This window comes from Cavia porcellus, unplaced genomic scaffold (assembly GCF_034190915.1).
Source record: "Cavia porcellus strain 051 isolate PalLab524CR breed Dunkin Hartley unplaced genomic scaffold, mCavPor4.1 scaffold_15, whole genome shotgun sequence".
NCBI lineage: Eukaryota > Metazoa > Chordata > Mammalia > Rodentia > Caviidae > Cavia > Cavia porcellus.
Window position 1 is genome coordinate 12,671,793 of NW_026947498.1, and position 72,089 is coordinate 12,743,881.

General features: G+C 33.1%; 1 long non-coding RNA gene across 1 annotated transcript; it reads right to left on the reverse strand.

The window, feature by feature from the left end:
* Positions 1–23,495: 23,495 nt before the first annotated feature.
* On the reverse strand, positions 23,496–54,199 carry LOC134470553 (uncharacterized). Its single transcript, XR_010039498.1, has 4 exons — positions 54,122–54,199; positions 30,378–30,427; positions 27,373–27,439; positions 23,496–25,254 (listed from the first exon to the last, which is right to left on the reverse strand). It is a non-coding gene; the product is annotated as an uncharacterized LOC134470553 (long non-coding RNA).
* Positions 54,200–72,089: the final 17,890 nt, after the last annotated feature.

The window sequence follows — 72,089 nt, forward strand, 5'->3', positions numbered from 1 at the left end:
AAGAAGAGCCAACCACCAGCCTCCTTAAGCGACTGACTCATCCAGAGAAACACAGGTTGCAATGACAGCTATTGAGGTGAAATGCAATTTGATGCTTGTGGTGTTTGGTGTTTCACTGACCTTGCAGGTCTAGAGCTGATGGTCTGATCATCTTTTTTACTCAGTGCGGCGTCTAGAGGTGATCTTCTGAAGGTGGTAGTCAATGTTAAATCCCTATTATCTTGTTTTGAAGTCTTGTATCATATTCATTGTTTTGTTGGCTTGGGTTTTATTCTGTTTTGCTTTATTTGATTTTGTTATATCTGATGGCATGAACAGCTATTTCAATGATAGCAAGATATGGTAGCCATTTTGAACTTATGATTGAAGTCCTTTAATTGCTTGGTTTTTATTGGTTCTATTACGTTCTGTTTTGTTTTATTTCTACTATGTCTGAAGGAATCTGCAGCTGTTTTGAAGACAACAAGAGGCATTATGGTAACCATTGTTGTTTTTGTATTGTTTTGAAGTCTTGTATCTCTTACACTGGTTTGTTTTCATTGGTTTTATTCTGTTTTATTTCCCTTGGTTTTATCCTCTTAAAATAAATTTCAAAGAAAAGTAAAAAAGAAACAATTTCTTAGATTTTAAATAGTTCATTAATCTACTATGAGAGAATCTGAGATTGGGTCATATACAAACAAAATAAAATTATTTCTCACTGTTTTGGAAGAAGGAAATCTATTATTAACAGCAGATTTTGTACCTAGAAAAGCTGACGATTTGCTTGCCTAGGCCTCAGATCACACAGAAAAATGGCAGTAAGGAACAGAAGAGAAAGTAAAAGATGCCTTCTTGAATTATATTGAACCAACTTGTGCAATAAGTGGATTAAACCAATTCTGAGAACAGAGCCCTCATGACCTCATCACATTGAAGAAATAAAGCTTCTTCCTATCTTTACAATGACAGTGAATGTTAGCATAAGAGAAAATGATTCAAACCACAGAGAAAATACAGTATCAAGCTTTATGTCATAGAGAACACACACATGCATACACACATTCACACCATACTGAACACACAATTGCCTGTGAACATGAATCTGCTTTGAGTAATCTTGTTTCTTTTTTTCCATCTGGGTTCTTAAGAGTGAAAACAAACTTGAAGGCCTAGCAAATAAAGACGACAATTATTAGTTATTAATATTGCTCACCTCATTTTCTATGTTATCAAGCACTTCACTATTCTCTGTGCTTCTTCAAACTCTCCCACACCTTTATTAGTTGTCTCTTAAGTTCTCTTCATGTTTCAAAAATAGAAGCAATATTTGATTAATTATGGTATCCTGATTGAGATAGAAAGAAACTTTGTTTTATATGCTCAAAAACTACAACATTTTCACCAACATCACTTAAAGATCATTTTCATACTGTTATTTTGGTACAAAGGCATTGCATTTTGTTTAGTTTAATGATTAGAATCTGAACAACATTCCCTATTGTGTTGTTTCTCTTGCTTTGAGTGACTGAACATATCTTTCAGTATCAGCCTGGAACCCTTAACAACTGCCAACAAACTAAGTCTTATCATCTGTTACCATTACATTCCTTTCTTCATTTTCATTGAGAAAGAAAGAACAAAAAGGATGATGCAGAATTTCAAAACAACACAATAAGAGATACACAGACAAAGGCTATCAGTAGTGTTATCTTCAAAGTAGTTGCTGAGATTACAGAATACATTCCTTTTTTCATTGTTTCATGTGGTGGCTATCACAACGTCAGACTTTGGACACTTGTTCAGCATCTTTATCCTGGCCTACCTCACAGAGAAGACTTAATTTTAGTTACAAAGACTAGCTTACATAGACTCATCTCCTACCCAGGTATCTGTAAACTATGGCGTGGATAAAGAAGTTAACATCTAGTGTGTGTGTGTGTGTGTGTGTGTGTGTGTGTGTGTGGCACTGGGAGGTGAATATAAGCACTTCACTGTGAGCTACATTTTTCATCTTTTTACATATTGTTTTGCGACAATGTCTCATGCATTCACTAAGTTGCTCAGATGGGAACTCATTTTGTGATCCAGATTTTCAGAGTGGTGGGATTACGGGTGAACATTACCAGTCCAACTGTGCATCTGTCTCTGTAAGAGTACATTTTTAAAAGAAATTCTGAGCCTATCCTGAAACTACTATTGCTTTCAAAATAAGATTGTCCTAAACCTCAAGTACAACTAATGTTTTAAAGCAGTGGAATATTTTCCACTCAGCTCAAGGGAGACTGATGAGTTCAGCCCTAGTCAATCCAAGCTGATTGACCGCCCAATGCTGAGGTAGGTGAAGTGTTACCAATGACCAACAATGACTTCCTGAATTTTTTTAGCTGTTATTAAATCCAGGAGCCCCAAATCCTCTTCAGTAGTAATACAAAGGAGGAGTAATACAAAGGAGGTTACTCTAAGTAAAGATTATAAGAATTCATATCATCTACAGCTAATAGCAATGCAGTTGACCCACTCCATAAGTTACTTGCTGTACTCTATGTATCTGTGCTTGAAAAGTAATATGTTGAAATCTAACATCCACTGTGTTATTATTAAAAGATGGGACATTTCAAAGGTGACTAAGACATCAAGCTAGAACCCTTATGGATGAGAGTGTTGCCTTTTAAAAGAGTATTTATTGGCCCTTTTTACCATGTGAAAACATAGGGAAAAGGCACTGTTTATGAAAAGCAGGGCTTTGTTAAGCACTACATATGTTGGTATCCTGATTCAGAATTTCTCAGCACCCAGAAATATATGTAAAAGGAATTCTGTTATCTATTATTATGTAGTCAAAAATATTTTATGGGTCCCTGGATGAATTAAAACAACACTATAGTTTTAGAGACACCAGTAGTAATGTATTTACTGCCTTTTGTCTTGCAGATTATCTTCTTACAGAAAATTTAAAGTCCAGATTAATAGGATGATTTAAATGTTAGTAATGATGCTGAGGGAAACATCTGAATCACCCTGGTTAGAAAGGATTTTTGGCCTTTGAAGTTACATTGGAATGTGTTGAATAGATTTTCATACTGTTCTATCTGTGGCACTGTGATTGATTGTACACTAGAATCATGCTGAAATCCAAGTTTCACAGTCTTCATCTTCTGTAACCATGTGCTCTGTTATCTCTCCACCTGACTAGAGGGTGTCTTTTGCATCCTCACATTTTGACAGTTCTAATGAATCCTACTGACTCATACAAACCTCTATGAGGAGACGAAGGCATTTTTGTGTCTATTTTTGCCTTGACTTTTCCTCATCAGATATAGCTACTGAACACCTGGTGTTGTGCATTTCATGAAATATGTAGCGGTAGTAAGGTTAGAAATAGAGAAGTTGAGGGAATCACTCCCTTCCCTTTGTTCAGTTATAAACACAAACACCACCCTAATGATTACCCATATTTAAAATTAGGAGGTCATGATTCCCAAGGCAGCAGATCATTGACACCAGTGCAGGTTGGGTGGGAGTCACCTGGATTCAGAGCCCTCTGACCACCATGAGAAGCACCTGGAGACAGAGGGACCTGAACCTTTAAATACAGGAAGTCTGAAGTATCAAGGGTTCCTTTTCCTCCTCCTTTCCCCCTTGGTCCTTCTGCCCATTCCTGCCATTACTGTCTCATGATCCTCAATAAACGCAGCTACTTACTACTTGCTACGAGCTAAACATTTGGCGATTCTTTCCTTCTCAGGCACAAGAACATGACCTATTTTTGGCCCGTTCAACTGTAATCCTGACCTCCCACAACTCTTCTAAAGGGAAGCATGCTGTCTATTTAGTACTTGACACCCCTGTTTATTTTATTATTACTTTTAGTCTCATCTAGAGCTAGATTTTGAGCATCGTTATTAAGAACTCAGGTTTTGTAAATTCTATTTTGGTTTTGATCAAATGTGTTTCTCTTTGGAGTTACTCAAACGTTCATTTCTTTTCTCTGTGGGAGGAAATCTAGTTGTGTGTAGGTCTTCATTTTTTTTCTCACTCTGTGATGTATGGAATAAATGCAGTTTGAGATTTTCAGACTGTTTGCATTGTGCAAATCTGATATAAAATAGCTTTTTAGCCAAAATTGTATCCATGAGTAGAATCTCTCTTAAAATGAAGAATTTCTCTTTAGCGTTCTGTCTTCTCTGAAAAATTAATGTTACTGTTAAATTGAGGAGAGTGCCAATATTTGACTATTTCAATTTGGAAAGTTCTTGAATATTATATACCTTTTAGAATCTTCTTGCTGTAAGTAATAGGGATATATTTCAAATTGCTTTAAGTAATACGTTATGTGCGGTCATGTAAAGTTGAGAGGAGTACAGCTTACCAGAATAGTTATTTCTATAGTTAATGATATCTTTAAGCCTCTTGCTTCCTTGTTTCTTTCCTGTTGCTTCATGCTGTTATGAACGACAACTGAACTCTAATAAGTTGTCTATATCCATTTTGTCACATTCGCAAAAAATGCATTTTGTATAAAAAGAGAACTTTTTTACTTCATATGTTGTCTCTGCAAAGATTTTCTTGAATCTTTTGAGACTAATTTTGAATCTATAAACTGTGTGTCTTTGATCACAGTGGAATAATAGTTAAGCCTGCACCAATCCATGTCAGAATATTGATGATAACTCCAAGACTAATCATGTCCTGCTTTTCAGCTTCTGGGAATTGATCTTCATTGTTAGTTAACTGAAATTTATTAGGAAGAGAGATGGTAGGGGTGTTGATTCCTTGGACAAACTATGCTTTTAACTGTCATGTTTAGATTAATGGAATTTTAAGATATCTTAATTACTCCTCAAAGTACTTACTGTAGATAAGAAAGTATTGCCACGTACATTCAAATACAATGCAGTGACAATATTTGCTTTAAAAGGATCCTTTTGCAAAACTTTGTGGAAGTGGAGTCATAGCATATGTGATGTGTGTGTTCATATGTGGGAGACATAAACACAAGAGGATCTTCTATAAATCTGTGAAAGTATTTTAAGAAAATGAGGAAATGCTCAAACACAAACAGTGAAGTGAGAAAATGTAAATATATAAATTCTATTTGTCTCACTGCCTCTTCCTTTAGAAAAAAAAAAAAATTCTTCAAGGAGTGGGCACGCCAGAGACAAGCATCCTTGTGAAAATGGCTGACCCTGTGAAGAAGGAATTGAAAATGATAAAGATGAAGTAAGGCTCCCAAAATCATGGATATGAGATGAAAAGACAGTTTCAAATATCACATACACAGTGATAAAGAGAAAAGAAAATGAGATCTAGATTGAACTCAACTGTGATTCGTCAGTTGAGACTCAGCGATACGTAAGGGAAAAAAACCCAGTTTAGATTGCATACATATTAGCTCTGTTTATGACTTTCATTTGAGGTTGATGGGTGCCAGTACTTTGTATTCAGACAGATCTGGGTACATGTGTGGTTTGCAGAAATTAAAAGCTAGTATACCCTGTGTGATTTGGAGCATATTTCTCAGCACACACCTGTGCTTGAACACGATCTCCTCTGCTCAATAATGTTTTTTGTTTGTTTGTTTGTTTGTTTTGCTTTTTTTTTTAATACATAACGGGGATCGAACTCACGACCATCTCCTTGCAAGGCAGGTGCTTATGCCGCTGAGCTAAAAAATGCCCAGCCCTCATAATGTTAATAGTACAGTGTTTTAGATCCCGGGTGGAGCATGAATGCTACCTGGGTTTTTATCTTGGACAAAAAAGTGCAGTGATTCTTTTTGCAAGTGATATATTAGACATTCTGTGCCTTCATTTCATTGCCTGAAAAATGAAAATCACAATAGTACCTAAACATAATGTAGTGTGGATTGTACACTAGACAACATTTTAATTTGAGTTTGCTTATGGTTAATAAAATTTTAAGTTTGTTTCCTCTCCATTAGTCTGGAGGTCTAATCATACATTTAATTATCTCTTTTAAAATGTCAGCTGCATGAAATGAAAAGATTATTATTCCTAAACTAATTTAAATAAATGAAACTTCTAATTTTCTATATTTTGATTCATTTACATTTACATCATCATTAAATTGCTATGGATTGTTGATCTTATATTAGTTTTTATAAGGTGAAATATTATCAGCTATAACATGCAGAGTGAATTATATGTAATGATCAATGAATAGTGCTTGAATGAAACTGAAAGTATATATGGTTGTTAACTCTTTTGAGGTCTCAGAATATAGTGGGTTCCAATGACATATGGCCACGTATATGCACTACTTAACAATATTCAGCATCCAGCAACACTACGACAGCATCAATTTAGAAATTCCTTTGTATATATTCTTTTTTAATGATAGACTTCATATGTTTTAATTTCTATGTATTAAGAGCATAGGATAAAAGATAATTGAGTAGCAACACCAGTTACATTAGGATGCAGTTTTTGGTGTTTCTCACATGATCTGCTTGAATTCTCTATGTTCAGCTCTCTAGATGCTGTTAATTAATCCAAGCTAACTGTGCCTATTACATTTTCACAGTGATGGATAAATATTCTAGTTTGATCTATATATTCTTACTGGTTTTTCCAATTCATAAATTTAGTGTAATTTTCTCCAATAGTTTAAATATAAAATTATATTCTATTGGGCCTCTATGATTCTTGACTTTAATGTGTTTGTTCATGTCTTCATTACTTTTTTCTTATTGCTTAGATGAAATCCTTGATGATCAAAATGAAGGAAGGAAAGGTTTATTTACCTTATAGTTTTGGGAGGTTTCAGTTCATACTCAGCTGGCTCCAAGGCAGGGGTGGATTGACTAAATGGTAGCTGTTCACGACAGCGACAAGCTTCAAGAGTGAAAATGGCAAAAGGGAAGACTCACGTCTCCTACCTTCCTTTCTGTTGTGCTTTGGTTACTCACCCCTGGGCAGGTACAACACTTGCACTTCCAATTCCAACACTGGGCCGTGAACCAATCACTAATGCTAGACTCAGCCACCTTTGAGAAACCCACTCTCCATGAGTGCATGAGGCTTTGGGAGAATATCAAAGCAAAAACCATAACGCTCTATATTTTGAATTATAAAAACAAGTTATATTTTCCTTCTATTACATGACTATATATGTTAACCATTTTGCAATCAGAAGATTTGTTACTGTTAATGACTGGTACATTTTATTTATATAATTTGATTAAATTAAATTGTTATTCTGACATACGGGTAGTTTCCTCCATTTATACTTATTTTATTTGCAATTTAGTATAATTCATACAGTTAGATTTTTCCAGTACCATTTGCATTACTTCCCTTGTTAGAAATACTTCCATATGTAGAGTGTAAGTATTCTTCTTTAATAGACATTTCATATATTCTGTATCAGTTTTTTCCACTTGGAGAACTAATTTTTCCTACAGGATTTACATTGTTTATGTAATTTTCAAAAATCACAATATTATCTCTAATTATGTAATTAGTATCTAGTATAATATCTATATCTATATCTATATCTATATGTATCTTAGAGATCCTGCTTATATAAAGCAATGCAAATTAGTCATATGTTCTTTAACATGATCTTAGGCTCATTTTTCAAACTAAGAATCTACTTGTCCATTCTAACGTGAGTATTACAAATATATATTACTAAATTGCTTTAGATTGTATGGTATTTGTTATAGTTTCACCACACTGTTTTTTTTTTTTTTAATTTTTTACAAGTCTCAACTATTTGGTCATTTCCTTCCTGCATTTACCACATAGACTGAATCCATAGATTATGTAGGAAGAACATCATTTCCAAGTTATTAAATATTTACAAAAACATGCTGTACCTTTTTCTGCATTAGGTAGTTTTAATGTTCTCCAATAAATATTGAAATTTCCACCATTCAGTATGGGTTTTATTTGAAACTTTTAAAGAAATTTTCTTATCAAATTTAATTGGCAACTGTTTACTAGTCACTGCTATCATATATTGCCAATGAGTAAAGTAAGAATGCTATTTTTCCCTATTAATATTTTTATTGTAAGACTAAATTGATCAATTAATGCTAAACTGTTATTGACACTTGATATATAACAGAGAATGTCATCATACATATTCATTTTTTCATGAATTGCTAGACTTATTTAATTAAAGTCTAGATTACGGTGATTGAGTTAGTTTTAATGAGTAGATAAATGTGTCATTGTCCTTTGTTACACCAATATTTTGGTTTTGGGTAATAACTTTTTTGTATGTTTGTATTACAAGTTTGAGTTTAACCATTTTTACTATTATCTAAAATAGTTAACAATTTTTATTGTCATTTATTAAAACTATACCCAAATACATATTGTATTATTTTAAGGAAGAAATAATTAGTAATTTCTTTTGTTGAATGTTTTAGTACTATTTAAATAGCTCTCTGAGTAGAAAAAAACTTCAATTTCAATACATTGCTTCTTCTAGAAATGCATCTGCTACTTTTCAGTTCTACTGACATCATGTTATTAACAGAATCTGTATTTAGCTATCTTTGCAGCTCCTTATTTTGTCACCTTTTACCATAATCATTGTTTTACTTTTTTTCCCTCCTACCTTCTCATTAGTAATTAGCAAGGGGTTAATATAATTGTGAATTTTTGCTCATAAAATCAGATTTTGGCAGTGCAACTTTAATTCAAAAATTTGAACCTATTTCATTAACTCTCCTTTATGATTTGAAAGGCAAATCTCCCAACCATGGATGTCTTGGAGGCACATGAGTAGATGTGAGAGAACTCCAAGCCTATGCTTCTGCTAATGTGTTTCAGGAGATATATGCCAGTTTTTTCTGACTTCTTCATAAAGCCTACATGACAATAATCAAATGAAGCAAAAATGTGGAATTATATTAATGCATAATATGAAATTGGTGATTTTAGTATTTTCCATTTACTGATGACTAGTTATTCAGAAGTAAATATTAGAGTAAGTCATGTTGCTTTCTTACATCAGGTGAGCTGTTTTCCAAGCGAGGGAGTGTTGAAGACTCTTCATAAAATTAAAGAATGTGGAATAGCTCTTTGATGCCAATACTCAGGACATTTAGGTTCTGAAGTTCTAAGGTAGCTTGAAAATCAAGGAAAATGTGTGATTAGTTATGAACTTGTGGCATATTTTCATCAATTATTATGAAAAAGAATTACATCTTTCTTCATCATGGGCATTATGGTTTTGAAAATTCTTAAACATTTTCCACTTGAGAGAGCGAAAGGCCGTATCTCTGTGCCAATATGGCTGAACTAAAGCGTGACTTTCCAAGGTCAGTTTCTTCTCTCCACTCCTCTCCCCTCCCCTGATCCCTGACATCCTCTTCCCCTTCTCTTCCATGCCTTGCCCTCCTTTCTCATTTTCTCCTTAGATGTAGACTTACAGACTTTTACCTGAAGTCTCTCCTGCACTAATTTCATTTAATAATAAAAATATACACTATATTATTTCTTATGTTTAGGATTAGTTTTGTATGTTAATTTGGAGTAATGTTTTTAATTTGGAAACATTAAATTAGATAATGTAAAACAAAATGGCAATATTGCAACTGATACATACCAAAATGTGTGCTAAGGCGTATGACTCTAATAGCCTCACTTTATTTAATTCTACTTTTCTCACTATATTTAATTCTACTCCAAAACGTGAAATAAATATTATGAACTAATGAATATTAATATAAAATGGAGCTGTAAAACTACCAGAAGTTAGTTCTACACTGTCATTTTTTGTATGAGGAAAATTAAATAAATCAGAAAATGGACTCTTCGGTATAACAATTATTTCTATTTAAACAATTGCCAAATGTAAGAGCTTTTGATTATTACTGTCATCCAATTTCACTTAGAAAAATATGAAGACATGCACATTTTATTACATTTGAAAAGAACACAAAATGATCTAATCTTTATTTGAGCACATTTTAGTCTGTAGTCACAAACTCATCAATTTCATGCCTTTTTAAATTGCATTTTAAACTTCCTCTAAAATTTTATTAGACCTAAAGTGGTTAAAACTGTCATCCTAATATTTCAATAAAATTTATGTTTATTTAGCACACTGAAATTTTATCTACTTAAAATATTTTAAATACACAATTTATTCAGTAGTACAGTTGCCAGATAATTAAGAGAGTTCTGTTTTACTTTTTTGAGAAGTGTCCAAGATGGCTGTAATAATTTAGATTCTCACAAATAGTGTGTAACCCTTTATTTTTCTAGACAAGTATTTGCTAATTTTATGTTTGTATTCATTCTCACTGAAGTCAGATGATTCCTCTTCTGATTCTGATTTGCTTTTCCCTAATGATTAATGATGTTGAACATTAGTTTTCACATATCTTTTGGCCACTCATGGAGCACATTTTGTCATTCTTTGGCTCATTTATTAAATTATATTTTATTTTGCTGTTAAATTGTTTAAGTCTCTCATATTTTAGATATTAACTCCTTGGTAGAAAATTAGCCAAAATCTTATCTCCTTTTATAGGTTGTGTCTTCAGTCTGTTGAAAATTTCTTTTGCTTTGCAGTAACATTTTGATCTGATATGGTGCATTTGTCAAATTTTGTGCATGTTTCTTGTTTTTTAAATTCTTGTCCAAAAATTGGTGCCCAGGTCAAAGTCATAGAAGGATTCCTCTATTTTTTTCATCTAGTGGTTGTATAATTTCAAGTCTTTAACTCAGTTTGAATTGATTTTTATATATACTCAGAGATAGATGCAATTTCATTCTCCTCTATCTAGATATCTAGTTTTCATGTCACTACTTATCAAAGGAAAAATATATAAATAAGTGTGGTGAGGAGAAATCTGATCTTCTGTGTTTATTGTATCACTCTTCAGAATAGCCATGATATGAATTCTACCCAAGTAATCCTCAATGAGTAAATGAATAAAGCAAAATATGACATATATAATTGAAAAAACCTTTCTATTATATGTTATAACACAAATTATATGTTATAGTTATTCCAAAATATGTTATATTTGAAGAAAAAATTTATATATATATATATATATACATATATATATACAGTTCTTCTATTACTTTTGTATTGAATTTTTTCATAAGAAAAAAATTTCAAAAATATTACAGTTCATTAGCTTATTTTTTCCATTGGGTCTTTGATATCAGCTCTGTCAGCAAGAACTTGCCCTGGCAGTTAGTGTAAATATTCACGTTTAGTTGTTTCACCCGTGTTTCATGGTATCATCACAGGCCACAATGAGGGTCATTGGGCAGCAGTAGATGAGAAAAACAGTTGTCGCCATCTGCTCCCACAGCTGAAGGTCCTCTGCTCTCAGTCCCACCTGCTGTGATGGCCTGCAGGGCAGAAGCCAGGGGTAAGGGCAGCGAGTTGATCCCTGAACACGTAAAATATTGCATGTGTAATATACACATTGCTGGCTTTTTTCATTAGGGTTCTACCAACCTGTGATTTCCTGTGACACAATTAATGACTATAAAAATAACTTGAGAAAATAGTTGTTCATATGAAAAACAAGGAAACAAAATTAAAAAAAAAAATAAGACAAATGCCTACTAACAGTCAGTGAGAAAAACAGCTGCAGCAAGATGTTAATGAGAGAGAAAGTGTAATTAAACCAGATGTTTTAAATCATGCAATTTAAAATGATATGCAACATTATTTTACAAACAAATGTAAATAAAAGGGCTAGATTGGAAACAGAATCAAAACCAAAACCAAACAAAAATAAACTCAGAAAAAACAAAATTAGAGTTGTAGACAATAGTCAACTTTGTTTAGAAAACAAAGTATTAACTAGTGCAGGAAGCCTTTTCTTCATTTTTTAATATTAGTGCTGCTTAAATAAACATGGATTTAATAGAGTTACAATAGTCATTTCAATGTAAATGAATTTTAAGATCATTGAAATGCCTACTAAAACCTGAGTAAATTTCAGATAACATGAAACTAAAAATATACCTTCCTTTTGTTTATAACTGCAATTCAAGCTATTTTTTTTTCAAACAATTATATTCTGGATATGAGAGATCTCAGTGGTGTGACTGATTCAACAATATTAATTCAAAATCTTGGTTTTCTCAGATTTCTCATCTTAGCCTAAATTCTATCCCTCTTGTACTGTAGGTCTCCTTCTACCCTGGATCAATTGCATTACCTAGTCAAACACAATCCGTGTCTACCTCTACTTGATCTTGGTTTTTCTTTGTTAAAATAGTAATGTTCCCTATTTGGACTTTTATTATGCCAACTATTGTCACATCTACTAATTATCAAACAGGACTGCTGTGTAGGCTTGTACATTAGAAACTATTATTGAATAGTTATAGAATCAGAGACTGAAGTAATTGGGAGAAGTGAAAGGGAGTCCTGAAGAGAGAAATAGCAAGCCGGGTTTGCAGCAAAGCAGACAAAGTGACTGCATCCAGACGGGGAAGTTGCTTACGTGGCAATTCTGTGGAGAACCAGAGACACCCCAAGGAGCCAGTTTCCAAAGAATTCTTATACCAGTTTGATTATATTTGAATCAACTAACGTCTTAGCACATATACACTGTGCTCTAAAATAACAATCACTATTTGGTAGTGTAATTTAGAAAAACCAGTTCCACTCCAAACATACAATAAGTATTGCATGATTCAACACTAACTAAAACAGAATTAAGAATATTCCAAATCAGTAGAATATGAACACTGTTGGGGAACTGACTGAATATTTCCCACAGATATTATTGAGTCTGCCACTTGCAAGATGTCCCTGAAAATATGGAAACAACAGTTACAAAATGGAACTGTTCTAAAATTATGCCTAGGGTTTAATTTACAGAGGTGTGACATTGATTGTACAAAGGTCAGTGCCATTGGGTGGAGAATTTATTATTTAAATTGCCTAAATTAGAGGTATGTGATAGGCCAAATACACATACAAGGACAACAGCAGGATTTGCAAAGTGCAGAAGATAGTAGTAAGGAACAATCAGGAGTTAAGTCTTGCTTGGAGTTTCTATGTAGAAATCAAGAAAAAGAAATAGAAAAATTTAGGGTTAGTTAGGTAAATCCAGTGCACTTTGGAGTACATAGACTCTTCCTCGTACCCTAGTAAGTAGGCTTAGGATGCAAGGGGATATTGGCTTGATGTATAAGATGTAGGTAAAGGGGCCCATTGGCTCTTATACAGAAAGTGTGCTCCTAGGTTAATTATTACTATCTTTGGGAATTACCTTTGGGGGAAAGCCTGACCCTGTGTCCATAAAAGTACAGAAAAAAATATGTTAAATATACTTGGCCTTGTTGTGAATAAATTCTAATGAGAATGTAAGAAAAGTTCAAACAAAAACAGCCTTCTAACAGTTCATACTTTAGTGGCCACAAAATATATTTCCCATTGTCAATTTCAGTTCTAATGAGTCACAGGTGAACCAAAAGTTTCACTAGGAGAGGCTGACGAATATAAACATTAGTCAAGAGCACACAGAGTGAGATGGACTTGCGGAATTTTATCAGGGTTCATTGTCCAGAAAATAAGATCAGCATGTTAACTATTTTGATAGTTTTGATAATGAATCAGTATTTTTGATGTAAGCAACGCATGTTGTCAGCACTTTCTCCTGCCCTAAATCTATAAGTGTGCATGATCCTCTGTCCCCCACTTTGGCAAGGATGAAGCTTTTCCACAGGTAAGCAGCTCCTTCACTGCTCTGTTATGGAACTGATGAGGAGGAATTTGGAATCTTTCAGAAGATGACAATTCACTGACTACAATACCGCAAACTGCAAATCCTGACCAAACTATTACTTAATGTAACATTTGAGCACTGAAAATTGATGACACACATATAACACCTTAGAGTAGAATTTTCCAAGAAACAATAGTAATGTTATGAAAATAAAGTGGTCTTAAAAGGAAGTAAATGTTTCATCAGTGACACTGCTAAGCCCGATTCTCATAAAAGAAAAAAGAGCTCATTGGGTAAAAGAAGAAAATAAAGATTTAAAATGTTTTTAAAGTATATTTAGCAGAATAAACATGCAGGATACTTGGATTGGAAATTTAGAGAGCTAATTTTGGAGGACTAAAGGAACCATTTCTTCACTAATGATTAAGGGGTGAAGTCAGAAATTGATCTTGTATTTTAGTTAGCACCACATTTTCAGTAGTTTCTCTTTGACGGAATGAATTATTCTGAATGTCGTGAATGGTTGAGAAAAACAAATGCCTTCCTTCCCGGGGAATTTAACTGGTGGGCTTCTTTATCAGGAAGACTTGAGGGAAAGAAATGTGCTATGGTGCCATAGTCGTCACCCCTGTTTTATTCTCTATTAGCCATTTGAATTTGGATCATATACTGAACTCCAAGTGCCTCACTTTTCTCAACTGAAAATGGCAACCAGATAACTATGTCTAAACCACAGTGGGTTTTGGTAACTAAATGAGTTCATATTTATGAAACACCTATCTTCAGATATCCAGAAAACATAAAAATATTCAGAAAAGAGGAAATTAGTTTAGTAAAGGTATCTACTTTTTACTATTTTTATAACATTATAAAATAAATAATTCATCTGGGATTTAATTTTATTCACATTTTGCATGAAAATTTTATACTGTCCTCTAGCATTTCACACATTGGACAGAAATGTTAACTCTTTCTTAGTCAAATTCTGTGCATATACACGCTATTTTGCATTTCTATCTCATAGGATATAATTTAGATTTGGTACACATAGATACACAAACATATATACCTCATGCACTATGACATATTCTTTTACTGTTCAGTTTATTGTTTACTGTTTTCAGTTTATTGTTTATTGTTTTACTGTTCAGTTTCACTGACATGATTTCTTAATTGTGTTATGGACTTACTTTTGATTAAATTAGTATCTTGGTTACTTTTCGCACATTGCTGAGACAAAATACCCATGTCCCAAATTAAGGGAGGAGAGATTTATTTAGCTCACAGTTTGTGAATGTTTCAGCACATAGTCAGCTGCCTCCAAGATGGGGTGGCATGGCAGAGAAGAAACTGAGTTCATGCAGAAGATGACAAAAGTAACAGCAGCAAAAGGGAGAAGCAAGTCTCTTTTCTTGATACACAGGACACATGTCCTAGGGTGGATGGAGCACTCACACCCCCAATCCTAACACTGAACAATGAACCAATCACAAACTCCAGATTAAACTGCTTCTGAAAATCCCATGCCCCTACCAAATGGGGCTTTGAGTGGACATTCAGACACAAAGCATATCAACTAGTAAAACAGAATTATACATTCAAAATCACATCATTTTTTGTTTTCGATGCTTTGAAAGTAATTTTAAAATTACCACTACATTTACAGAAAAAAAATCCAAGAAATGGTATATTTGAATTGCATAGTATATATAATGAATATTATATCATAAATAATATATAATATGTGCATAATTAGGTATTTTTGGCACAGTTGAGAGAAAGAGAGAGAGGGAGATAAAAAGAGGCCTTTATCACACACGGGAGAGTTGCAGAAGCATATAAGATTCCCCCAAAGGAGACAGAGTCAGAGAGTTGTTTTTATGGGACTGGAATAGGGGTGGAGATTATGTGAGTGGACAGGTCATCATGTGGGGAGAGGACTGTAACATTCTTTGGCATAGGGTTAGAGACTATTTGAGTGGATGGTGTGAGGATGGGGATTGGAGGACCTTTGGCAAGTGTGTGAAAGGAAGCCAGAAAGTCTATTGTTTTGGAACCGGGAGACAAACATGGGAGTCGGTGTATGAGAGATATGCTATTGTTTGGGCGCGGGGTGGGGGTGGGGGGTTGTCAGGGCCATGATGGACTTGGTGAAGTCCCATAAAAGCAGAACCTATCAATTGGAAACTCTGTGATAAGTATGAACAGAGGATATTTCCTATTTATTCTACACTATATATAATAAAATTTTATTTTATTGGGATGTGTTAGTGCTAATAATTTTTAAGAACTTGTATTTCAGTTAGGACTATGGTCTCACGTTGCATCTATTTACCTATAAAAGATATATTTTTCTTTATAGCTGAGAATCCATTACATATATAAAAACATATCTTTAATATCCATTCCTCAGTTGATGGACATTGAATTCTTTACAATATTTAGCTATTATAAATTGTGTTGCTATAAACATGGGTGCATGTATATTGCTGTGGTATGATGTTTTTAATACTTTTGGGAAGACACCTAAAAGTGAATAGCTGGATTGAATGGGACCTGTAATTCTAGCTGGATTGAATGGGACCTGTTTTTAAAGGAATCTCCACACTGATTTCTATTGCGGTTGTACTAGTCTATATTCCCATACACAGTGGCGAAGTGTTCCTTTATCCCTATAACCTCTCCGGCATTTATCAATAGATTTTTTTCATGATAGCCATTCTTTCTGAGCTGAGATGGAATCTCAGTGTTGTTTTAATGTGCATTGCTTGAATGACCAAATAAATCAGACTCACGTGTATAAACATCATATTGTCTCACCAGTGTGAGAAACTAAATAAGTAGATAGGATCCAAAATGTACAATAGAGATTGTGAATTGAGAAGAAAAAGTTCAAGAGAAAAGACAAACCATGACTGTGGAAAGGAAAAAGGAAAGAAGAGAATAAGAAAAAAATATTTGTACACTAGATACTTAAGATAGTTTTACAGATAGTTACTCTTACTTTGATCATTGAAGTGAAAGGTTTGTGCTAATATTGCTGGGGCAAGCTACCATTCTTGTATCTTGTACCCTGAACAACTATTATGAAGATAACAAAATACAATGTACTAACTATTATAATTCTACTAATCCGTTTTGAGATTGTTTTATTGCTATTTTATTTTTCTCTTTAACGTAAAAAATAAATTTTTAATTTTGTATATGGTAATGATTTGTTTCCTAAATATGTATGTTTTGTTCTCAATATGTTCCAAATATTCATTTATTTGATTCTGATTTAAGCTTGTTAAGCAAGTTCTGCCTCCTTTTGGTTTGCACAAAGTAAAGGTAAGCAAAGGAAAACTAGAGTTCCAAGTCACATAGATAGTAAGTGGTAAACTGCAACACAAAGCTTACCGCACTTTTCATCCATTTTTAATATTGTAGAGTAAGTGTGCCTGTCTTTAATTAGTTAATTAGAACAGGGTATATTTTTCTTAATCAAAAACTTCCATGGTGTTCATTATGTTCCTGGCATTCACATATACTAGCTGCCACAGTGCTCTAAATAACCTTATTAGGTACTGAAATCCTAGGTGGAAGGTGTTACGTTGATTTTCTGAAGCTAGGCTGGTCCTGGAGTTGTTGATCTAGTTCTCTAGGTGATTATATATTGACTATCACAATTTTTACCAAATTTTTTAAAGTGACTACCTCTTAAACTATTGTATTGAAGAAAGCTGTACATTCAGTTTTAAAGCTATCTGTACCTGGGCATTTATAAAAAGTAAATTATCACATTTACAGCAAAAATATGTATGGAAATGGATAAAATCATGAAAATAACCTACTTAGTTGTATCAGTTTCTGAATACTTACTGAATTGAATGTTTGCTTCTTTCTGCTTTGATTGTAAGCAAATGCTCGAGGCCTGTATTAGAATGTCTAGGTGGGACTGCTGTTATCAATCTCACACACTGGGTAAACTATTCATAAGCTCAATACAGACTGCCAAGATATGTGTTAAGTAAAGTCAATACTGATTTTCAGGGAAAATAAAGACTTTTGTTTTAAAATCTTTTTCTGTGTGAAAACAAAACAAAACAAAACAAAAAAAAAAAATCCAAGAATAATAAACAATAAATCAGCATTGGGATTTTCCCATTATGTGTACTATTCTTTCTCTAAGTGAATTTAATCATAGTGTTGTCATATTTTATTCAATGAGGACAAGACAGAGAATCTGAAAGAATACACTTTTACAAGCCCTGTGAGTTAGGATCGAAATTGGTGGTTGCTGTGAAAGATGAAAGAGAAATATCAGTTGTAACTGCTTTGAAGAACACAATATAAAGTGTTTGAATAGAGTAGCAATATTAACACAGATATGTGGTATATTTGTGGGTCCCTTTTCTTAAAATTGCTCTAGAATAGAATGGGAGAATGAGAATTGGTCTAAATTATATTCTATGTAAAATCCTATAGTGTCATGTAAGAACACACAACTGGAAATTATTACATTGTAGTGGTCTGAAATCACGAACCTATCAAACATTTTTTTTTCATTCATTGGATTCAATGCTCTTTTCGTTACCATTATGTTGGGGTGGTGCTGCTCAAAGCAATTCCGCCAGTTATCCTTTTTTCCGTATGTTATCACATGCCTGCTCACCTCCTCCCTGTGTTGCTGCTCTTCCTCGGAATGGTGGAATGCTCTCAACAAGCACCTTTTGCTGCTCACTCTGCAGTTCATCAGGTTCCTCCATCACCGCTTCCGTCCCATGCTCCTCAGCAAGATCCCCTGTATCTATACATAGACATTCAGATCCCTACTCTTGCCCATGGACACAATCTCCTCCGCTACCTCGGCATCAAAGTCATGTTCAGTCATACATTGTGGCCATGGTTTCCTCCAGGCAGAGTGTAACATCTTCCCATCCTTGGTCAATGAAGTTGATGCAGTGGAGGACTTTGAAATGTTTCTTCCTACACTCTAAGACGCAAGATGTCTCTTCAGGGACATTAAAACACCTGGTGAAGAGCGCCTTTGTTTGCAGCTTTTGAAGTTTGCTCACCTTGGGGTCTATGGGTTGCAAAAGCAGTGTCCTGTTTGAGGGAAGAACTTGACTTTTATGAATTCATACTGAGCATTCATATCATATACTAAGGTTGGAGGGTGTGATGAGACATTGTACATAAGAAAGCAGCTTTCAGGCAATTGATTGTCAGAAGGATATTTCTTAACAGGCATTGTGAACACCTCATTCAGCCATTGCATGAACAATTGCCTTATAATTCACGGTTTCAAAGAGACCCTCCATGTGACAGCCAGTCTGCCTTTATTGACAGCAGGTTTCTTGAATGCATGAAGTGAGAGTGAATGGTGCACCAATACTGGTTTAACTTGCAGATGGGCATTTGCATTCACATAGAGCAAAACACTCAATCTGTCTTTCATGGGCTTGAGGCCTAGCAGTGCCTTCTCCTTCTTCATGATATAGGCACAGTTTGGCATTTTCTTCCAAAAGAGGCCTGTTTCACCACAGTTGAACACTTGTTGAGTGACGGGTCTTTCTGCCTTCACGAATTCCATAGATTTTTTTTCTGCAGCAGCCTTGTCAGAACTGGAAGCCTCGCCAAATCTTATCACACTCTGGTTGCCACTTCTCTAGCAGAATGTACCAAACTGCCTTTGAATTCATCTCCTGTTGCACTTGTAGAGGAGTTTTCTTGCAGTAAATGACTGGGCAGTTTCCTGGTTTTTTCACACACCATAGCTTTAGTAATGCTATCACCTGCCAGATGGTGCTTATTCAACCACATGAACGAAAGTTTTCCCAACTCTTCCAGCACTGTGTCCTCTGTTTGGTTAACAAAATGACTCCTTTGCCACTTCAGCTCCTTTGATGGTGTGTTTCTCCTTCAAAAAATTAAGATTGTCAACTTCACCTTGTTTACTCAAGGTCAAATCAGTGCCACAAATAACACACTCATGCTTTTCTGTGATTTCCTTCTTCAATGCAAGATTATTTGCTTCAGAACCTCCTTATAATTGTTTCTCTCCACTTCTTTCTTGTTACCTTCATTGCTGCTCTGAACATTCTCATCATTTTTACTACAACTCTACACTTGTGACGACCATGCTTAGCTATACATTCTTTGAAGCCATATTGTACTGAATAATACTGTACTCTAGTATATATGCTAAAAAACAAAACAGCTTCACATCAAGTGTGCAAAAATATGCTTGTGACCACAGTCCCTACGAGAGGAAGTCACAGACACGTATCAGACCAGGAAAGACACATGTCTATGCAAGGAAGGTGGCTGTAGTCATGTTCACCCAGCGCGTAGTTCTGGAGTGGAAGTAGAAATATGCTGAATGCTCGTGTTTGTAAATCAAGTTGTTTGCTAACAAAGCATTTGTGAACCTAGCTATTGCTTTACTAGAAATCCTTATGAGAGAAACCAGGCAAGCAAAGGAAATGAAGAATTTCCAAAATGAAAAGGAAACAAAATTCTCATTGTTGCCAGAGTGCATGAATTAACACATAGAAAAGTTACCACCATCTATTATAACTAATGAATGAACTTAGCAAATTTGCAGGATACAAATCAATATGCACTTAGCATTGTTATATTCCAATAGCAAATTATCTTAATAAAGAAATCAAGGGATCATTTACAAGAACTATGAAAGGTAATGTACCTAGGAATGAGTTTAACCAAAATGTCAGGAATCTCTACAAGGAGAATTACAACATATTGACAAAAAATTGAAGATGGCAATAGAAACAATAGAAACTATAACCTACATTATAGATTTGGAACATAACTTTTATTAAAATGTCCATATAATCTCAAGTCATCTAGAGATTGTGGCTGTCTCTACGAATACAAAAATGACATCATTCACTGAACTAGAAAAATTTATTCCAAATGGTCAAAAACATCTTTTGCATAGAAAACAACATTTTACTACTTTTTCTCACAAGATTGCAAAGTTTTAGTAATGAAAATGCTATGGTTTTGATATAAATATGACACATGAGAAAAAGAAACAATAGAATTCTAAAAGTAAATTAATAAAACTGCATTTTTGATTTTACATTATATTTGAGTTTTGACAAATATGCCCAAAACATGCATTGGAGGAAGATTAGTCTATTCAATAAATAGTACAGGAATAATTGCATATCCAATGTAAAAGAATGAAACTAGACCCATATTCCTATTCAGTTATATAATTCAGTTTACCATAGACAAAAGATTTATATGTAAGGCCCCAAACTTTGATCTACTGAATAGCATATTTTTTTTTTTTACAAACCCGGGATATCATAAGACAAATATTAAACTAATGTGATTCTGCATAACAGCAAAAAATAAAAAAAAATAATCAACCAATGGGTTAAAAAAAAAAAAACTTTGAAAAAGTAAGTATCTGCAAAGTTATAAATTTAGCAGGGATTTTATGTCCAGAATATAAAAGGCCAAGTGCATGCACCTATAATCCTAGCTACTCAAGAGCCTGAGGCAGTAATATATGTAATTCCCAGCCACACTGTTAAATATAGGAAGACATCTTCTCAAGCAAACATTTAAACAAAAATAAAAATAAAGCTCTGCAAAAAGTTCCAAAATATCAGTAGCAAAACATTCATGCAAAACAAAATCATGAAGAAATCACTTTGCAAATGGACAATAGGCCTAGAAATTTCTCAAAAGTGTTGAAAAATGTTTTTGATTAATCTTAAGGAAAGTGCAAATTAACCCCACAATTTTACCTGTGTGGGAATGCAAATGATTGACACTGGAGCTTGATGGCATAAATACAATCAAATGTTTTAGGTTTTAGTCAATGTCACGTTTCCTGATTTTATAATTCAGAATTAATATAATACTCCAAAATGTATGTTGGAAAATAAGCAATTGTAAAACTCAAAGGCCACATGTATTTCAGCAAGAGGCACAAACTTAACATATGAACAGGCACTGCAACATTTGAGGAATAGATACACTTCTGAATCACAACAGTCTATTCATTTTCATTCTGGAGAAATCTTCCATGCCATTTCTGTATCTCTACAAAAGAGACTGAATGCCTTCATGAAAAAGTAGTCCTTTTTCTGGTAAAATTGAGTGATGATACACTATGTCTGGGCTTAAGTGCTATATTTTATTTTATTTTAATTTATTTTATTTTGTCTTTTCAAGCCACTATGCAGTTCAGCCTGGAGTTGAACTCAATTTTTAAGCCAGGCTGGTGTAGAACTTGTAGTGATCCTCTTGCTTCAGCTGGGATTACAGACATGTGCCACCATGCCTGGCCACATATTTTCTTTAAATGAAAATATTTATTATTTATCCCAGTACTTTTTGATTCACATGACACATTAATCTGCCATTTAGCAATATTGTACCAATTTAAATTAATCATTTCATTTTTAAATGATTTTTGGACTCAAACCAAGTTTTTCCAAAATTAGATATAAAAATACATATTTTCTATTTCATTATTTCATTGTACCTTTAGTATCTGGAGAAGTTAGTGATATGGTTAAGTAATTGTGTAAGTTACACTTGTAAGGTAATTGTATGCGTTAGATCAATCATGGTAAAGATTGTGACGATGATTTGTACATTACCTAATGTAAATATCATGTTGTGACACACTATGAAAACAAGAGCCTTACTTTACTCCATGTAAACATAGAACATCTAAGAAAAGGCAGTTAGAAAAAAGCCAAAAAATGAAGACAAAACTATTATTGTTTTCATAATATGTAAATACAATGCATACATGTCTTATATGTATGCAGGAGTTGGTATTTCATTGATTTCAGTGGTTTGGTAATAGTTCGAGCAGGAAGAAAACCAATACAGAAATTTTCTCCAGACCAAGCAAAAGCTGTTGAAGTACTATATTTTGCAAAAGCTCTGGTTGAATTCTGAGGAAGATTTTGAAAATTCAAGTCCTTCAAATTAGTTGTCCCACAATTGTGGGCAAACACTGACTACTTTGTTCTTTGGAGCAGCTCCAGTTTGTCAAAGGGAAGAAGTTAATAGGTCTTGGAAAGAGTATTCTGTAAAGAAATAAGGAGATACCCATTGTTGAGCCTGAGAATAATTAAGAACCAAGCTGAAGAAATGATTTGGAGTGAAAATACCAAGAGATGTAATCATTTTGAAAAAGAAATAATTAGAAAAGAAGAGATAAAAAAGACCTAACTTGTGAGGAATTGAAGATTCAGAAATTAAAAAACTAAACAAGCAATAAAAGGTAAAAAGAAGCAATTAATTTTTATAAAGTTCCAGAAGATCTGTCTTCTGAATTAGACAACAGATTTGTACAGTGGACCCTTGGTTTACAAACTTAACTCCTTCTTGAGGGCTGGTTGTAAATCACATTATCAACTGAAGGTTCAGACTCCTGTATACAACCTTCAAAGTCTCTTTTCAGTACACAAGTATATGTCAGCTCCTCAGAGAGGCACCCTGGCACAGGATTTCTCAACTAACTCTATATAGGAATTGATGTTGTAATGTTCCTTTCAGAAATCTCTAAGAATTTCAGCTGTATCTGAGATTCATTTTGAAGCACAAGTGGCTGGTATTTGGGTCATAACTCAAAGATTTCATCATAAAACTGAAATTCCAGGCATCACTTGATGATTGATCATAATTTAATAATTCACATAATTCCACTGTGAATCTACAGAACGTTAAGGCAAAATTGATTATAAAAACCACATGCATCTAATTTTATTTTACTTAATTGTTAAATAATATAAATAATTTTTAAAATTGCAAAATAAGATAAAGATTAACAAATGGTTAATGGTGAAAAAGATTAACAAATGGTTCTCATAGACATCTTTTTAGAAAGACATAGGCACAAGATTCTTGATAAAATATGTTGAGCAACTTTTACCTAGTAGTTCCAAAGTAAATGAGACTTTACCTTAGGCTACAGTGCATTTCTATAATTTATCATAACCAGAAAATTTTATTTGCATGCTTTCTCTTGGATGGAAAATCTAGAATGTAAATAAAATAACGTGCAAAATAAAAGTATAATGACTGGAAAATACAAGATAAACTTTTGTATTTAGGGAAGGTGCTCAATAAACTTGGTGGATAACAAATTGAAAATGACAATATTTATTACAGGTGTGTACCAATTTTCCAAAGCAAGCATCACTATTATGTTAAATAAATATACACCAGTGGGTTTTTTGTTATTGTTGTTTTTGTTTTTGTTTCTGTATCAGGGATCAAATTCACAACCTCATGCTTGCCAGATAGTCAAATCCCCAGCCCTACTCCAGTGGCTTAAAGAGAGAAAATGATTATGAAAAATGTGCTTTGAAGTGACCTTTCTTGAGTTATGAGGAAAGCAGTCAGATTATGGATGTTTTGTTGATTATTATGACTCCAGTGATCCGGATCATTAACAGCCTCTTTGTGCTGTATATGATGAGGACAGTTCAAGGCATTGATGGTAATTGATAGGCCATCATAAAGTTGTGTGGTATATTTAAAATAGTAAGATTCAAAATAAATGTATTGCCTTTCTCTCTCAATATGGAAGTGCAAAGGAAACAGATTGGTCAAGTTGATAGGAGGTTAATGAGAAAACTTGGCCAATGAGGTTTATTTCCATTTGCACATTGGGATGATGGTAACATTCTCTTGCTTTTTCATTGGAAGCACTGCGATTTACATTCACTATCTTCCTTAGACTGTAACTGGAAATAGCAGTTTTTCCTTGAGAAACTGACAAAATGACAACATAGTTGGTGGGCTAACCATTAATCTTTCTTTAACATCTGCATGATATGATGTTGTGTACACATTTACAGAATGGAATTATACGGTAATTCCAATACCTGAAACAAGATAAATGTAGTCCAGTTAATGTGATCATGAGCTCAAGTTTAGGCTCAATCAACAGTAATTCATTGTTAAATTCTACCATTGGAGCCTCCTGGGAAAATAATAACTGTTCAAATGTTGGGGAAAAAGCTAAGTAATTACGATTTTAAATAAAATGCAAATTTTCAAACCCATGGACACTTTCTTTCTGCTTGTTATTACGTAGATAATAAATTAGGAATGACTAGGTACTAAAGTTGAGATTCTATTTTTCACCTGATCTTCATTCTTTCATTAATCTGAGCAAATTGGTATGTGAAGTCTATTGTATATGAGTTTAGTTTAATTGCAGTGAGATTCCATATGTAAGACAATTAGGACAATGGCTGACACATATTTAATTCCAAGTAAAATGTTATGTTTGTTTTGGGGACACGTGCATACTACTTCCTCTACTTTGAGTTTTGCACCTGTCAAATAAGGCTGCGAACATATTGGATACATTCAAATACTGGTAAAAGACGTTTTATATCCAAAATATTCAATCATGTAAATGTATGTGTTTAATATTGAATTAAGATGTGAAAATTTGAGGTCTGAAACTCCAAAGTAGTAATGAGTAGAGAGGATGGTTCACTTGCGATGATGATATACAAGGTTAGAATGTGTCCAAAGAGATGCTGGGGTGTAGGTCAGGCAGGAGGTCCTGAATTTGCTCTTCAACCCTAAAAAAGAAAAAAAAAAAAGAAAAAGAAAAAGTTTGATATAATCCTTATATGCACTATTTTTTCTGGGAATTATACTATTTCAACATAAACTTGAAAAACTAAGAGATTATGAATTTAATTTTCATGAATTTTCTAACATTTTTGATAAAACAGAAATCTAATGTTATTTATCTTGTTTTCAAATGAGATTTTTAAAAGCAATATTATGATTATGATTATGATTATTTGGTACCAGTGATTGAACTCATGACTTCACACTTGCCAAGCAAATGCTTGTGCCACTGAACTAAATATCCAGCCTAATAAAGCATCATTTTATAGAAAAAAAACACAATTTCAAAATAAAATAATAGAAGGATAGCAATAGTTAACTTTGCACTTAGTCTATAAAAATAAATATCCAACATGATCCACTAATTTAATCTATAACAACTTTACTCATTGAGCAAAAAATTGAAATATATACTTCCATGAATTTAATTTTTAGATTCATATAATAGCCTCCTTTTATGGAAATGTGACTTACAAATTTTTATCACATTCACTTATAAACCAAGAATATTGTTTTAAAAATTTCTTAATTTCTTTGTTAGTAGCAATTTCATAATATTTTTGTCATTTGTAAAAACAGCAATACATATATTCCTTGGTGGAATTTTCTGTCAAAATCGAATTTTTATTAGAAATGTATTATATAATTAGATGCACTTATATATTGTATAAGTGTATAATTAGATGTACTTTTGTATTTTGTTTATATAATTAGGTACACTTAAAATATAAATGTATAATTAGATATGGAGTATGAATTGTGTATCACATATATTGTTTATTTATTGTGTATTATAATATTTTAAGCACATATGTTTATATATACCTAATTTAAATTTGAAGAAACCGATTAAATTTTCATTATCATATTTTCTTTCTTGTAGTATCTTTGAGTTGTAAATATATTCATAGAAATATTGTTAATTAAAATGCCTAAATATATTTATTTATCCTGAATATTGTCAAAAATATTTCTGACTATGTCCATTATATTAGGTGAAGGTGCACAAACACAAATGAAAAGTTATCAAATTTGCATAATTCAAGTGTTTCATTTGCAAGGCTTTTGTTTTATATGAAGATATATGGTAAGAATTTAAGATTAATTTTTCCCTCGCTGATCACAAATGTCTATAAAGAAGTGAACCAGTAATCACAGCAATCATGCATTTCTTAATTTTAATGAGTAAATGTAGTATTTCCAATTTGAGTGCTTCCTGAAATATAAAATAACCATTAGGTATGGATTCGATTGATGTGAGACTGTTCAATTTTATGACTTCTTGTACTGCATAAAGTCATAGAAAACAATGTGTCATGGTTCATGTCTGAGTCCCCCAGCCCTCATGAGTTTGAATTGTGCGTTTGTTATTAGTTCATTGTCTAGTGCTTGGACTGATGGTGTCAGTGCTCTACCCACATATGGGTGGACGTAATGGTAGGAAGAAGGCGTGTCTTGCTCTTTGCTGATTCCGGCTTGCTGTTTGCAGCCACCATGAAAGGCAGCCTAGCTATGCCCAACTGTCTTGTAGCCAACTGAGTGTAAACTGAAACCTACAAAAACTGTAAGAAATAAACCTTTCCTTTCCCAACTTTGAGCTTCGGGTATTTTGTCTCAGTGACGAATAAAAAGTAACTAAGACACAATGTAAGCCTGTCTTCTAAGCAAGTGGATATAAAGCAGAGTTTGACTATACAGTTCTACACTAAGATCAAAGTTGCTTGATGACAGTAGGTGTCTTATCTGAAATATCTGCTTGCAATCTTTGTTAAAACTTTCAATACTTCAGTAGCAATATTCTAACAATGCTCTAGTCTAAAAATGTATTCACTTATTGCCTATGAGTTGAATAAGTTATTTTCAAATACAATTTTATAATTACTTTATAAGATTAAAATTACTTTGAGTCTGAAAGCTCATGTTTAATCATATTTACCTTGAAATAGTGTAAGGAAAGTTTTGAAAATAGGTTTTGTTACTAGCATAAAATAAGTTTCAATGAAAGCCTGGGGAAGACATTTTAAAGTTCTGTATTTGTGATTAGAATCTTTCATAGTACGTACTGTGAGTTTCCTGAAATGCAAACAATCACATCATCCAGGCAGATTATCTCTGAAAAGAAAAAGAAACCTAGAAATGCTGGTTAGAGAGAATAGGAATCTGGTTACAAAACACCTCTGACCTGCTAATTTTCAGGAAATTAACAGCAGCTATAGTTTACATAGGGAATACCTATTTAGTTGTTTCTTATTGGTAAGTTAGTAATTATTTCAGCACTTCTCAAAGCAGAGTACAGGAAGCAACTACATCATAAATGATGGGACAAAAGTTAAATTTGTGACTTATAGTATTAAATCATCAACAGTAAATTTCCATGTTACATCATCCAGATGAGACCTCATTAACCATTAGTACAGTAATTATGGGCTGTGCTGTCATAATTTGGTTAAAATGTTACCCCCACGCTTGTTCATTTTCCCTTTCTGATATAACATCTGTAAAGCAACCATACGCTCTTGCAAAAACTTGACGATATAGGTTTCACCACAACCTGGATCCTTAACCCTTTAAAAACAGTTTTTCCATTGGTAGGCAAAAGTGTTGAAGGACACATGTCCTAGCCTCAGTGTATTCTTAGTGGAAAAGTTAGGTGGCTTTTTAATTCTTAGAGGGAAAATACAAACAAACAAACTCCCCACCCTCCAAAAAAAAAAAAAAACTGTCCAATTACAGCACAGATAGAAGCTAATATCAAAACTATGTTTAATTTTCTTAATGGAAAAAAAAAGAATTTTACAACATTATTCTATCCTGGTGCTGGTTTTATCCTAATGGGGTGGGATATCTTGGGTATCCAGAGAAGATGCAATAAAATTGTTCACTTTGACTTCTTTTTCTCAAATCAGGGTTAGATCTAGGAAATAGTTTTGTAGCTTTGATGAAAAGTTTTAGAGAAAGTCCTTTCTGTATAATTAAAAACTCTGTAACTGAGAACTATGAACATAGCACTCTGAACCTTATTTTACTCTCTATAGCTAAATATTTTTGTTCTGTCTTTTTTGGACAGGGTCTCACTATGAAGTTTAGGCTGGTCTTAAACTCATTTTGTAGCCTAGGATGCCTCAGCCTCCAGAATGCTGGGATTTTATGCCTAAAAATGATTATTATAACAATAATTCTAACATTATGCATTGGGCAATATTTAATTTGAATGAGATATGATGAAAAGTGTCAACATTCTGCTCTAAGTAAATCTCAGGGAATATCAGGGCTGTCTTGCAAAGTTTCCCTGGAAAGGTCAAGTCCATTCCTTCCACTCAGCATGGTCTTATCTGATTCTACAGGCTGAACCATGACTTTTAAAGTGAGTAAAATATTTTCTCCCTTCCCTTCTCCATATAGTGTGTATCTAGAAAATCTGTGCAGAAGCAGTATATAAGCCCTTGAGGTGACAAACACAGTCAGGTTTGTTATATGTGACCTAATTTTATATAAGGGCTGAGGGGTTTTAACATCATCCTCAAGATATTAAAAGACATTATAGTAAGCACCTAGGAAAAGCAGATTATAACTGTTACACCTTTCCCATTCACGTATGCTCTTCTCAGTTAAGAAATTTCACTGCCACACTGCTACAAATCTCTACAATAAGAATCTAGAATTTCCCATTTCCAAGCTCCTGATTTTGTTACCTGTTACACTGATATAACTACTTTTTGAGGACAGTCATTCCATGACTTTGATTTTCTTATGTTGAAGAAAATGTTAAAAGAAGATGCATGAAATTTACTTAATTGAAGCTAAAATTAGAAAAATCAAAGCATAATAGATATTACATTCATAAATACTGCAGTATTTCAATTATAAAAATTTCAACAAAATGAAACACTAGGCAAACTCCAGTACTGATGCGTCAGTAGAGTTAACTTTCTGATATATCATGCAAAAACATTTTACAGACTATTTGAGCACACTTATCTGAAAGACTTGACCACTCAGATTCCAAAACACATTTTCTTTTTTCTGAGATACTGCTTCTGCTTAAAGTGGTGTTCAATCTGCATTTCAGATAAGAATTATTTTTGAGTGGCTCCCATTTAGTTTGAGGACTCATTGATGTTGAAAATTTCATTTGATTCATAAATGGGGACAGCTGAAAGAAACTAAATTTAGCTTTAATCACACATTGAGACAAGGACAAAGCAGCACAGATCCTAATTTCTTTGGTTCAAAAGAAACTGATGCTCATTTCAATTCATTTTAGGAAGTGACAGTGAAGACACTGCATAGACTCTTTGGGAACTTTATAGGATAATCATTCATACATACTTTCATACAGTCTTTCTATACAAAACCCAAAATGTTTGCTGAAGAGCTTTTGCTGATTATTAGAATTAAACATGTATTGGGAATCATGAAATTAAAGTGCTGTTCAGATTCTCTCTGCCTGTCTCTATCTTTTGTTTTTCATTCTCGCCCTCCTCTCTGTCTCTCTCTGTCTCTCTGTCTCTGTCTCTCTCTCTCTGTCTTACCCAATAAAATACATATTTGTAATACATAAATAGAATTTATAATTTAAAAATTTTAAAGCATATTGTTCTGTGGCATTGAATGTATTCATTTCATTTTGAAATTATTACTACTATTTGTTTCCAAAACTTACTTCTTCCCTGAAACTTTCTATCAAACCATCTCTCCAGTCTCTTTTCCTCTCAGCTCCTGGAAACCACTATATCACTTTATGTTTCTAAGACTTTCAGTGTTCTTGTAGCTTCATGTAAACTAAATCATACATTACTTATTTCTTCATGACTAATTCAGTAAGTGCAACATCTTTAAAATCACTCATGCTCATTTTTAATGGGGCTGTTTTTAGTTGTTGATAATGGCAATGTATGAGAAAATAAATACCCAAAGTAAACACAATTTGACAAATAGATGAAATGATATATTTAGATAAAATAGTTTTAAAATTTATGAAGCTTTGGAATATAAAACTAAAATATATTTTAAGTGAAAACTTACATATATTTATTAAATGATGTTCATGTCCAGAAAAATGTCTTACCTTTGGTGATTAATGGAATATATAGATGAAATGACTTTTTGAAGAAACATCTAGACAAAGAAATAAGAGCAATTAGTATTAGAGTCTTTAGAGCACGTAAGAATAGTACTTTGTTCCAAACATCCTGTTTTCAATTGAAGTACTTTAAAATACTGCTCACTAATGAAAACCCTATTCCATTTTAAATTAAACTATAACGTAAAATATGACGTCAATGAGTCCTAAGACTTATGTGTAGTATTTTCCCTGAGGATGTGATATCTGGGTAAGAACTAGTCTACTATGAAATTTATTTATGCAAAACTCATTTTTACTTACTAATATTATCAAATTTTGCTGTCATTACTATTATGTTTCTCCATCTGAAAAAAAATCCATTTGTAAATAAGAGTCTTAGAATGATATTAATTTCCTGCTTAATATTTTTCTTATTCAGATCTTTGAGAAGAATCTATTCAAGTGATGAGAGTTGCCTTGTTTTTCTGTAAGCTCCCAGTAACAATTATATAATGTATTTTTAGTGACAAAAATGATCAAGTTTGATTGTGGTTGGGGTTGTCTAATTCTGTCAATGTGCTGGAATTTACTAAATTTTAAATTTTAATTTTGTAAATTGCATGTTTTTCTTCATTAGTTTAATAAAGTTGTTATTTAAAAAAGAAACATACAACTTAAATGCATGAAAACTTGAGAGTACTCTCTGAGGATAATTGACTTTTAGCTGGAATACATATACCATAAAAACATTTATGTCCAATCCTTGTCTACCGCTTCATTGTACCATTTAGTGGTTTCTAAATCATGTACAGAAAAGATATTTGCTTTAGTAAAAAATGAATAAAATAGAACAGTGGCAACCATCTACCTTTACTGAATTTGACAAAGATCCTAATCCAAAAGGAGAGCCAGGTATATTGTCAATTTCTTAAGGGTGGTCATCAAGACTACAAGAACAGTGTAACAGCAGTGGCAGGAAATCCCAACCAGCCTGCGGGAACTTTCTCCCTGACCTGGGACCAGGCCAGTTCCCTACTGGACCGGAAACCAGGCTGGATCAGAGACTGTAGTAGCAGCAGCGGGGTGTTCTGCCCAGCCTGCAGGAACTTTCTCCCTGACGTGGGGACCAGGCCGGTTTCCTACTGGTCCAGGGACCAGGCCAGATCAGTGACTGTAGCAGCAGGGGCTGGGATTCCCACCCAATGCGGAACTTTCTTCCTGACCTGGGGACTGGGCCAGTTCCCAACCAAACAGACCTGTGAGAGGAGTGGGGGGTGGGGGCTGGGAATCCAGCCTAGCCTGAGGGGACAGTCTTCCTTGCCTGGAGACAAGGCCGTGTTTCCCTGCCAGGTCCAGTGAGTGGGGCCATCGCAGGGAACCCCATCCCAGGCTGGCAGAATTCTCTCCCACACCTGGAACAACACTTGAAGCTCCAAAATACAGGAAAATGACAAAATGAAAGATCAAAATGCAATCTCAAACATCCAGCCCATCCCAAGAAAGCCTAGGAGCCATGTGAATAGAAGAAAACACATGCCACATAACTGAAATACCTGCAATAATGGTAACTGAATAAAGAAGCAAGTATGGGAAGCCTGAAAGGAATTCAAACTAGAAATAATCTCTCAAGTAAAAGAAGAAATGATAAAAGAAATGAAGCAGATGCTAAACATAGCTAAAGAAGATGCAGTTAAAAAATTGGAGGAACTAAACAAAAGGATAGAATCCGTGGATGAACAATATAAGAAACAAACAGAATACATAAAACAGATGCAAAGAGATATACAGGAATTCAAAAACTCCATTGAAAGTTGTAAAAACTGCCTCAATGAATGTGAAGATAGAATCTCAGACCTCGAAGACAACATTGGAGTCAGTGAACAGGAAAGAAAAGATCATTTAAAAATAACAAGAAATCAGGAAATAACAACTCAACACCTAAAGGATGACGCAAAGAGAAACAAGGTTGATAAGGATAAATGAAAAAGAAGGGGACAACATAAAGGATGTCAAGAGGATATTTAGAGAAGTAATAGCTGAAAATTTCCCAAGCATGAAATTGGAAACCGACATCAGGTTCAGTGAAGCATATAGAACTCTAAATAGTCATAACCAAAATAAATCTACCCCAGACATATAATAATGACCACCCCAAAAATCGAACAAAAGAATAGAATATTAAAGGCTGTCAGAGAGAAAAGACAGATGACCTATAAAGGAAAACCTATCAGAATCACAGCAGACTTCTCATCACAAACAATAAAGTCCAGAAGAGCATGGAGTATGCATTTCAGATGCTAAAGGAAAACGATTTCCAACCTAGGCTGACGTACCCTGCAAAACTGTTCTTCAAATTCGATGGAGAAATCAGAAAGTACCATGACAAATATCAGCTGAAAAACTTCATGATCACCAAGCCAACCCTGCAAAGAATACTGAAAGACAGCATAGATACATTTAGGAAAAAACCGCTAAACAAAGCAGACAATTAAACAGAGCAGAAAGATAAACATGCAACAGCAGAAAGATGTCAACAATAAATCAATATATAACAGTTATAACCATTAATGTAAATGGCCTCAATACATCAATTAAAAGAAACAGATTGGCAGAATGGATCAAGAAACAAAATCCAACCATATGTTGCCATCTAACCCAAAAGGATACTCACAGACTGAAAGTCAAAGGATGGAAAACAGTACTTCTTGCAATAGGAGCCCCCCCAAAAAAAGCGGTGGTAGCTATTCTGTTTGCAGACAAAGTCAACATCAAGCCAATAATGATCAGAAGGGATAAAGAAGTATATTACATACGAGTTAGGGGTAAACTCCAAGAGGAAGAGATAACTATCTTGAATATATATGCACCAAACTCTAGAGCATCCAGTTATATAAAACAAGTATTAACAGAAATGAAAAACCAAATCAACAGTAACACAATTCTAACAGGAGATCTTAACACACCATTGACACCAATGGACAGACCAACAAAACAGAAAATCAACAAAGAAATAAAAGAACTGAATTGCACCTGTAAACAAACGTACTTAATAGACATGTACAGAGTATTCCACCCAACAACAACAGAATACACATTCTTCTCAACAGTACATGTGTCATTCTCTAAAATAGACCATATATTAACTCACAGAACATATTTAAATAAATGCAAAAGGGTTAAAATTATCCCTTGTATGCTATTGGACCATAGCGCTATGAAATTAGTAATTGACGATAAAAGATACTGCAAAAATCCCACAAACACTTGGAAACTGAATAATACACTCTTAAGTAATCAGTGTGTCACAGAGGAAATTAAAAAAGAAATTAAGCAATACCTACAAACAAATGAAAATATAGATACAATGCACCAGAATCTGTGAGATGCAATGAAAGCCGTCCTCAGTGGAAAATTTATTGCACTGAGTTCCCACATCATGAAAACAGGATGAATACAAATAAATAACATGATGCTACACATCAAAGAGCTAGAAAAGGAAGACCAAGTCAAGCCCAAAGCCAAAAGAAGAGAGGAAAATATAAAAATCAGAGCAGAAATCAATGCAACAGAGACTAAGAAAACAACCCAAAGAATCAACAAATCAAAAAGTTGGTTCTTTGAAAGAATAAATAAAATTGATAAGCCCCTAGCCAACCTTATTTAAAAAGGGAAGAAAGAGCTCAAATTCATGCAATAAGAAATGAAAAAGGTGAAGTCACTACAGACTCAATAGAAATAAAGAAGATCATCAACACCTATTTCGAAAAACTCTACTCTCAAAGCTTTGATAACACAGAAGAAATAGACAGATTCTTAGAAGTATATGAAGTACAAAATTATATGGTTTGTCTTAAAATACGGTATCTTCAGAATACTGAAAACTACGGATGATAAAAATCAGACTCAGGATATTTCATTTGGGAACAAGTAATCCATTGGCAGTTGGGTTTGAGACCATATGTATTATGCCTCCATCATAAAATTTGTTGATTTTTTTTCATCTCCTGAGAGAGAATCTAATTACCAGAAACTAACTGATTAGAGAAATTTTCAAAATGCCTCATTATTTGGATAGTGCCATGAGAATAGGTTATGACATTTAGTCAGTTTTATACTTAAATTGAGTGTCAAAAACCTATGTTACAAGTTTTCAGTTTCTGGAAAGAAAATTCCTGAAAAGTTGGTGCCTTTGAGAACAAGGTATCCAAAAAGACTGAATAGAAGCCAAGTAGATCAGAACAGTACAAAGAATATCCTGAAAATATGCCTCATATCATCAACTTTTACAGGGTCAAACTTTCAAAAGTAGGAAACTTACTAGGAGATGTTTGTTTCGTGGCACCCTGCTCAAAAAGGGCTGCCTAAGTTACTGACTTCCTAGATTTGCTTCTCTCTGTAGCCATGATTCAAGGTAGCCTGGCTAGTGCTCAGTCTGGCAGGAGATTTGGGTGTCTTCCACATCAAAGCTGATTTCATAAGCATGCAGAATGTAACAGTAACAGGACCATGGAGGCTTCCATTCAGTTTCAAAAGACAGAGATGTCTGGGTGTGGTCCCCCTGAGGGAGTAGTACCTAAAATTATGAGAATAAAGTTGACACTGCAGTGGTTACCCCAGGAAACTGGAGATATTGGGACCCTGGAACATCTAAGAAAACTAGCAGGCAGTGAGTAAAGCCAACCCAAGAGAGAGGTTGTGAATGGTATAATCTCCGATGCTGTAGGGACCAGGATGCCCAAATTCTCTGGAGTCCACATCTTTTCACCACACACATACTCCCAGGTATTTGATATGGAGCTGCAGAATTTACTGATTCCTCTTCTGTTTTTTGGTCTTGCTTTCATCCTGATTTTTTTATGCAATGACTTATCCTTTTTGAATGGGAATGTTTATCCTGTTCCATTATCTGTATGTAGTGTTTAGGTTTCTTCACTACTTTTCACCAGGTCTTGCAGGCACAAATTGCCCCATGTCTCAGAGGACTCTCATGGACTTGTTAGCAATGATGGAACTCTAAACACTTTGGCAACTCTTACAGAGGGACTAAATGCATTTTGCAAAAAGAGATGTGTGTGAGTCTTTTGAAGGCCAGAGGAAAAGGTTCTGTTTAAACTCAAGAATACCTCCCAGGGCCTCAAGTGCTCATACGTGGGGTTTATGAAAGGTGATCAAACTGTACAGTTGCTGTAACTGACTTTTTATTTTTAGAAGGAGGGGGCAGGTTGAAGAAGGACAATTGAGGATAATACCTGGAGGAATATATTACCCCCAAGATCTGTCCCTCGCTCTGCTTTCAGGCTGCCATGATGTGATTAACTTTTCTCCACATCAGGCCCTTCTGCTATGCCTTTCCTGCTTTAGAACCAGTCAGCTATGAACTGAAATCTGTAAAAGGTACGAGCTCAAATAACATCTCTGCCTTTATGTGGTAGGTGTCAGGTATTTTGTCTCAGCGACAAGGAAGGGGACTTAACAAATGGGCTTTGAGGAAAATTTAAAATCTAAAAGAGAAAAAATACACATTAAAATTTTGAGACAAAGAATTTTCGGGTTTTGTGTTGTGCATATATGTGTTTTAATCAAGATTTTGTTGAGTCGTATGTTTGTATTAGTGGCTTTTAATCTGGTATCAAAAACATTTTATGAGACAGTTTCAACATGTGGCTCAACTTTGACTTTGTAATAGTGCTAAGAATAACCATAGAGCTGATCTGGTTTTCACCTTCAGTACAGTATTCAGTACACATTCAACATTTTATTATAAAATAAGGTTTGTACCTGTATGTATGTTGGGTACATTTATAGTAGTCTAGACTAAGCTATGATGTGCAGCAAGTCAGTTGTACTAGATGTATTTTCAGTACATTGCTTTAATTTGCTTTGTGATCGAATGCCATGATAATTTGAAGAACATCCTCACTTCATACCTAAATTAAAACAAAACAAAAAGTCCATTTTTATAGTTCTGGAGTCTTGGAGATCCAAGTCTCATGCATTAGCTGATCTAGTTGTTGGAGATATCCCTTTCCTGTGTCATTAAATTACAGATTCAGACAATGAGCTCTGGTATGTTCATCCCCTAATAAGTAGTCCAATGCTTGCATCTGACTCCAATTACATATATTCATTCAGACTTAAATTGCATCTCACAAGACCCAATTTCCAACACCACCACAGGGAGGAATGGGGGATTTGATGTGTACATTCTGGAAGCAAACTCTTAATATAATATGTACATATTACTATGCTTTTTAAAAAATTAATCCATTTCCAGTTCCACCTTGCAGCCCTTTGTCAAACATCAATCTCCAGTTTCAATTTCTTGCTTTTCCTCCATATTGCTCAATAAATAGAAGTGATGGGGCAAGATTATTTTAGACATGGTGGTAAAGCAATACAATGCTAGTGCTTTATGATCAACATTTCTGATATCATAAAAATGTATGCCAAACAACAGTAACAAAGATCTTTATCTGCATTTTGGAAAACATACTCTACAACTTGGCATCTTTTCACAATCATTCACAGAATCTTATAAAAAAAGTAGTAAAAAATACTTCACAATTAACATAGCTATTTTGTTATAATACAAATGTGGACATTTTCACATGAACTCATTATTTTGAGATTAGAAGGGGTGAATGCTGTTCCAAAAATGAGCGCATATTTTTAAAGAAATGAATCTGTAGATCTACATTATTTACAAATCTAACTATGTTATTCCTATAAGAATTAAAATCATAAGATTTTAGTTTTCAAAAAAAAAGTGAGAATATAATGAATCTACTCGTGAATGAGTGAAATATTCTGGATTGACATTAAGCTCACTGGCATTCGAACAAATATGCCACCATTTAAATTAATTTTATATTTCCTGTTTTATTCAATTAATAATTTCAATACTAAAATGAGTATTTTTAATAAAAGCTTATTGAGGAAAGCTTCAGGTTTAAATATTTCTTTATTATTATTAGAAATACAGTCTGCACTGAAAGGTAACTTCTACAACTTAGCATACTGTTCTTCTGAGTTTTGTAGCACGTATTTTCCAGTACTTGGATAACAAATATTACAGCAAAAACTGAAATAAGTATCAGATTTTTTAGTTTTATGAAAATTAACATTAACATCACTGAGCAAAAATTTTTGAGAAGTTGCATAATATTAGCATTACTGGCGAGGTACCATTATGTTGTTACTGAAACCCTTCACATAAATATATTCACCTTGTGTAATCTGTCACAGAATAATACACTTCCTGTTTTTTCATTATCAGAAAATACTTTTGTCTTATTGCAATAAAATACATGAAGAGACAAGGTATTTTTGTGTTAGTAATTTAAAACTGCTTTTAGTACATTTTATTTTTCTCAAATTCCTAACAGCCTAAAAATGTGACTAATAAATTGTTGGTGCTACAGAAAATTATACCTGATATTTGAAAATACATTTATTACAAAATTTTGCCTTTAAAACCTTTCAAAGTTACAGCATTTTCTTTTCTGAATATAAAGTTTGTGTTTCTGTGTAAAATTCTTGATCTTTCAGTTTCATATTTAACTGGAAATATTCACATACTGTGTGGCAATAGTATAATTTTTGATTTTCTGTCAGGAGTTTAGCTCGGTGGTTCAAGTGCTTGCTTGGTAAGCATGAGGTCCTGAGTTTGATCCCCGGCAAAAAAAAAAAAAAAAAAAAAAAAAAAAAACAACAACAACAAAAACCTGATTTTCTGGACTGTGGTGCTGAGTATTAAACCCAGAGCCTTGCACATTCTAAGCAGGTGTTGTACTACTGAGCCACACTTTCTAGCACTTAATCTTTTTTTTTTAACTTTTTTGTTTTGTAAGATAGAGTCTCACCATGTAGTTCAGGCTGACGTTGAACTCTTATCCCAGGCTGCTTTTTACCTCACAGTGATCCTCCTGCCTCCCAAGGGCTGAGACAACAGGTGGGCACAACTGCACCCAGACCCTGAATCTGCTTTTAAGGAAAGCATCTAAAGTTTCTTGAGTTCAGCTATTTTTATACTTACATTCATTTTATATTTGTGCAGTTTTGTACTCATAGCCACAGTACATCTTTGATCTTAAGACTGAGTAAAATATACAGTTTTACTTCAGGAGTAATTGTGAGTAATTTGAAATGATCACTTATTTCAGGTGACAGAAGTATATACTATACCATGTCATTCTAAGAGATTTTTGGTAAAACTCTAAGCCTTCACGGTATGTATGAGCCTTCTTAGTAATATTTTCTTTTCAGTCTACAGAGAGGTACATACTTTTCCATTAAAAATGTGGGTACATTTATGAAAAGAAAATATTAGATGTTATTCTTCATACAGTAACTATTAACTTAATAGTAAAATAAATTATCAAAAACTCATCTACCTCTTAAATTTAAATTTGATAATTATCAAGAAACTGTCATTTTTATATGATTTAAAATTATATATAAGTAAAATTGAGTGTTCTGATTAGTTAATTTCACATGCTACTTTTCTCTGCTTGTAGAACAAAAGAGTTTGATCAAGATAGACACTTCATTGTGATTAGCTCTTAATTATATAAACTGTAAAATGGGCTATTGGAAACAGTTGCTATTTGTATTAAGTAGCAAATGCAGGTGGCAGAGAGGTAGTGAACAGGCACAAAAATGTTGAAGGTGGGCTGAGGAAAGACGGAGAGATACAGACTTAAGGTTTGGATTTCAAGGCACTTTTAATGCCAGCTCAGCATTAGAAATGTATTATTTGTATAATTTTTAAAATATTAGTTTGCTTTCTAATCTTTACATTTTGGAACATAATAACTAAAGGGGTGTTCTGTTACATTAGTATTTTTATAATGATAAGCGGATTTAAGAAAGTCAGTTCTCTAGACTGAAATTAAACCACTTGTGCTATTGGATGTTTGCTGTCAGATATTAAATTTTAAAGGAATATCTAATAAGACATAATTTTTAAACTTTTTGTATATTTTTTATATTTTATTTTATATTTTATATTTAGTATATTTTAAACTATTACAAAAGTATCATTTATATTTTTTTGAGGTGAGGAAATAATTTCTTCTATTTTACAAATTAGTGAAATGAAGAATAAATTAGTTAACTGGTTATTATCACATAATTAATGAACGTTGGAACCTTAACCCCAGAAGTGACGCAGTCTCGCATGGCTTTGGTAGATGACATGTCACAAACAATTTGAAAACAACCTTAGTTCTCTTTGGAATGTTTTACCTTTTATGTTGATTTAGTACAGTAAGTTTTCCAAACCATAATTTGTAGCTTCATGGATGATTTTAGGCAATGTCCACTTGAAACAATGTCCACTTGAAACAATTTGGTGCCAACAAGAAGTCATCATGGAAATAATCAGACATTTTCTGGAAGAAGATGAAGCGCAATATTTTTCTATCCCTCCTTTTCCAAGTAAGACAAAGATATTTTCCTAAGTAGGATAGTACAGAAGACCCCTTTCAGGCAAGGTCCAAAGATAGCACAATTCAGGGTGTGAAAAGTAATGAGAAAGAGGGTACCCGAATAGTTTTCATTAAGAGACTCATTGGCTGGCTCGGAAAATACAATGCTTTCTTGGTCATTAGTATCAGATGTTTCATGAAGAACCATGGAATCCACAGGAAGTACAGGGATGGATCAGTAAAAGCATCAGTACGGTTTTCAAGGCAGCTATTGCTCAGAAACAAATTATATAAACCTTTTCAACCTGGTTGAGGACAAAATTATACTAAGCACTATGTTTTTTTTTTTTGTTTTTGTTTTTGTTTTTTGTTTGTTTGTTTGTTTTTTTTTTTGTCTTTTTATTGGTACCGGGAATCAAACTCTGCCTGCTTGCAAGGCAGGTGCTTACACCGCTGAGCTAAATCCCCAGCCCCAAGACTATGTTTTTATGTTGCCTGTGAAGCTGAGTTAAAATCGTGAGGACTGAAGATCATTGCTGTACAAACAAATGTAAGGGCTTTTGCAGTAGGGAGGCCTTGTGGTAAGACTGTACAGAGTTCCCTCCAGGACTGAAGAGTCCTATTCATCTTTAGACTCCCCCTTCCACCAAATACTACCTTTTGGAGAACTTAGTTTCCTACAGAGGATTGTATGTATGTATGTGTGTATGTATGAGAAAAAAACACAAAACAAAAACTAACAGCATGAGAGACAAATAACAAACTCAAAACAATAACAATATAGGTTTTCAAAACAAGATGATAGGAATTTAACAATGGTTGTAATTTTGCATATTGTTACCTTCAAAAAGGTTGCTTAGATTACCAGATATAGACTACTTTTACCTTTTACTTGACCAGGTTGAAAAAGTTAGTGTAATTTGCACTAGCAAACCTTTATAACACAGGAAGGGTAAATTGCTTTGTTAAACATTCTTTCAATGTATTTATTTAGAGTGTTCTGATATTGCTTTGTAAAAACTCATATGTTCCCCAAATTTAGCTGATTTTGTTGAAAGAGGGAAGTGTGTTATAATAAATGGGCACAAAATGACAAATACATCAATGACTTTTTAAAATTTTAATCTCTGAGGACATTGATGAGATGTGAAAGGGACTATTATGACCACTATACCAACACACTGATTAGCTTATGTATTTTAAAATTGGACATTATTTTTACCTCATTTGTTTTAATGTCATGTTAACATGCACAGTTAAACATGTAACACAGGTGCTTAATATTAGACAATGGTCCAAGATTAAGGACTGTGATACTAAAAAGGAGTCACAATGTCAGACTTAACAGCATAGAGCAAAACACAACTGAGGTCATTTTCAAATTTTAATACGTTCTAGTAAAGACTTTGGCTTAACTGCAAAGTTGAGTTAGGCCATTTTGCACATTTCTTTACCTATTATCACTCATCTTATACTTGCAATTAGTATAAAACAATTTTTTTTTCCTGAAAGCACTCTTAAGAACTTTTGCCAAGTTTACCCACAGTGAGAAGAAAATTTCAGTACTGATACATGTATAGGAAACATTCTCTAATTCTGAGCTGAGATAAATCAGTTTAAATCTTGCTAATGGGCTCTACTACTTTCAGATGCCAGATAATGGGGAAGGATATTTAGTTGTATTTTTTAAAGAGACTTTTACCATTTAATACACTGTTGCTTCCAGTAAGAAGACAATGGCTGAAATGAAATTATTATTCCTACCAGGCATCGTGGCACACTCCTGTAAGCCCAGCACTGGGGAGGTTGAGGCAAGAGAATCATTTGCAAGTTTGAGACCAGCCTGGGCTACACAGTGAGACCAAGGCCAGCCTGAACTATACAACGAGACCCTGTCTCAAAAAGACAAAACATAAAAAAAAAAAAAAAAAAAAAAAATACAAACTAAATTATTATTCCTATGCCCAAATGATACAGTGGAGAAAAGCCCCAAATTGAGCACTGAATCAGCATAATAACAATTTTAACCATCTATTCTATGTAGAGATTTCCTACAGAACATATTCATAATATGTGCTGCTAAAAATTAACAAAACGAACACTATCATCTTCATCATCCACCACAGGAAGCAGAAAGAAGCCATGTGCCTGAGATCCTGTACTGATTCCTGTGTGTGTCTGCAGCTCTCTCTCCTTCACTCCTCCCAGGACAGTTATTACACTGGCAGGGTGCCGCATGGACTTACCTTTTGTCAGACTTCACATTCTGTAACTAATTCACAATTTCTTTTATTTATACACAACTTGATATGTTATTTTTGCTAGATTTACTGAAAAATACAGAACAATCAGAGAAAAAAAAACAATAAAAAAGATGATAACGTTTATTATGCAATAGCTCATACTGACTGCTGACTTACTCTAAAGATTAGTACAGCCTACTTCTGAGTAGGCCTGCATGGGTCATGAAGCTGTGACCTTGGGAATTCTATCTAGTCACTGGCTTCTTTTCTGGTGCTTTCCTCCGTGAAAATTCCCAAAGGTTTCCTGCTGCCAAGATATTCTTCACTTGGACCATACTGACTCTGAATTAAAATTTCAAATCTCTGAGACCAAAATGAAGAATTCTGCCTGTGAATTGTAGGTAACTAGGGTATGAAAAGTTGACCAATATATGTCATGTTATAACTAATAATACAGAAATTTCTAAATATTTTATCAAAGTATATTTACTATCTGATTTCATACATATACTTAAGATATACATACACTTAAGAAGTCATCCAAATTATAAAGGGAAAAATGAAAAATAAATATTAGGAAATAGGGAGATGGATCTAAGTGGGAAGGAGATCAAGCTAGAGGGGTAGGAAAGGAGAGAAAGGGGATAAAGGAAGGAATTTAGCCAGGCATGGTGCTACACGATTGTAATCCCAGCACTCAGGAGGCTGAGGCAGGAGGATTGCTGTGAGTTCAAAATCAAGGCCAGTGTGAACTGAATAATGAAACTATCTCAAAAAAAAAAAAAAAAAAAAAAAAAGAAAAGAAAAGAAATTAAGATGTGTTATGTAACATGAAAATTCCACACAAAGAATATAAACATTATGAAATGCACACATGTACTAATAAAATAGATAAATACAAATAAACAAAAATAAAAGAGAAATCTTTATTTTTTTCAGGAGATTCAGTATTTCTGTTGTAATATTTAGGTCTTTAATCCAGTTTGATTTTACTTTGGAGCAAGGTGAGAGACATGAGTCTAGGTTTAGTATAGCCTGCGGAAAGCCAGTTTTTCCAGCACCATACATTAAAGTGGTTATCCTTCTTCCAGAGATTGTGTTTAGCCCTTGGATCAAAGATCAGTTGGCTGAGTACATCTGGAGTTATTTATGCATCTTTTAGTGTGTTTCATCGATCTTTGGGTCTGATATATATAGATATATATATATATATATATATATTTTTTTTTTTTTTTTTTTTTTTGGCCAGGACCATATTGTTTTTATCACAGTAGCAAAGACTTAATGAGCAAAACCCCAACTGAACAAGACCTATCACAATGAATCAACAATTGCGATCCCATTTTATTAAAAACCTTTTTAATAGCGAAGGAAATCAGCAACAGAGTGAAAAGACAACTCAACAAATGGGGAAAACCTTAGGCCAGCTATTCTTTAGGCAAAGAAAAAATCAGAACTTCCAAATTCAAAGACCTAATTCAAAAGTGGGGATCTGAGATGAATACATATTTCTCAGAAAAAGTACAAACATAAAATGAATATAATAAAAAATGTTCAACATTAATGGTCTTTGAAGATATGTAAATTAAAACAATGCTGAGATTCCATCTCACTACAGAAATAATGACTATTATCAGGAAAACAACTAATAACTAATGTTGTTGAGGTAGAGAGGAAAAAGGAATCCTTCAGTGCTGGTGGGAGTGTAGACTGCTATAACCACTGTGGAAATCAGAGTGGATCTGTCTCAAAACCTGTAACTAACAGTGTCATTTGACCCAGCTATTCCCCTGCTAGGTATTTTTCCAGAAGACTTAAAAGGATTGTACCTCAGCAATACATGTGCACCCATGGTTATAATGACAGAGTTTATAACAGCTAAGTCTTGGAAGCAGCCCAAGTACCCCAACAACCAATTAATGGTTTTAAAAATATGTATTTTTTTAAAATGGAAGATTATTTAGCATTAAAAAGGTAAAACTGAAGCATTTATAGCTAAATGAATAGAACTTGAAGCCATAATCATATGTGAAATAAATCAGACACATATGTATAAATATCACATTATCTCTCTGTTGTAAGAAACTGAAAATGTGAATAAGAACACAAATGTATAACAAATATTATGAAACATGGAGACATTGTTCAAAAGAAAAAGAGAAGTAGGGAGAGGAAGGAGAAAAGGAAGAAAGGGAAAGAAAAATATGAGAAAAGAAAGATAAAATAAAAACTGAGCTTTGTGAACTGGGAGAGGAAAGGGGATTTGAGAAGAGGGCATGGGGATGGGAAAAAAGAGAGAGATCAAGATATATCACGTACAGACACAAATTCCCTGTAATGAATTTGGTCATTTTGTGTTGTACCAGTAAACTTAAATTTAAAAAGGAGAAATAATTTGCATTTACTGAGTTAAAAATTTTTTATATTTTTAGTAGTGAGTGGATAAATTTTATATAATTTTACACTTGTTAAGATGATTATATAACTTATGCTTGCATTTTTCATATTACTACCTAAATCATAATACTGCACTAAATTGTTGCAATGTAATTATCTGAATTTATATTTTGTTTATGGGAAAATTTTCAATAGATTTACAATTTTGTCAATTGCAGGATAACCAAGGATTTTGATCTCTCTGTAGTCACACTGTATTTGTGTGTGTGTGTGTGTGTGTGTGTGTGTGTGTGTGTGTTTCTAGAGATTTAGCTTCATTTTCAAGTTTTTGTCACAAAGTTCTATATAATGACATAATAGTCTCAAAAATATGTATATACATGTATTCATTTAAAGATAAAACCAGTTTTATCTTGTTACTTCACAAAAAAGTGTATAAGAAAAATATGTGAATTCACCAATTATTTTTCATCTTTTAATCTGTGCTTCCAACTATTTTAGAGCTTTTAGTCCATTTATCTTCAAGTATTCCCCAAATTTAATGCTTTCTAGAGCCTCAGGGCTTCTTATTCAAAGTTTGATCATTTTTGAGTCATAGAATTAATATACTAAATGATAGCCATGCTTCTTTGGGATATTTAGATCAATATACAAATACCCTTTTATCCACCCTACAGTTCTTTCAAGATTGTTACACTGGTTTCCTACTGTGGTGATAAAATACGAAGTTTAGGGACGTGACTGTCCCTTTATTGTATTACTAAATTTCAGTCTTTCAGTAGGTCTCTAACACTAGGCAGTGATCTTCACAGGTGTGTCCTTTGTCTACTCATCACCTGTAAATGAGATTGTCTAAGTCTAGAGAAGATGGAGTTACGAAATTCCTTCCGCACTCTGTAGGGTCCTGTAAAGAATTTTACTCTGTAGAGCAGGCTCTGGCTGTACTCAAATCATTACACTTACCTCCTCCTCCCAGAGAAACAAAATTCTCGCCTGGGTACCATGTGTACCTTGTGGCAACTGTCAAACTAAAGCAAGGAATATGTTGGAGCCCTCCTGAGACTGTGGGGACCCAGGAATTTATTAAACTTGACAGAGTCCACACATGGTCTCCACAAAACCACCACCACCACTCACTCAGTCTTCCGGTACCCCTGAGGCTTCTGGACAATGTCAGCATCTCTCCCATGTGAGATCTCAGGGGCGACACTTTTTTTTTTTTTAATTTAAATTAAAGGCATCAATCCTATACATTAGTCTCTACGCCACTAATCTAATCATCCCTACTGACCTTATTTTCAACTACTGTGTCTTAGGGTCACACTAAAGCAGTGAGCATCAGCATATAAATTTTGAAGGGACACAAGCATTCAGTATGTAGTGACTTGGATTTTAGTCAGGACAGTTATAAAATAGATAACTAAAGACATCATTTAACTATATCATGAAGACTTGATTCTTCTGGTGCCTCTTACTGAATCATCCATTTATTACAAATGTTCCTGCATTTTGCTGAAAAATATTCAAATGTCTACGAGAATGTGTGCTTTGAGAATTTTCTTCTTATAGTTATTTTGCAGCTGTTTCTCCATTGTCAAACACAGCTTTATATGTGCATGAATAGAGTAACATTGAGCCAAAGCAGCATATATACTTCCATGGTAATTTATATTCCCCTGCTGTCTTAAATTCTCTGGGGCCTCTTATCTTGTTTCTTCCCTACATCAAGACTGTTAGGTGAGATCTTCTCCCTGCTGGGTGGTTGGGAAATTGCTGGAGAACACTGCTGCAGTCTTAGAGTTCTCAATACTTGTTTCATTTCTTTTAGAGATCAGAGTCTGGTAGTCTTTGGTTTCTGATGCTTGAAGTTAGTTTTTAACACATTTTCATATCTTTTATTTTTGGTAGATTACAGAAGCAGGGTAAATTGTGTATAAGGGATGATATCACAAAGTGAAGGAGAAATACTGTGAATGTTTTCAAGCTGTATTCTACTTCCCACTAAATTATTTTCTTTTTTTATTAGCTTAACTGCCTCATCGCCCAATAAGAGATTAACTTTCATCTCACATCAACCTTAACAAAGTGAAGACTTGAGAATATTGTCACCTCTGTTCTGTTATTTACTTTCTGGTTTTCCAGAATAAAAAGTGGGGAATAATTTAATTTATTTCTCCCAAGAACACATAGATTTTATCAACAGGAGGTGTCCCTTTTGTATCATGCACTACTGTTGTACTATAGCTATTTTTCTTTCCCGTATCTTCCCTCTATGTGGAGGTAGTCACTTATGATTTGTTCTTTTTCTTTTGGACCTCAGAATTTATGCAGTAGTATCTTTTTTAAATTACTCTCAACTGGATGTGGAATATTCAAATCTGACTGTTCCTGAACCCCAGATATTATGTCTTATGATGCAAAATATTTGTAACTGGAAGATGTTATTTTGAGTTAATTATAAACCAGACACAGCAAGACAAATATTGTATGTTGTTTCATATATAGATTTTTTTTTAAAGAATTGAATTGAATGTAAAACAGTGATTAGTAAAGACTGAGAGCTGGAATAGACAGCCCTTAAAAAGAGGCTGGATTTGAGCAGTACACATTTTACACATATATTGAATTATTAAATGATCATATGTATGATTGATGCAGGTTAATAGCAAAATTAAATTCCAAAAATAATATAGTCAAATTTTTACAATTTCTATGTGCCTTATTCAGTCTTCTTTCAAAAACCTCATTTTGATGTTATGCCTTGTTGCTATATCCTTAAGGACAGTTTTTTTTTTTCCAGTCATGATTTCTATCTACATTAACATTTCTGCTCTGTAGATTTTGTAGTATGTGTGTTCAACATAGACTATCTTTAATTGATCTATTGGAAATCTTGTTAAAAGTTTGACTTTAGCTGTGTGTATACAAGTCTATTTACTTTCTTTCATAATTCTGTTTTCTTTTCCATCTTAGAAATTGTATTTTAGCATAAATAGGTTGTTATTTGTATGTACATAGAGAGTTTATACATACAAAAAATTTCCCTGCATTTTTGTGTTGACTACGGGTCATACAGTTGATGGAGTTAAGCTTCAATATGCATAAAATTTGAGAGTTTAAAAAATGAGTAATTTTTACCTCATTCTATGTATTTCCTTTGAATTTATCACAGACTTCTAATCCCTATTGTGGAAATTAACTTCTTTTTCAAAAAACACACCTACTTTACTCTTGTTGGTCTTTAGAGCTTTTCTATGAATCTAAACTTCTTCAAACATTTATTCAGTTTCTTGGTTTATCTAAGGGTGATAAACCTATTAGTCTTTGCACTTGATTTTGAAAACATCTGTTCAGAATCTAAGATAATAAAAATCTTCCCGTCTCAGAGAGTGTTTTTAAGAGAACTTCACTCCTAAAGTAGAGGAGGGCACACTGCTCTAGGTCTCCTAAATAAGCCGAGGACTTATGATGTCACATCTCTTTCCTCTAGTGCAAACCCCACTGCCTGCATAGGGTAATATCTGCTTTCGTTACTTCGCCTTATGAGGCAATGAGAGTGGAAATCAATGCAGTGTAACGCTAACTGCTCACTTTGGTGCAACAAAGCATTGGTTCTCCAGTACAGGCGTCTCACATTTCCTGCCAGAATACAAACATAGATGGAACTTATTCCTGAGTCAGAGAGCCAGAGAATAATTTGTCTTTTTCCTCAAACAGAAAGCCAGTTGATTCCCGGCATTAAATTTAGCTTTCCATACATCCCAGTGGTTATTTTATTTTATTTTATTTTTACATTTTACAGCTCAGTCTAATATATGATATATAATAACAACTCTATATAGAGTTTCTTAAGGAGATAATGTGTAACCAACTTCACACCAATGCTGTACTAGAAAATCATCATTTATATTTTTCTTCCTAAACTATTTTGTTAGTAGCTAAAATCAAAATATTTTTCTTATTTTCATATCTATAAGAAATCTCTGGTTTTTAGTCTTATTTTCTACCTACCTTCCTAGGGATATAATGCTATTAATCAGTAACAAATCTTATGCTTTAAATATTCCTATTGTATTGCCTTGTTCAGAGTAGATTTTGAAAGCAACATTGAGTTTAGAAACCAAGCTCAGTCATGTGAATTTCTATCCTGGATTTTTGATTTATTGCCTCCTGTCTACTGTGTAGCACATTATAAGCACTTGCGTGGAAATGTCATATTTATGAAAATGACTGATAAACCATAAACACCATATTCATCTTTATCATGTTTTCAATTGATGATGTCTTATGTAACATATATTAATACAAAATTCATTGAAAATCTTAAAAATTTTAGTGGAGATAATGTGTTCCCTAAATGTATATTTGTCTAAAATGTATAGCAATCATTTCTCCAGCAGATAACTCACTTTGATTAAATTAATTTTAATTAAATTTCCAAATAAAAATAAGGCAGACTCTAAAATGTGATCATCTAAATTTAGTATTGAAAATAATCCAAATTCCATGTAAAATGGGATTATATAAGCAAGGTACCACAAAATACAGGCAGATAAATATAATTTATTAATCAATATTTAGGCTTAAAATATTCTAGCGTCATTTTCCATCTAACTACTGGTACTTTCCTCTCACTTATACTAGTTGTGAGTCTGGTTATTACTTTATTATTACATCAATAAACAGCATATCAATAGTGCTAAAAATATTTCCATAGCCTACTGCCATAGGGAATTTGATAACAATATATAATAAAATGCACAAATAGGCAGAAAATTAATGGATTGTGTTCAAGTGATGAATGCTGTCCCCCCATGGCAAACCCAATTCATAGTTGACAGAGAAATTTTTAAATTACACACAAAAGATTTAAAACTTGATAGCAGTTGTCAGTGACACAAATGGTAAAATACACAAGTGGTGATAATAGATAATGGGATTATACATTTTATTTTTACTTATATGCTTATTGTAGCTTATATTAGTTTAGTAAAATTATGTTGGAATCTTATGTTTAAATTTAAATTTGTGGATTATAATAGGAAAAAGAAGTAGTTACTGAGTAATATATAATTTAGCACATTCCTAAATATTAGAATTCATTTATAATATGATTTTTTTATATTCTCAGAACTTTGCTTTCAGGATTCTTGTGGTGCTAAAATCTTCAGATGCTAAGCGCCTTACATAAAATAATACATACCTACAACTATATACATATGCTTTATATATTTTATATACTTTATATAATCTCTCAATTATTTGTGATGCTTAATATATTACCAGTATTATTTAGCTTTTTCTTATACTCCATGGTTGAGAGAAAATGACAAGAAAAATTCTGTATGCTCTCAGTGCAGATAAAATTTAGAAAAAGTATTTTCAGTATGTGGTTGATTAAATATGCAAATGTGAAATCCACAGATAGGTGGACACCTATAAGTTTCTACATTTTGAAAATGTATCAGTGATTTTTTAAATGACACAGCACTGGTTAATCCATATGTGTGAAAATTAATGTTATAAGAACTTACAAAATAAATAAATGAATGAATAAATAAATCTGATGCTTTCAAAACTTTTTAAGAGGTTGGTTTGGAAGGAAAACAAAGAAAGAATTGAGGTATGTAATATGCATGCCCTATTTTCCCAGAAGGAACATAGGCATTATGTACAGCAAACATGTAGTATTAATAAAATTTTAAAAATAAATAAAAATAGAAGTGCAGAGTGCTTAAACACTCAAGAAAAAAATCACATGGAAAACCTTGCTTTATCAAAGATGGTGTAATCCTTGGCATAATATCAGCTAATCAGGATTAAAACTTTTGTTTTCCCTATAAATTGAGAAAATATAACAATTTCTATCTGTGGTTTCTAATCACTTGGTATTATATTTGATATAAACCTATGAAATATTGTATTATGGAACTATGACATTGGTATTGTATCCAATATAAGCTTATGAAATATTACATTATGGAACTATAAAATTGATACTTAATTTGTCATATATGCTTCTTGTAAATGTCCAAGAATCACAATAAATCATGGGTTTACTTTAGGAAAAGAAATACAAGTTTGTAACTCAGATATTATGAAGTATTTCAGTTATACCAACAGCATATACCATTATATTCAATTGAAAATGCAAGTTACAAATATTTAAATATGTTACAAAATCAATTACGTCAAATAATTTAATAGTCATTGAAGAAACAAAAAATAAGGGCAGTAACTACTGATACTCTGTGCCTTTTTATGTATAAGTTTGTAATAGCAAATAATCTGTGTGTATCCTTGAAATACCACTTCAAACGTGGCATATATTTATATACACATAGTTGTTACACTCAAGCACATTTATTGGAGTAATTTCCCACAACACTGATCTTGAAAATATTTAAATAAAACATAAGAATTCATGAGTTTGAAACATATGGAGATTTATATCATTCCCACAGCTTTAGCAATCTCTCCAGTTACTGAAAAAATATGGGAACTAAATGCAACACTGATTTCCCTAAATTGTTTTCCTGAGACACTAATCATCAGAATCTGCAGACAAGCCACCGAGGACCAGCATGCGAAAATAGAACCAGCGCTGATTGCTTTGATTGTGTGCGCATCTGCTCGTCTCATCATTTGTTCGTTTACTTTAATTTGTTGCAAAAACTTTATCATATTTTACAAAACATTCATAAAATTATTAATAAAGCAGCTACTTGTTTGTTTTGGCTTAAAGGAAAATCTCAGGAAAAAGAAGAGTAAGAAGAAAATTGGTTATATTTATATTCAATTTGGTGCCTCAATTTGGTGCTTCTTATCTGTGTTCACTGGAAAGGGAAATATTGCTTTTGATATTTTAAACAGCACAGAGAATTCAATAGTACTGACAAAATAAATAGAGATAACTGTATCTTTCTTTCTTTCTTTTTTGCTGAGACAGGGCTCACTCTGCAGTCTGGCTGGCCCTGTACTCACAGAGATCCTCCTGCCTTTGCCTCCCACCACATCAGATCCTTTTTATGTTCAAAAAAAAAAAAAAAAAAAAAAAACTTAAAACTTCGAAGTCATTTAAGGGCCTCAATGAAGATATCACTTTTGGCTATGCATTCTAAAATAGTAATAACATTTTCTCAAAAATTAAAGATACTAAACTTTAGGTTTTCAAAATATCATGCAATTGTTTATGTATTAAGGGCCCACCAAACAAAAATAAATAGTTAAAGTCACATTTCAGGATCAGGTCATTTGTTAGTCTACTTTTCCCCTGAAGCAGTAAAATTCTCAATTTTTCAATTTGTCTGTAAACAGAATTTCACAGGGCCAGAAAATTAACTGACATCCACTTCCTCGTGCATTTTTCTAGTGTTATAAACTGAATTGTGCTCCCCCTCAGTTGTATGTTTCAACCAAAAGCCAAATGTGAGCATATCTGTAACAAGAATCCAAGTAAGTTGAAAAGCAGTTAAGTAATTTAAAATCAGAATAGTGGTACCCTAACCATTGGCATAGTTTACACAAATGATTCTTTGTTTCTCTGTGTGTGAGAACAAAAAAGAAAGGTCAGATGAGGGTACAGCAAGACCCAACATCATTGGAGAAACTAATCAGCTGTTGCCATAACCTCAGTCTTCTTGTTTTCAGAAATGCAAGAAAACCAATTTCTCTGTGGCAGCATTAGCAGACTGAAATATCTAATGCAATTTCCAAATAAGAGAACCTTATTATCTATTTTCCAAGAAGACTGAAATTTTTCTAGCCACTTTGAGCTGATATAAACCTTGCTTCATAGGCAAATCTGGAAGCCAGAACTTGGTTTCTAACATATTTCTTATACCTTCGGATGCAGAAATCAAAGCTTCTATGAAAGTAGCCGAGTATCGAGATGGGGAGGACAAAATACAAACCGTATCACTAGCACCCTTTCTGGCAGAAAGCAAGTGATGCAAAGATAGAAGGACAAGAATATGTGCAAGGAACACAAAGCCACTCTGAAAAGTTCCTAATGGCAAGAACTGGAGAACTTAATTAATTAGAAGAGATGCAGGAATTCATAATGTTATAAATAAATGCACAACTGAATGAATAAATAGAGACAAGGAATTTCTGTTCCTTACAGAAATTTCTGAACTACATCCATGGATATTCCTTCCCAATTAGAGTGACCATAATTTTACTATAACTTAAAATGTGAGCTGGACTTGTGACGTATACTTCAATGACTTCTGAATATAGAAAAAGAAAAATTGTTGTTTTACACTGGAAGAGAAAAACATTAAACACTGTTTTGCCAAATTGAAATAATAATTCGGGTTGTATTATTTTGATACAATCTATGGCTGGTAAGAAGCCATTAAGAGAAATTTTTATTTGTGACAATCTATCCAAAACTACATGACTGTTCAGGGTCTGAGAAAAATACCCCTCAAGCCTACATTTAAGAGAGCAAGTTATCTGACCAGAATTCTTTTATATTGTTTAGTTCTTGAAAAAAATAAAGACTGAAGTATCACAGAGAAAATTAGAAGAAAACATTCTTGTGTCCTGGATAGATGTTGGAACAAAAAATATAATTTATGAAAAACTGGTGCACTTCTAAAAGCTTGTACAGTGAGCTATGTTCCCAATTCCTTTTTTATTTGTTTTTAGATTTTAAGTCCTTAAGCCACTAGTTGCTAAGATGGGCTCAAAATTTGTCAACCACTTGTCTCATTCTACCAGAGTGCTGTGTTTAGAGCTAAGTGCTACCATGCTTGACTTAGTTTGAACATTAGTTAAAATAATTTTCCAACATCTATTTCTTAATTGTTAGCATATTTTTTCCTAACAACATAAAAACATTCACATTACTAGAGACTGGGTGAGGAGTACATGGAAATTTTATTATTTTTGTAATATTTCAATGAATATAAAGTTATGAAATCTCACTAAAATACAATTTTAGAGTTCCAAGAAGAATAATTATAGTTATAAACACTAAAGCTATTTATCTTTGACTACTATAATATGAACAAAAGTCAAATTTGTCAGAAATTATCACAAGCATGGAACATAGCGCAATGAAATTGGAAATATGTAACAAAAAAACATAGCAAATTCATAAACACATTGTAATTAAATAACACCCTTCTGAACAATGAATGGGTCACAGATTAAATTAAAAGAAGAAATTAGACGGTTTCTTCAAATAAATGGTCATGCCAATAAAACTTACTAGAAAGTATGTGATTCAGTCCCATGAAGGAAATTTGCAACAGTGAAGTCCTTTGTCAGAAAAAGAGAAGCATAAATAGCCTAGTGCTGGACCACAAGCTTTGAGAAAACAGAGCAAGACAAGACAAAAGCTTGTAAGAGTGAGGAAATTATAAAGATCAGAAATTAATAGAGTGGAGACTAAGAAAACAATACAAAAAATCAGTGATTTGGAGAATTCATTCTTTGAAACATTAAATAAAATTGGCAAATCCTTAGCCAAGCTTATAAAAAAAGGAAAGGAAGATTAAAATTCATGCAAGTAATAATTACAAAGGTGAAATCACAACAGACTTTGTGGAATTCCAGAAAATCATCAACACCTATTTTAAGAAACTGTATTGTCTTAGTTACTTTATGCTCATCGCTGAGACAAAATACCTGAAGCCCAAAGTTGGGAAAGGAAAGGTTTATTTCTTACAGTTTTTGGAGGTTTCAGTCAACACTCAGTTGTCTCCAAGACAGGCAGGCATGGCTGGGCTGCAGTTCATGGCTGCTGCCAGCAGCAAACAGGAACTAGCAAAGAGAGAGACACACCTTCTTCCTGCCATTGCATCACATCCTGGCTCCACCCCTATGTGGGTGGAGCACTGACACCATCAAGCCAAGCACTATACAATGAACCATCACATATGAACAATGCAAACTCATGAAGCTTGGGGGACACAAACATAAACCATGACATGTATTATAATAAAATGGAAACAGAAGAAATGGGAAGATTTCTAGATATATGAATTACCAAAGCTGATTCAAGATAAGATAAAATTTTAAACACACCAAAATTAGTCAAAGAAATTGAAGAAGTAATTATAAATCTACCAACAAAGAAAAGCATATCAGAAAGAGGAAAGATGTCCCTTGTCCTTGGGTAGGAAAAGCCAATTCTGATGAATTCTATATACATTCAGAGAAAAAATTATCCCACTAATTCTCAATATTATAAAAAAATGAAAGGGAAGCAAAACTACAAAATTAATTCTTAGAAACAAGCATCACCTTGATATAAAAATCAAATACAAAACTAACTGAAAAAGAGGATGATAAGTCAATCCTCCTCATGAAAATAGATGCAAAAGTTCCCAGTAAAATGCTGGCAAAAAGAATTTAGCAAATCATAAGGATTATATACCATGATCAAATGAGATTCATACCAGGAATGCAGGAATGGTTCAACATATGCAAATCAATTAATGGAATACACCATATCAAGAGCCAATTCATATGATCATCTCAATAGTCGCATAAAAAGAGCTTGACAAGATCAAACACTCATTCATTATAAAAGCCCTACAGAAAATTGGAAAAAAAATTGTTCTTTATTGCAATCTAATAAAAGCCATCTATGACAAACAAACAGCTAACATCATAAAATAAACAAAAACAGAAATCCTTTACTGTAAAATCAGGAACAAGATAAGGATGTCCACCTTCACCACTATTATTTGATATAGTCATAAAACAGTAGCCAGAGCTATCTTGGCACTAGACAAGACAGTAGACAAGAGAGAGAAAGAAACAGAATAAGGGTAGGCAAGAAAAAAGTTAAATTACCATTATTTTCAGACAGCCTAGTACTTTACATAGAAAACCCAGAAAATCCTACCAAAAGACTTTTAGATTGAGTAATCAAGTTCAGTAATGTAGGTGGATATACTGACTCAAAACTCGAAAATCAAAAGCATTCCATACACAAGCAAAAATTCACTGAGAGAAATCAGGGAAACAACACTTTTCATAGTAGCATACAAAACAGGGAAATACCTAGGAATCAATCTAGTGAAGGAAGTAAAAGACTGTAACTCTGTGAACCACAGCACTGTGAAACAGAAGATTGAAAAGCATATTGGAAAATGGAAACAGGTCCCTTGTTCTTGGATAGGAAAAGCCAATATCATGAAAATGACCATACTTCCAAAAATGTTATGCAGATATAATGCAATCTTGATCATAATTCCAATAGCATGTCTCACAGAATTAGACAAAACAAACCTAGATTTAATTTGGAACTAGAAGACACCTAGAATAGCAAAAGCAATCCTGGGCAACAAAGCAAATTAAGAGGCATCACAGTCCCTGAATTGAAATTATACTAAAATTCAATGATTAAAAAAAAAAAAAAAAAAAAAAAGGAGAACCGTATAGGAGGATCAATGGGAGAGACTAGAAAATGCAGAAACAACTTGACACACTTAGCCAATTTAATGTTTCACAAATTAGTCAAACTCCTTCACTGAAAGATAGCCTCTAGTAAATGACAGGGAAAAACTGCTTTAGACACGCTGTAGGTTAAAACTAGATCAGTATCTTTCACCATGCACTAAACTAAAATTGAACTGAATCAAAGATCTAAATATAACATCAAATATACTAAATCTGCTGGAAGATAGAATAACTAGAACTCTTGAAGACATAGAAATAGGCAAAGACATTATGAGCAAAACCCCAATAACATGGGACTATCACTGAGATTCAATAACTGGAATCTCAGCTCATTAAAACGCATTTGCACAACAACGGAAACCACCAGCAGAGTGTAAAACCAGCCAACTGTGTGGGAAAAGGAGTCAGCTGTTTCTAAGATAAAGGAGTAATTCTAGATATATAAAGAACTCAAAAAAATACTTCCCCCAGTTTAAGGACCCAATCCAAAAATGGGCATCTGAAATGAAAAGACACTTCTCAGATGACGAAGTATAAATGGCAAAGTAAATATATAAAAATGTGTTCAACATTACTGGTTATTGTAGAGATGCAAATGCAAATTCAAACAATGCTGAGATTCGATCTCACTCTAGAAACAATGGCTATTATTAAGCAAACAACCAAAAACAAATGCTTGTGGGACTGTGTGGGAAAAGGAACACTTCTCTATTGTTGATGGGAGTAGAGACTGGTACAAACATTGTTAAAATCAGTGTTCAGATCCCTCAAAAAACTTAAACTAGGGTTTCCATTTGACCCACCTATTCCACTTCTTGGTGTCATCCTGAAAGAATTACAACTATTATACCATGGTACTACATGCACACCCATGTTTATAGCAGCACAGTGTGCATTAGCTAAATCTTGGAGCAGCCCAAATGCCCATCAATCAATGAATGGATAAAGAAGATGTGGGGGTTTTTTATACAATAGAGAACTACACTGCCATAAAGAATCATAAACTTGAGACACTTGTAGTTAAACTGGCACACCTTGAGTGAGACTATACTCTTAAGTGAAATAAGTCATACGTGCATGTTTGAATCTGCATTGCTTTTCTGGTGTGAGCAACCAAAAGGGTAAAAAAGGACCAAAACGTATAATATATAACTGAGAAATAGGAACAGAATATTCAAATAAGGAAGAAAACAAGAAGGGATAAGAAAAAAAAGGAAATAGAAGGAAACAACAATATTTTCATTGTCAGAGCAATGCAATGGAAATTGCATAAATATTCATAAACAAATAAAAGCTCAAGTAATTTATTATATGAAAAAAACTGCTAGAGTTCTCATAGCTTGATCCAAAATAAAAGATCCAATTTGTAAATCATTAAGGAAAAACCAGCATAGAAAAACGTTTATGAACACAGACACCAACACTGTCAAGGCTCATTGGAGAGACTAGCAGCTGGAAATTTTAGAGAACAATCTCCATACTGCAAAACCTGTAAAGAAACTGGCATGTGTTTTTCTTGTGGAAGTCATTTTCTACATTTGTTTGACTGCAAGAAGGAGAAAGTTTCCAAGAAGGAGACAGGTGAAGCAACTACAGCATCTCCCAGACAGATCAGCCTGGCCAAAGTCAGTGCAACTGAGAATGAAGTAATTTTTAGGTAATGAAAACCCAAATATAAGTAGGTGCTTCTACAGTCAATGTGTTTTTAATTTTCCTCAGCTCTTCTTACTGTCAAGGGTACAGTATATTACAGTTATCCATCTTATGTTACTGTGCAATTACAGCAGACTCTCTCATTCCTAGCTGAGACTGCTAGAGTGGATTAGCTCTTCTTGATTCCCCTGCACCACTGTTTTCTCCGCAGCCTACAATAGGCACCATTCTACTTTCAAGTTCCACGTAATTAATGTATTTAGGTTCCATCTATTAAAAATGTATTGCAGTATGTGTCTGTAGGTGCCTAATTTATTTCACCTGAAATAATAATCTGTAGTTCCGCTCATCACGTTGGAATTGAGAGAATTTCATTCTTTGTATGGCTGTACAGAGTTCCATTATGTATGCGTGTTACATTATCTCTATCCATTCATGACTAGGTGAACACTTTGGCTGTTTCTTTTTCCTCAGCTATTGTAAATAGCATTATGATAATTGTATGAGTGCAAATGTCTCTTTTGCATATGGGTTTCATTTTCTAAATAGTCATGGAGCTGCTACATTTGATAGTAGTCCTATTTATAACTTTTTAAGGAACATCTATACAAGTTCCAATAATGGCTGCACAAATTTATATTGCCATAGACACTGTACAAGAATTCTCCTTTTTCCATAGTCTCAACAGCCCTGGTTATCTTCAGATTTCTTTGTAGCAGCTATTCATTTGCGGATGATTTTTGGGGGGAGATGGGAGATGAGTTTTGATTTGCATTTCCCTGATGCTAGTGGAAAGGTGCAGAACATTTTTACATGTGTCTCTTGGTCTCTATTATTTTAGGGCCACTGCCTTTTTAGTTTTTTTTTTTTAATTAAATATATGGATTTTTAAAAATGAATTACCTATCTATTCTACATATCAATACCATGTAAATATATAGCTTCCAAATATTTTCTCCTGTTATGTAAGATGTCCCTTAAAACAATTTGATGGAAATGTGTCTATTTGTATTTTCATTTCTATGCTTTAAAAGTTGAATTATGATCTTCACATATAACAAAATATGTTTTATGGGTTTTTTTGTAGGAAATGTCTGGGTGAAAACTACTATTATTGAGTATGAGCTACACAAAGATGAACACACATACATACATGCCATCACACATATATATGTATATATTTGACAGGGATCTAAGAAAAAGATAAGTAAATACAGCACATATATAAATGTTTCTGAGGAAATAGAAAAAAATAGCAGTAAAATAATGTCTTACATCATTTGATAAAATGGGAGGTGAATATCTGAAACGAACAGCAAGTAATATAATCATTATTATTTGAATAAAATTATAGCAATATCCAAAATCAGGTGGTGAAAAAAATTGATGACAATGGACAGTATGAAAGAAATATATTCGTTAACTAGAATAGGTCATAATAAATATCTTTTTTATAAACTATAACTAGTGTTATTATTAAAATTGTGATCAATTTAATCACTGTAGTCTTTATACTTTCCTTAATATTAAAAATAGATATACAGATATAAATAATACACATAAAATGAAATGATTGATTTATAAATAGAAAGTAACGTACAAAACTATGGCACAAGCCCACCTAACCATAACTATTCTAAACTATAAAATAGTGAACCTAAGGAAAACAAGGAAGTAGAGGTGAGAATGGAAAAAAGGGACAAGAAAAGAAGAATAGAAGGAAAAAATGGAAACAAAAATTTTGTAAATAAGGAGAGAAAGAAGGGGCTCGCTCAAAGGAGGGAAAAGAAATAGGAAAAAAAAAGACATAAAATATATCAAGTGCAGGTACAAACCCCCTCTGTGAATGATATAATTTTGTATATATAAATATACCAATGAAATAAATATTAAAAAGTAAAAAGAAACAGAGTTCATGATACCAAAAATAAAAGTATTTTTCAATGGAATTCAAAAGTCTATTATGTTTTGAATACCAGGCATTTCTTTAAAAATAATTCTGAAAACCTGGAGGAAAACATTAATAATATAATCACTATGTACCACAAACACACATAATCAAATACATAATACTAATAGAAAAATTGCCTAGACAATAGAAATAAAATAAAATCAAAAGTACATTATGCCATTATGCTGGTATGAGTATAATTCTACTTTAAAATGTTTTAAACAAAAACAGCTTGAGAACACAATGTTAAATGAAATCAATTAGGCACAGAATGTGAAGTATCAGATGTTTTCTCTTATGTGAATTTTGTAGTAAGAGATTTACAAAGGAAAAGACAATACAGGATACATAGTTTTTAGGATTATTTTATAATATTTTTGCAAAGAGTCAAATGCAAAAGAGTCCCGGAGATCTGTCCACACACTGGAGACCCAGTGAATCCAGCTGAGGGCCTAGACCCCATGGCGATGTCCTCCAGGAATCCAGCAGAGGCCCAGAGCACAGGACAGTGTCTCATTTAAGTCTGCAACAGTGATCTGGATTGAAAAGGCCCAAAGGTCAATGGTGGAAGCTGGAAAGTCTGTGCCAGCGGGATGAAAGATCTGTGCCAGCAGGCTAAGGAGTCTACCCAGGAGCCAGGAAGAAACCCTTAAAATAAGAACAAGCACTCCTCTGAAGGGAAGCACAGCTCTTTTCAGCAATACTGAGGGCCCAAGTGCCTCCGATGATGAGAACAGAGCCGTTCATATCAGGAAAACCAGCACAATGAGCGTCTCTGGGGGAATCAACAGCAGAGCGCCTTACCTTCCAGGTCTCTTCTCAATGCTTTTGGCCTCAGTCCTCAGATGGGCTTTCCACAGCCAGCACCACGCTGATCCACTTCAGCTGGGTGATACATAGCTAGCCGTTCGTTAATCTATCACAGTGAGAAACTCAAAATATAATTTAAAAAACAAAATACAATACATATATACTTCAGTTTCCCAAGATTAATATGATTATATGTGTTCTAATCACATATACTGATAAAAAAAGAAATTTTAAAAGTTTCAATGACATTTAATATAGAAATATTGGGACATTCTTGATGAGTATGAAGTGGTCATACATGTCTGTTCAGTAACTAATAATAAACTACTATAGATAGAAAGATGCAAACACACACACCTTTTTTGAAAAAAAAACACATGTGGAACAATCTGACAATAAGGCAAGATCACTCATATATTAAGAGTGATTCACGAATTCCACTTATGATAATTTGTTCTAAAGTTAGTATTTTCATAGAAATTAAGTGATGCAATAACAATGGAAATAACCTCTACAACTATGATAAATTATATACGGTAGAATAATAAGTCTACAAATAAATGACATGGTGGGAATCATACATTTCTATGTAGAACATATAATACTATATGCGTATGTTATGTGCAAAGATATAACCAAAGATGTTCCCACTTGTCTGTACATACCTTTCCATTCCTGTTCCTGCTTTCTATAAAGAAACGACTTTAATAGCCAGAGAAAACAACAATCAAAGCTTGGATCCTAGAGACTGTGGTCCTCTGATCCCATAACTTTGGTTCTCCTTGTATTATTTTCATCCACCATACCTCTTTTTCAGGAACTGTAACCTTAGGAAACCAACAGTCATCATTTTCTAATAATGCTATAAGATCAGAACCTACGAACAGCTTTATCCGTAGAGAGGCACGCCTCTAACTTTGATTATCTTGTCATGCTTGTAGTTCATTTACACTGTCTTAGAACTACAATTATTTTAAGTTTGGAAATCTGATGAAACTTGCCTGCAACATCGAAGAAAGAAATAAAGAGAAATAACTATATTGATTTGATTTATACACCTTCAAACAAAGACAATAAAAAGACTTTTAAAATAAATTTAAAAGTCCTTTGGGAAGATTGCTTTATAAATAAATGGACAAAGTTTAAGGGACATGGACTTATAAATAATTTACTCAGAGGTAATTCCATTCTTCTTTTTTTTACTTGAATATTTCTGTGAATTTTTATTTTGAAAATAATAATTTTTAACTGTAATTAGAAATGTGGATGTATATGATTATAAGCAATTGAATTTACTGTGCCTAGTAATATATAATATGTAGAAATATTTCTTTGTTCCAATTCTCAAAATATAACTTAATTTTAAACTTCTTTTGCAGTAGAGTATTTTGTAGTTTTAGTGAATTGTAGTAGGATATGCCATCCTAAATTATGGCACTGTAATGTAATATTCCACTCTATTTTGAGTGGAAGAAATTGACAAGATGAATATCAAGCTTTGTCTTCTGCCTCTGTTTGAGTAAAAGCAGGATATAAGTTTGTAAAGATGTTCCCTCCTCTTCTTCCTACAAGAAAGGAGTCTCTCTATCCATTATTTACTTTCTTCCAGATTCATACACTACTGCACTTTCTCACCTAGAATTTCAAAGCACTTTGCCATCTCTGTTTCTCTCTTTCCCTTCCCATGTAAATATATATAAACACACATATATTTAAGATATTTAATAATCTCAAGTTCTAACTTCTCTTTAAGCTTTCAAGTGTTTGTCTAAGTACAATATGGGTGTTAATAAATTTGTTTTTCTCCTGTGAATCTGTATTTGTTGGTTTAATAGAAAGAATTCAGCCCCAGAACTATGTTTTGTATACTGAAACAATGTCTTTATTTTTTTCCCTACCAAAGCAACTGTGGATTTTCACTGCAACAACTAATTTCTTCGCTGTAGCAGAAAAAAGAGAGAGAGAGAGAGAAAGAGAGAGAGAGATAGGCTTTTAAATCTGTTGGCCAAATACATGTAAATGTAATTTATGTAATAATTGAATACATTCATGGGCCAGAAAAGAATATAGTAAGTTCATTAAGGGATAATTATTGAGACATTTCAACTTGTGTTTATTTTTTAAATAATAAATCACTTACTTCCATTAATAAATGACCTATTTCTGATTTTGGAAGTTAAACATGTGAGAATAAACATAAATGTCAAAGCTTAATAAAAGAGTTTTAAAGTCATAAAAATCAACACTCATTTAAAATAAAGTAAGCCAAACATTTTATTCAGATACCATGTAGTACTTTATTTCAAATATTGCATAGTATTTTAAATTAGAAATGACTATAGGGGAAGGAAATATTTTCACTAGTTTTTTCACCATGCCAAAATTGAAGTACAACTCATTTCTTCTTTCAATGTTAGTAAATTGCGAAAATAAGCCAATTTAAAAACAGTGGTGTGTTGGGGCCCTGGCCTGAGACCACTGATCTCCTGCTCAGGTTTAGAAAGACAGAATAAAACATGGACAAGACACATAGCTGCAAGGAGCACCAGAATGGTCAACACCCTGTGAGGACTAAGACCCCAAGGCTCAGCATCTTTAGCCTTTATTTGGTGCACAGCTTGACAAGGGGAGTGCTGTTGACCTGCAGGAAGTGGTAGAGGTCAACTGCTGAGCTGGTCAAGGTTCAAGAATTGACCAAAGCATGCCAGCTCTGTCTCATTTATGCTCTAACCACTCGCTGCTTGTCTGGGCAGTATTTGATAACATTAATCACATTTGCTGCTCAAGGAATCCTTCAAGCGAGCAGTTCTGCTTGTAGCCCAATGTAAGAGCACTGAAATGTGGCTTTGTTACAGCAATGTCAGTGACTCTGTCTGACTCAACATGAGTTCCTGTCTGGAGCAAGAAAGCATTACTTTGATCAGTCTACATGTTTGCCTGTTGTTTAACATTACTCAGCTTTTCTGTATATTTGAATGTGTTGAGGCCTATAAATCAACACACATCATTTATGTACATAGTTATGGATGTGATAACTCATAAAATACGTGAAACTCTTTGTTTGAAAAATCTTATGATATTAATGTTAAAATGTTTTTCTTATTTTCTAAGACAAATATGTTGGCTAACAATGCATCAACAATGATATCACAAGAGACAGTTATATTTTTAGTTTAACTTAAGATTTTATTAGTCCATAAGGACTTAGATCACACTTCAGGTAACTAATCATTAAAGAAATCTGTATTTTATAAATTTAATTCCTATCCTTTTGTTGCTCTCTGTATTAGTGAAATAATAATTATAGCAGAAAATTTTATATTGCAAATTAGTTTATTGGAAATTCATAATTTAATATTGGTAATTACACAAAACAATAGTAGTATTGTAAGAATTTCTAACTAATTCATTTCTAATGTAGCATTGATGAACAGAATTTTCAATCAGTTTTTTTGGAATCATCATAAAGAAAAGACGTTAAATCACTAAATGGATATTTAGGAAGTTTAAATAGAAAGCTTTGAGTCTGAAATCAAGATAAGCTTCCTTCACTCTTCCTGATTCTGTGTAGTTTATCTAGAACTCAGTGCATCCACGGAAAAGCATTGGAAACTCTGAGTCTATTGCCATCCGTTAGTCCTAATATCTCCCCATTACCAAATCCAGATATAGAATCCAACTTAGAAGCAAACTAAATCTACCTAATTCTTCATCATAATGTAAATAACATCAACAAAGTCAGGTGATACGGGGCTAGTCATTGTGTAAAGCACAGGAACTTTCAATTGGACATGGAGACATATATGTTTTTCTCTAAGAATATAGGGAGTGCTGGCTTTTCCCACTGGCCAAAATAAATGAAAGTGGTTTACACTAATTAATAGGTTTTTTTTTATATTAGTTATCTTAAGTAATAATGATTCTTCATGTACTATTTAGAGTGCAGAATTATAATGTGCTACCCAGGCTTATTCAGTTTATGGCTGGTATTTCTGTGAAACTAGAGCAAGGAAGCATAGACTTTCACAAGAAGACTCAAAATTACCATCCATCATTCCATTCGGTCAGTTCACTTCGAGCCTAATGAGTTACTGGTGTGATTAAGAACACTCAGAGAGATTGACTGGTTCTCATATCCCTTAGACCTTTGATATTTTTTGTGCTGTTTCTTGATCTATCATAATCTTTAAAATACAAGTCTTATGTGAATATGCTCTGTGGGATTTGTGAGATTTCCTGTGTAATTGAACATATGTACCATTATAATTATTAATTCAAGACTCGTAATACTTGACCTCTTCCCTACTCATCGCTGATTTACATCAGTCAGTTCCTGTGTACACCTTGTATCTCAATGTAATATGAAGCTACCTAATTATTAATAAAAACATCTTAGCATTTTCTCAATACCTCCATCTTCCTTGCTGAAATATATTGCTTGTCTATTTATCAAGGATTACAAAGCCCTTAACTATTTACCTTTTGTCTACCAACACAATTGTGAATTATTTTCTTATGTTTATCAGAGTTGCTTTAAATTCTATGATGCAATATCTCAAGCAACCATTTTGGTAATATTCAATTACTGTTTTCAGTTTTTCTCCATCAGCACTACCTGGAAAAATCTCAGCAGTGAATTAACCAAAAAATATATTTTATATTGGCTTAAAAGCAATTGGTGCTGGATTGATAAAATGGAGATATTCATGTTTTGTTATTTGGGGGTTTTTGTGGTCAAACATTTCAGCCATGTATCAATACTGCTAGAAATTTCATTTTGTATTTTATAGGTGTCAATATTTTTTCTTTCTTTAAAAACAGCTGGAGAATTCATAAGGCAGTTAGGGTTTACAGGGACATTTCGTCAGTGACAAATCCTCATTAGAGCAAATAGAATAAGGACTAATTACTTTTTTAAATATCATTATCTGGATCATTAGAAGGAAGTAATCTACTCAAATATGTCTCTAAGATTATTTCCAAAACCACTCTAATTGGTGGTAGGATTAAGGGGTGGCAGCGCTAACAACTGCTAAAAATTAAAAAGATGGGTTAGAAAAATTATGAAACATAAGATTACTTTGTGAACAATGTCACAAAAAACATATGACAGGTAGAAAATTACTGCTTCTTGGGCACAGTCACACAGTTACCTTTGTACACTACAATTCCAGGGAACTAAGTCCAGTTAGTAAATACCTGCTAAGCTTATCAGTATTAAGAAAGAGCATTCCAGGTGTACCGTGCTGAGAGCTTGCATTTGAAAAAGCTGGTCCAGGGCTCAGCTACATCTTCAAGGGCATCACTTAGTGCCCAAGCTTCAGCAGACAGGCAAAGCAGCAACAGATACAACAAAGGGCATGGACCGGAATTTTGAGAGCTGGAGACTGAAGCTTCTATGGCTTATGCAAAAGAGGTTTAGACTGTGGGGCAGAAAACTTCTCACAGTGGGTTACGGGACTGTAATAGAATGGAATTTTAAAAGTACATAATAAATCCCTAAAGAATAAGTGGGACAAGAAAAACTAAAATGGTTTCTTGCTGTTTAATGTTACCTCCTGTGCATTCCAGTGATTGCATTAATATGTGTTCACCCTACACAATTACACATGTTAATATGAAAGGAGAGCATTATCTCTCCAAAACTGTGCCCTGCTCTTATGTTCTCATTATTTCTCATAATATGTGTCATTTGATGCAATATTAAAATAATATAGCAGTAAGATTTTGACATATTTTATGCATTAGCACAACTATAAAGAGAACCTCCTTATGTTTGAAATATAAAAACATGATTAAGATGTACTTGGAATTGTGCATAATGTGAAAACCCACAAGTTTATATATTCAAGCATATTTTATAAGATTATGAGTCGTTTTGACATGTTAATATTCAATTTGACATAGATTATAGTGAAATTATTAAATTTATGCAATGATGTAGAACTGAAATATGTACTGATATCTGATTCAGATGTAAATGATGGCATATTTTGATCCAGTCATTTAAGGATTGTTTGAATCTTTTGTAAGGAAATGTATTACTTACAATGAAGGTATTCAAAGATATTTTGTGAAAGAATGTCATCTTTGAAATATGCCATTTGCTTTTCTAAATCATTGTATTTCTCTCCATACTCATCAGTTCTTTTGTTTCTCATTCACTATTAAGAGTTCAGGTGATGACCCCAGCTACACTGAAACCAAGGCCCCTGACTTGTCAAGATATTTGAGTCCCACAATTGATGTCAAATAATCATAATTTAAACCTGTAGCAAAATGTAACCTGAAATTTACCTGATTTAAATAGGATATAAAATATAACAAAGACAAAAATTATTTTCCCTCAAACTATTACTTTCCACAAAAAAATTTCTTTTTCCCTCCAATTATTACTAATTTTCCTAAATTAACGTGTTCATATTATCAAAATTTAGAAGCATTCTTTCCTACATATCTATTTCCTCTCCTCTTTTTCTCTCAATAATAAGAAAGAAAATTTAAGTATATTAAAGAAAATTTGTGGAATATATATATATATATAAATATATATATATATATATATATATATTCTAATTGTAATCTGCAACCTCCAGTTTTCATTGCTTTGTTTATGGCATATGGGCTCCATTTCAAATTAAGATAGTAGGGTTTATAGTACTTGCTAATTGCTATACAGACTCTCACTTGTCCTAATCTCTAAATTAACTAAAGTGGATCTTAGATGGATAATCATTCTTCCACTTCAAATATAATGCTCAATAAAATGTGTCCAATGTGTAAAACTTAGTGTTACATGGTGTTTAGTACTTACTAAACATTTTAGTTGTCTATGTTTGCAGGATAAAGGTATAACCTTAGCTTCCCTTTAGCGCTGATGTGCAGAGCAAATTTTTGGTATTCAGAATATGTTTTGTTACCAGACTATAATGTTGTAAGTACAAGTGCAAATACTGTGAGTATGAAAAGTTTATAACATGCTTTTGTGGCAATACTCCAAGGGTAGCATCAGTGCAGTTCCACAACACTGGATCTGTAAACAAAGTCACATGGTACTTTTCACGAGGTATACTAACAATGTACCTTTAAGATCTTTTGTTGATTTTCTTAACTGTGTACATTCATTAAAATCCAACAATATATAAGCAGAGCTATCTTCACAGTCATTCAGCTTACATCAAGTTGTTTTTTACCTGTACTTAAGCTTTACTAAATTACTGAGCCAACAAAAAATTTTTAAAATTACTGAGTAAACATTTACCTTATATCATGTAGATCATAACTTTAGAGATGTAAAGCTATTTTCATTATTTTTGTTAAACAAGGATTTTTTAATGTTAATATTAGCTGTAATCCAGAAAGTGACCATAAAATTCCAAGAAATAAAACAAATGCATTTTTACCATGGAATGTTGGTTAGAAATATAATTCCAGTTTAAAGTGAGTAGAGTTTTGTCACTAAAATTAGTGATAAATTGCTTAGACATCAGGTTTTTATTTTCAGAGATGTGATGCTTATTTCAACAAATAAGCCATTTTAAATTAAGTAATATTTACTGAAAATTGAGAGATGTTGGATAATAGAGATATATGTTCAATATTTTACAAATAAATACTTATGCTTTTTATGTTTCTTATAATGGAAAAAAAGGTTGCTAAGACACTGTGTGTGTGTTTTACTTTATTATTGGGATGTCATTGTCAAGCAATCTAGTACAAAATTTATGATTTTTTTGAAGTATTTTCTTACTGCTTAGCTGATAAGGTCTTCACCCATCTTAAGAAGTTAGTGTCAGAATTTAAAAGAACACACTGTTGTTTTCTAAAAAGGAAAATCCTGCCACATAAAACATAATGTCACAGTTAAAGAAAAAGGTAGATCTTTTGAAAAAGGAAAGACTGTCAAGAGAGGAGTGGGTAAATAGGGAAGAGCAAAGGGATAAAAAAAACACATGGTCAAACTCCTCATGAGGAGGTAATCATTATGGAATGCAAATATGTACTAATATATAAATAAGTTAAAAAACAGTGTTCTAAATATATATATATATATATATATATATATATATATATATATGTATGTATTGCTCTTATACATATTAGTAACACACACACACACACACACACATATATATATATATATATATATATATATATATATATATATAAAACTATTTATGCAAAAGTTAGTACATCAGAGAGAGTTGAAATCATTGTTTTATTATCTCATAGTATGCAGGCTGAGAACATGCAGCTGTTATTACAACCTGAGACTTAATGTTCACCTAGAGGAAATGTATTTAGAGAACTTTTGAACTAGGTTACAAATGAAGCTTTTTTTGCGATATATGTAACTTTTTTCTTTTCAACCGTTTACATAAGGTAGTTGGCTAGTCCAATTTGCTTGTTTGTCTAAAACCTTTTGCAGGTGCAATGTTTGTAATAATACTTATCTTATACAATTTTGTTGTTCTGGTTGTATTTACTGAAATGTCAATTTTGTTTTTATCTCAATCGAGGAAAAAATAATTATGTGTTTTATTGAATTTGTACAAAACTATTCATTCATCAGTTGATATTAACATTTGCCAAATACATAGCAAAATTAAACTTAAAAACTCATAAACCTACCATACAGAATCATCATTATAATGGAGCTATCTTTATTTGATCAGTTGTCATGCTGTCTGACCCTTTGTCCATTAAATATTTTGTCTATTTTTATACATTTTAAATTATTAAGCTCAGTACTCTGCCTTTCCATGTTATTTAGAATTCAATATATTTTTAATATAAAATTTATATTTTTTAAAAACTAATCTATAAAGCTATTGCTGAGTTTTGACAAAAAGATACCTATTTAACTAATTTTTAATTTTGAGCCACATACACAAGTGCAAAGGGAAAAATGCAATTTATTCCATCATTAAAGGACATTATGAAAAAATCCTGAACTGTTGTTTTAATCCAAAGCATTTTCCCAGATTATATTGACATGATTTTTATTATTCAAAGTGACTGTAATTACTCTTCACTAAACAGTGTCTAATCCAAAGAAAAAATATATTTAGAATTATGATGGTCTTAACTATTTAGAGTACATCTTAACTCTGACAGGGTTAATTGTACAAAGGGTATCACAGTAAGCTTATATTATCTTGGCTTTTAAATTCTAAAAGAATCCGGATATTGATGCTACCTGATAATGAGTCACATAGACTCTGTTTTCCAGTTATCTTGGGTTGACTCTTACCTTTACCATTTGTTAATTGTGTGATCTTGGGAAAGTTACTGTCTCTAAGCCTTACTTTCAGTTGCTTTGAAATATGGAACACTTTTAGTAATTTTATGGGTTTTTGTGAGGACCAGTGAGATAATTTGTGCAAAGTACACAAATTTGTCCATAGCACATAGGTAATTGTTCTGTAAATGTTAGCACTGATTGCTACTAACATAATGATGTTATTTATTAACAGTATCATTAAATTTTACCGTACTGCAATAACTCAGTAATAAGATAGCATTGTCATACTAGTGTGTGGTAATCTTCTCTCATATTTTCTTAAGTGGTAATTTTATGATGAGGTTTGATGAACAGAAATAAAATGAGTTAATTATTTGTAATATTTAAAGCTAGAAAGGCTGTAGCATATTACAATATGAGTAAAAATATCCAGCAGTTTGAAAGGATACAGTGATAGAATAAAATTATATCCTAGGCAAAAGCAAAATCTAGCAGAATTCTTGCAGCCATGATAAGAATACTCTTATTTAGCATTTGAGATCTGTGGCACCAACAGAGCAATTGGATGCTGGGGAGAATAATAATCAGGTTTAATATTTAATAGAATTTCCTGGTATGAAGAAAATAGATTGCAGTAAAATTTTCCTTTCTTATGAGTCTGACATGGTAGTAGTTTGGAAATTGGATCTGGCAATATTTTAGAACATGCGTGTGAGAAGTTATGGTGGACGAAAATGAACTTTAGATAAAGAAACATGCCAGGTAGCCCAAGATTCGATTATGATTTCATTTACTGATATTTAAGATAAAAGAGAAAAAAAGAGATAAGAAATATTTTAGATAAAATGATTTTGATGTCCTTTCAAGAGGAAGATTTAAACAGTAATTATGTACATGTATTGAAAACAATGTGCCAGATACACAAATGTAGAATCACTACTATAGAATATGTGATACGATTGTCATGTTTTTTCATAGCTAGAAACTTTCATTGAGAAAATATATGCATTGTTTTCACTTAGGCAAATATTTTCAAACATGTTTAAATTTTTTTTTCTTTTTTTTTTTTTTTTCTTTTTTTTTTTTTTTTCTCTTTTTTCTTTTTAATCGGTACCGGGGATCAAACTCACAACCGCCTACTTGCAAGACAGGTACTTACGCTGCTGAGCTAAATCCCCATCCCCAATATTTTTAAATATGTATCAGCTATGTTTATATCTATTACTTTGATTTCATTTTAGTTTTTGTTGCAGTCAAGGGTTGTGTGGAGAACATTTAGAATCAGGACATGGAATTTTTATTATTTTATTATGAACACCCAGAGTTAACACAAGAAAATGCAGGAAATCTGTCCACAACATTAAAGACACAGAATATTCATCCAAGGGCTTGAATCCCACAGCAATGTCCTACATGAGTCCAGATGAAGACCCAAAGCCCATGACAATGCCTTCCATGACTCCAACTGGAGATCTAGAGCCCACAAAATGGACTCACACCAGTCCGTTTTATGGATCCATGCTGGGAAGGACCAAAGGTCAGCAGTAGAAGCTAGAAAGTCTATGCCATCTGGGTGAAGAAGCTGTGCTGGGAGGTTGAGCGTTCTATTCTGGAGCCAAGAAGTCACGCTCATAATAAAGTCCAGGGTTGTCCTGAAAAGCACCGCAACCATCCTCAACAATATGCAAGTCCCAGTTCCTCCAATAATAAGCAATTAATGGAGATTAAGTGTCACACATCTTCCCCTCCGGAGCCAGGAAGCAATGCTTGATGTGAGGAACAGAGCATCTGCAGGAGAACCAATGGCTCAAACAGCAACACATAGGAGAAGCCGCAATACCTCAATGCCTTAAAGCCTTTCTTCTCCTCCATATCTCTATTCATGCTGGCCACTTTTAGTCCTCAGGTGGAACATCTATGCTCAGCGCCCTGCTGATTTAATTCAGCTGGTGTTAAGTTGTCATCAGTTTTTAATGTATAACAGCTTTTATTTCTAGTCACTGTGTGAAAGTCTAGAATAAGAACATTGTTTCACACACTGAGGAAAAATATTGTCATCTACCAATAAAAGAAATAAAAAGCAGAAGCGATGGAAAAAAATGCTCCCCACATCAAAGTAACAATCACTTAATACATCTGTTAAAAGACGAGAAGCTGAAGCTTGTGTGGGAGGTTGGTGAACAGTGCAGAGAATAAAGAGAAAGTTAAAAACCCAAGAAATTGTAGAACAAAATTTCCCTAATTTGTGTAGTTTTTATATTCTTGGTCTTGGGTGGCAAAAGCAAATTATTTGGAGAAGCCTTCATATTTATGCAGGCTAGTAAATAACATATGTATTTTATAATATTCCAAACAAATTTCATGTAGCATTAAAAAGACATAACTGTGTAGAATCATAAGAATAATTTTATGATATTATTGGATAATAGGAAAGGAAAACAAAAACCTTCTTTCTTTGTAACCATAGGATTTGAATCTCTAGTTCTCTATAGGTCAATATGCAGATAGTAACTGTAAACTAAATCAATAAATTATAACATATCTGATGTTAGAAAAGAAAATGGTAAT